Source organism: Cibotium barometz, chromosome 12 (genome assembly GCF_041138505.1).
Source record: "Cibotium barometz isolate CiBa-2024 chromosome 12, ASM4113850v1, whole genome shotgun sequence".
NCBI classification, from domain to species: domain Eukaryota; kingdom Viridiplantae; phylum Streptophyta; class Polypodiopsida; order Cyatheales; family Cibotiaceae; genus Cibotium; species Cibotium barometz.
Window position 1 is genome coordinate 312,665 of NC_141057.1, and position 72,089 is coordinate 384,753.

Here is a 72,089-nt window from a genome sequence, read left to right on the forward strand (position 1 = left end):
CTAGCAGTTTCCAATAATCTGTAGGGTGCTAACTACCATGAATAAGTGATTTGCATGTGTGCCAACATGAAAATAGTTGTGTCTTGTAGGTGCTTACTAGAAATTACCAATAATTTGAAGGTGCTATAACTAGCATGACTAAGTGATTTGCAGATGTGCTAACCTGCAAATAGCAATGCAAATAGATGCTAACCACTACAACTAGAAGATGCTGTCTAGCATATGTTAATAACTAACAAGTGCTAACTAGTCCTTGGCAATGTATCTGCTACCAATTAGCAATGCCTTATAGGTGCTAGCACGCATATATTAGTGGCATGCATATGCTAACTAGAAGCTAGTAGTAGTAGATGCTACCTAGCAATTAGTAACTGTGAGTCACAAGTGCCTGTGCTATTTCGCACAGTATAAGTAGTACAAAGTCCTATCTTACGTATGATGGATGATGAAGGTTGTAGTTAGAAGCATTATGATTCTCCTTCAATGCTACTTACATTTCTCTAAAAAAATAGGGTTTAGCCATCAATGTTCTGTAAGTGCTAACCAGCATGTACTTGTAGCTTGAAGATGCTTAACTAGTAGAGTTTTGTAGGTGCTACTTAGCATATAGTTGTAGTTTAAAGATGCTATCTAGCATATGTTAGCAATTCTCATGTGTTGATTAGTGATTGGAAATGTCTTTGCTAGTAATAAGATGTGGTTTGCAGGTAGCAAGCATATATTAGAGGTATGCATGTGCTAATCAGCAATTACCAGTAGATGCTAACTAGCAGTTAGCAGTGAGTAGAAGTGCTTGCTAGCATGCTATGATAGGCACTACTTAGCACAAAATTAGTAATGCAAAACACTATCTCACATATGCTAGACGTTGCAGCTTGTAGTAAGCAACATTATGATGCACCATACGATTGCACCTAGCCCATTGCAGTCTCAATACCTAAGACTCGTCAAGTATATACACTAGGTGCTTAATGTAACTTTTTATTCCTAATCCCTTTCTTCAAACATCCCTTTTGTTGAGGGAAACACATGACTCAGTTTCCCAAAATGAGTATAAGATCTTTCATTTCATCCGATTTTGCTTATACGGTTTTGCTTCCAACATGATGCCAATGAGAACAATTCATTTCCTTGATCAAGTTGAGCATGAACACATGATCTTGTAGTGTACAAGCTACACCAAGACACCTAAAGGACTCGTGAGACCTCCGAAAGCGGCATGTGTTGAGTTGAGTTCATCACCATAGTCAATATGGCCTTCTTTGAAAACAATTCATGTTTGTTTGTTGGCTGTTTGATAGTAGCCAATGTCCTACAAACATTGGCTAATATGGCTCCTCACACTTGATCCTCCACTCTAGAGAGTTGATCTTATAATCCTTGCACCATAGGATGTTGTGCGAATCGATCTAACATTTCACACCTGAGTTGTGTCCCATGCCTACTGTCTAGTCATTAAAAAACTTCACCATATCAATGATGATTCTTTGCTTTATATCTTCATCAATCTCATGCATATCAGCCTCCCTCTTACACTTGTTTTGTTCCCACTATTGTTTTTTTTTGCAGCCTCATATTGTCTGATGATGGCACATGATTAGGTCCTTCATCCTTGCACAACCAGGACTTTCTTGTTGCACTTACAATCCTATAATGGTAATAACACTATATTATAAACAGTACTTCAATCAAATGACCCACTTATAAACAAAGATTCTACCCAAACACATATACCTGTACCAAGAGAAACTAGTTAAGGCCATTGACTTTGGTTCAATGTCTCCCAATGGAACTATGTACTCCACCAACATTTCCAAAAAAGCAAGCGGGTTCTCTACAGTCATGCGTCTTGTAGTGCCTCCTTATTATGGCTCACCCAAACCCCTGTCTCGAAACACATCCAACAAGAAGATTACACGGTGAATTGCAACTGTTGTAAGGATCTTTCCAATGGCCGAGCTCATAACCCTTGAGGTCTCCAAGCTCCACAACTCCTTAAGAAAAAATTCCACCACACCTCCCATCCCGGGGGATTCACTCTTCATTAAAGGGGGACGTCACCTGCGTGCATGAACTTCAAGAAAACCCCCTATTTAAGATCCATGTAGGATTATAAAACACCCCTATTTAAGCTTATAAGGTACAAGAAAAAGTCTAGTGTCCCCCCCCTTTCCTTAAACCTACGTCAAGATGGCTATCCTATTTTGTCAAACAACAAGACTATAAGACGGCTATCGTATTTTGTCAAACATCCATCTGTCATCCGCACACCCTCCGCACACCCTCCGCACACTTGTTACCATACATGGTTAGCATGGTGGTTCTTGATTCAAGCCTAATAATGATGATAACATCATTTGTTAAAGTTACATCTATCAAAATAGATGTTCTTGATTCATGCCTAATAGTGATGATAAGAGCACTCATTTGTTGGCACTACATCCATTACATGCTAATCACCTACATCGACATGCTAACCAAGGCAACATTATACCATTTTGCATACGTATTGGCTGTACATCTACAAAGAGTATACATATCCACCAATGTATTTCCATACGTAAAGCTCTTGAAATACTATCAAGATGTCTTTTCAAGTAAGCCTAGCCTCCTTCCTTGCCCAATACATATTCTCCAAGTATGTTGGAGGAACAGATACGAGGTATGATGATCCTTTTAATGGACAAGGCTATAAGTGGCATAGCTTGGGCATCCCTTAATCCCATCTCCTCTAATCCTCAATGGGAGCAATAGGTGTAGCTGGCCTTATCGAAGCTAGCTACATATCATATGCATTACCTCCTTACAAGGCTATAAGTGGCATAGCTTGGGCATCCCTTAATCCCATCTCCTCTAATCCTCAATGGGAGCAATAGGTGTAGCTGGCCTTATCGAAGCTAGCTACATATCATATGCATTACCTCCTTACAAAGGTGTAGCAGAAGCAATAACTAGATCTACAAGACAAGCCTCATCACCTCTAACATAGCCCCATATACTCTTACCAACTAACGCATTATTCACCATAAAACTCCACATGGAATACTTGGTTCCATTCAATTTATCCTCCCAGGCCAAAACTTCAAACACGTCTCCCGAATTTAGATTCGGATTTTGATTCTGAACCATCTTAGATGTATGCATAAACTCCACTGATTCACATGCTGTGAATGGTATTGCACCAACAAAATCACATTAACCCACTAGCCAATGCTTGGTTAAACAATGCACAAACCTCACTGAACTTCCAATGCAGACCTGTACTTGCAAAACATGAACTAATTTGAATGTTGTATTGCCAAATATAGAGGTAAACAGCTCCAAATCCTTTCCCATAATTGGCAACAGTCTCTAAACCTGCTCAGAATAGTGTAGATAGCAACTACATTCACTGTTATTGGGGCGGACAAGCTAGAAAGCTGTAGTATAAGAATGATTACACACTAACATAAACAAGTGTCTTCTCCCTTAAAAAACAAACACTAGAATGAAAAAGCTGAAAAGCATCTTGGATGTTTAATAGCAGCAAATATGAAGTTACACAAGAGTAACACCTGAACAATCCATGAATCTAAACCAAAATTTGATAGAGTAGAAAACATAAAATGCATCTTGAATGTTTACTAGAAAAACTAAAAATTAAACAAGAGTAACACCCGAACAATCCATGTCTATAATCCATAAGTTTAGCATTGACACATCTATGGGCATCTTCTCATAAATGCTGCATCATGCCACATAGCTTGCCAACAAATTTATCCTACAAAACAAACATAAGCTCCCTGTCAAGTTACATGCTGCAAACCTAGGATCCCTATGTGATAAGAAGGATTGAAAGCACATTAACAAAAACATATGTTCCCTTCATCTACATCAGAGATTGGAGCAGTAGGGCTGCAAATGGACTAGGAAGGAGGGAAGGGAAGGGAAGGGACAACTTCAAAATGGATAAACTTTACAAAAATTTAAAAAATAGAAAATGTACCTTTTCTGCCCTGCACATATTCATTGAAAAGTTTGTAGTCATTCTCATCAAGATGGTATTTCTTTGTTTGTCGATCATAGTTGAGATTGGCCAAGGCTATTATAGATTCCAAATCCACACATTGGTTGTCAACAAGGTCATATGTGTAGGTCCTAGTTCCCTTTGCTTGTTGATACCATGACAAATGAATTTGAACATTCAAAGGCCTATCCAATAGATCAAAGGGGCCTCTTGTCTCTTTTAGACAATTTCCAACCTTTCTCCTCATGCTTGCCACCCTTCCAAGGTACCACATGCCGTTTACAGCACCCTTACTAGTATTCCCAGCTTTTCCTTTTCCTCTTGTCTTTTTGTTTGCATTTATTGATGTGCTTTCAAACAATACTGCACAATCAGATCCTATACCAAGACATGTTCCTGTATGAATCATTGCCTTCTTCTCCAAAGAAAAATACACTCCACTTTTCACCCTTGTTAATCTATCTTTAGATAGTGTGGGATTTCCATTCAATTGGCTGACAAGTGTGCTTTTAGAAATGGCTTTCCCATCCACTTCAACAAATGGCGATATTTCACTAACCACCTTCTCCTCCTCATCAATTAGACAATCAATCACATGACGAAGCTCACTTTCACTAGTAATTTCCTCATCCACCAGATCACCTCGAACACCACTATCAAAGTGATTATCTTCATCTAAAAGTAGAACATCATCCAATGATTCATCTTCATCCACATATTCAAGATTAGGGTTGAAGAGTTCTAAGAGATCTCCCTCCTCCCATGAGTCATTCCAAGAAGTTTCATCGTGCATACCAAGTGTCTCACTTATGGCCTTTGCTTCTAATAATCCCTCTTTCAATGCAGATACCATATGGTTGTCACTACTCACACAAGCATAGTCTCCCAGGTTGGCCAAAGGAGTGCCATTCTCCTTTTCCAAAGTAGCCCATATATTTTCTTGTTTAGAATGAGCTGCTGGAAATTTAAGAATTGAACCTGCTTGAAACTCTGCTATTCTATTAAGTGCTCCGGTACTACTCAGCAAATCAAAGCCATCATAGCATCTTTCATTCCGAACCATTCCACCCACCTTGCTGAAAAAATTCTCACATGCATCCGATCCCGTGCAAGAAAGGGGTACGTGCAAGTGAGGATGCTTTTCCCTAAAGGTCTTTATCAAGAGAACCACAAAGTGACATGACAATTGAATGTCAATGAATGTTTCTCTACTGATAAAGTTTTGCTTTAGGGAGTATGCATCATGCTTAGTGATCCACATGCGCCAAATCCTACATATAGAAAGAACCATGAGTATTAGCCACATCAACCTTGGAAATACGTTCAAAATCCTTTATTCATATATCACTAATAGCAATGGTAGCAACTTCTGCATACCTGAAAAAGAAAGACACCTTTCCTGCAGCTTTCACACGACCATACAAGTCTAAGGTAGGTGATAAGAAAATATCAATGTAAGATGCTACTATTGATAAGTACATACGTGTGCCCAATGTCCGCTCTTTGTGAGCACCATAGCCTTCTTGTAATAACTTCAAACACTTTTGTACTTTCTTTGTAGCAATCCTTTGTGCAGCTCTCCAATTTTGTCTATCCTTCCTCTCAATATCCCCTTCTTGCAAGCCATGTTCATCAACCTTGAATAATTGATATACAATTGCTACATGATTCAAAGTCACAAGCTCTCTACCAAGTACCAACCTTCTAGATGCACTATCCAAAGGATTGATAAGTTTCTTTCCATTATGGATATAGTCTTGATCATGCAAACCACTGATACTCCCATCAAATGTGATGTGTGCTGTAAAGGGCCAACCCTTCCAAGGAATGCACAACCTGGGACCTTGACAAGAAGAGTAATCTTGCAACATCAACTTTCTGCGCCTACTATCCCCATCTGAAGCATGTCCTATCAATGGACCTACCACATCCCTTAGAAAAATGTTCCAAGAAAGCTGAATGCTCTCCCACTGTTCTCTGACAAACATGGAATCAAACCTATTACATGTCAATTGCACCAATATAACTAGCTTTGGCAAGAATTCAAGAAGAGGATTCACTATCAATACCCTTGCATAATGAGCAATCACATTATGTTGAAAAGCGTCCACAACTCTAAGATATCCATCTTGACCATCACCAACTTGCACGACAAAGTCTGGAATGCAAGTGTGTTCTAGATTTTTACCACAAAAGCCAACCAAATTATCATCACGTGCCACCCATCTCACCATTCTTTTCACAACTGTTTCATCCTCAGCTAGAAGAACTGGCACACTACCCAAGGGTATACCTTTCTTCATCATGTGACAAGTGTAAACTTCTCTTGCATGTTGAAATATATCCTCTTGTAAACCAGTTCGAAAGAAAAGTGCTTTTCTTGTGGACCTCATTGTGGTGGACATGTGTGGACCTCCAAGGTTAAGTGATAAGAAATTATGCAACCTTGTCCCTCCCCATATCTTGACAGTCTCAAATAATTCCTTTGTTGTATTGGAATATCTCTTCCCTTGACCTACTCTTGAAATGTTTTGTGAAATGTCAACAAAGAAGTTCCACAATGCCTTCTTTCCCTCAAATAGACCTAGCTCATGAGCATTGATTATATCTTGACAAAATTTTCTAACATCTTTCCTCACCATGGCTTCCATAGTGCTCTCCCGAAGACTTCTAACCTTCACGCTCAATGCAACAACTTCAGTTCTTGTGAATGCTATCTCCTTCTTCAATACCCGAACCATTGTGGACTTTGTTTTTGCTACTCTCAATAACTCTAAATGAGTCAAATAATCTAACCGTCTACCACCTCCTGTGTCTCTTGATCCACGAGTGTCTGAAGATCGAATTTGTCGATACACTCGCATGCGAAAGTCTCGTTCTTTAGGAATAGTAGCACATGCACCACATTGCAAATTATCAAAGTATGTTCCCTCCAAACATATCCGCTTGCAATCCTTATGACGGAAAGTGCCATTAATTTCAATGAACTCTGTTGTCCCCATCATAATTGTTGCCTTAGTTGCTGGCTCATTGTGCCATTTGCCACCTCCCTTACTATCATCCAAAAAGGGCTTCAAGTCAACCACATTCCCATCATAGTTATATGACCCTTGCCAAAAACCCCAACACAAGGTTGCAAGCAAGCTACTCCCTATGAGCAAAGGAGGAATCTGTTAAGTTCCCAATAGACTTGATGGAGAGAGAGCCAAAAGCCATATGACTAGCTACACCTAACATCTCTATAAAAAAACAGAAATAGTGATTGAAAATAGAAGCTTGAAAATTTGCCTAATGGAGAGAGAGCCAAAAGCCATATGACTAGCTACACCTAACATCTCTATAAAAAATCAAAAATAATGATTGAAAATAGAAGCATATGAGAAATACCTGATGGCTTTCGTGATGCATTGGCAGTTTGCAAGGTGTCATTGTCTATAAGAAAACATTACAATAGAGCATAAGAAAAAATGTTCACTTGGAAAATACAAAACTGATGGAAAACACAGCTAGAACATGTGAGTTTTACCTTTAGCGGAACATTTCTTGAAAAAACCACTTAGATCTCTTTGCTTCTTATCTATAATTGTCACCTTGGATGGGCGACCACCAGCCCTCTTCACTTGATTACTAGAATCAATGCCACTAGCCTTTGTGATATGTAGCTTGGATTTCATATGCTCAATCATGCATTGTCGTAGAGATCCTGTCTTTGGAAATAGTGGTATCCACTTGTTATCTAGCATGCAGCTTATATAGACTTTTGATAGAGTGCTATAATCTCCAATAGTCTCTGTTACTAGTTGAAACACCACATTACTCTCACTTGCAAAGGTTGAAACCTCCAACATTGCTTCATTTACTTTTTCTTTTCCTGATTCCATAATGTCATCCAATGAACCAAGGCTGTCTTTTCTATGGCTCTCTTGCTCACATAACCCAATAATCCTCATATGGGATGCTGAGTTGATGTGTGAGTGTGTGTAATTATACAAAGTGTCAGGACCCCCTTGACCATAAGAGCAATCACACTCCTCACACCAAATCTGAAACAATGCTTTACCATCCTTGTCCTTTGACATGAGCTCAAATCTATCATGTCTGCCTTTTGCTCTTAACTTTTCTTTGGCTATCTTAATCTCCCTCTGCCATTTTTTGACCTCAGATGGTGTTTCAAGGTGACTCTTCAATCGATTCTTAGAAACACTACCACACGTAGTCGAATCATCCACCATATTGTAGCTTTCACACCCTTGAGCAAGATCATGCATACATAAATCTGGAGACACTGTACACTTTGGCTGCATTTTATTGCTATCTCCAACTGAGTCCACTTTTTGGCGTTTGCCTTGTGTATCATATTCCATTTTCAATTGGATGGTTACTTCTGCAGCATCAACTATCCATCTCTCCTCTTGCTTGGCCCCTATTGGAATTTTCCTAGATCCTCCCAAAAATATAAACTCATCTATGATGAGATTATCAAGGATGATCTCTTCTCTCAAGTCCTTGTAGGTACCACCGGTTTTAAGATGAACATATCCCAACACATGATTTTCAGCCATACCCTCATCTAACACAATCACAATATCATGCCTCTCCATACTCCTATAAAAGGGCTAGATAACAAAAAGGTGCCCAACAAGATAATCTCAAATGGACAGCAAAACCTGTTGTAAAGTAAAGAAAATGAGGAAAAAATTACAGCAAAACCATCATTAACATGTTTAAAATGAAGGATGAAATGGACATAAAACCTGGAGCAAAGTATGGAAGAATTAGAGCTGCTTCAAGCCAACAATCTCCTTTCGAAGCTTACAGCTACTCTAGCAACTAGTAACAAATTACAGCACCTGTAAACAAATTCCAACCAAAAACATGTGAGTTGAAGTAGAAACATAGGCCTTCTCAATGCATTATTTGCAGTAGCAGCAAAACCTGTTGTAAAGTAAAGGAAATGAGGAACAAATTACAGCAAAATCATCATTAACTTCCAGGCCCAAATAGTAGAGTAATCTGCAAACTCCAACGCTGAAATACCAGTAGGGATATTCGAGGTAACGGGAGGTGGGAGATAGTCAAACTGGAAGGTACGATGTACTACCTGCCAGGGCAATGGAGGTTGAAGAGGCAAAAGTACAGGGCATAAGATAGGGCAAAAGTCATGTGCAGGATAGGAAACCCATTTTCCCGCTCTTCCCCATTTCCCCCCTCCATTTTTGGGGATAAAATTGGCTCCATTTCACCATGGTTAAGAAAACATATGGTTAAAGTTACATTCGTGGGTGAGTATGGTCAACCGTGTGAAAAGCCCTCACTCATGGGATAGGCCACATGTGTACACATACTTGGGAGGGCAAGTAATTTCTACTTTTGTCGGCAAGCCAACTAGCCTAATTACTTTATAACATCTTTTCCAAGCCCAAATCTATCATGGTTTCCTTAGTTATTAGGTTCACCACCGCTGATCCATAGTGTATTAAGGCATTTGTAATGGTGTCCTTCAATGCACATCTTTGCTTTGATAGTTCTAGGGTCATCGTCTCTCATAGATTGTCCCAAGACTTACACATAGCGGTCACATGACTTCCTTCCTATCACAAATTCTGAATGAAGGGTTCTATTAAGAAATTCACTATTCAAATAGCGGTCACACAGTCGCAATATTGAAAAGACACATGTATATTACACTACTATAGACACTAGAATAAAATAGTAAACCTATATTAAAGAGAGAATAATTTAATGATATATTTGTTTTATATTATGAAAGACTATTTATATCATGACTTACAAGGTTGGATCTCAAGTTCCTTGATTTGAACCACCCTTAAAACCCATATTCTTGGATCTACAACATTGGGACTCCATGTAGCCTTCCATTACTCCATTTTTTATTTAATCCTCTGATAGATAGTCTCTTTGTCTTTGGGTGATTGGGCAATTTTGCAAAGTGTGCAAAGCAAAGTGTACTAGAAAGATAGAGTAAATATTTACAAATGCCAAAAGAGAATAAGGACAACTTAGGAGAACCAGCTTGTGGTCAAAATCAAAGAGTGAAAGAGTGAGAGGGTATAGGTGTGGGTGTGGTGGTGTTCATGTGGCCATGTTATGCTTAATTTGCTTGTAGGAATGCATTACTATGGAACATTTCTTACACCTTTTTCCATAGCCTTTTCTCTTATTTTCTCTAAACATTAGCCCCTTTAATTAGCCACGATTAGTTCTTTGATTACCATAATTAACAATAAGAATCACCATCAATGAAGGAGACCTAGTGTTAGTTTTGGGCTTAGTTCATGAACACCCAGTGAGACTGACTTATCAAATGAGTATTTGTGTGTCATTTCTACATCTACATCTAGGGTAAAGATTAGTACCCCCCCTCTCCCCCCCCCCCTTAACTTAAATTTAAGATTAGCCAAAACATAAAAGGGCCCCCACCCCTAATGTATAAGCTTATGCATCATCTGCAAAAAACCCCCCTAGTGTACACTCACGTGATATCGTAAGGTTCCCCTTCTGAATCCCCCGGGCCTCCCATGAGCGTTGTCACACCGTCGCGTTGCACTACGTGTACTCATCCCTCCTCTCACTTCACTTCACTCACACACACACACTCACTAGCATGGATTAGAGAGTGATTATCAAGAGGATTAGCAAGAGCAAGACTCTATTGCATGATGGGATAGTTCTTTGTATTATGAGAGATATTCACTTAGATACATGGCCATAAGTGTTCACACTCAAACTATGGGCCAACCAGGAACTTTAGGCTCATAAGAGGCATAATGCTATTACAATAACTACTTTCATAATATATCCATGAAGTACATCACTTGTTGGGACTTCATCCTAACTTACTACCACACGCTCTTGAAGCGGAAATCGCCATAAGTATTCCATCGGACCATTACAGGCACCCATCCAAGTTGTAGATTTGGAAACCATAGCTTCGTTTCTTGAGTGTATGACCTTTTGATGTATCTGCCTTGACTCCTTGATGTAAGATAATGGAAGTAGCTCTTGTTAACCTTAAGAATGGGTTAACAATCCCTCCTTCCTGATATGTTGATCACATCCTCGTGAGATCACATTAAAGACCTTTGTGTGGGGAGAATTGACAAGCTGTGTTGATGGCTTTTAATGTTGAGTGATGTTCAATGGTTCTTGTTCCTTCGGAAGGAATGAGAAAGGTTAGTTAGTAAATGAAAAGGTTAGTGATTTAGTGGGAATTCCTAACAGGGTGGTGGTGGTGGGGGTTTTGCGAGTGATTGCATTTTTATATTTTTGTGATGAGCATTTTTTTAAGCGTATATTTTTTACTCTGATTTTGGCAATCATAAGCAGAGTTACATGTTATTTGTGTTTTTGGCAACAATCTAAGAGATGTTAATAATGGGGGAGAAGAGAAGGAAGGATCCGGGAGAACGTAGATCAAATCATCAAAACGAGATTATGATGCTCAGTTCCTCATTTGATTCATTGAAACAACATTCATTACTTGAAGAATTTGACCTTTGATGATGTCCCTTTTTGTGGCAGGATTCTTGCCAAATGTTGTTGAGTAGGACCTGTTCTTCCTGCATGCTTCTTTCTTTGTGTTTTTTATGCTTTTATGTATATTTAAGTGCTCTATGAAGCAAATATACATGAAGTACATAGACTCTTATTGAGCTGCTTATTGAAGTAGCCACTTGTTGGCGAGGCATGAAAGAATTATGTCGACTTGCAAGGCGAATATAGACATCTTCTCTAAGGATTAGAGATTAATGTGTTGTGAATACTTAAGATTTTGTTTGGAGAAGTTTGCAATTTGAAGGAAAATTCCAGGCGATGGGTTGTACCATTGACCAGGATTTTGCCCACCATGGCCCCCCCATCCAGAGAGATGGAAGGTTGTCAATGGTGAGGCTCTGGTGAAACTGTTCTCCAATGCATGAGTATGGATATGTACTGATGGAGAAATGCTACATTAACTTACCCAAAAGAATAGTAAGCTATAAGCTTAACAAAAATGTATTGGCTATTGAAGATCATTGGGAGTTTCTTGTGATATTCTACCATTTTTAGGTAGGCCATTTGTGTGACTCCCTTGTGTTTTTGTTTGTTCTTTTTCTTTTTTTTTTTTCCTTATTTTTTTTGTTACCACCTTACGAGTAAGAGGTTCTTGTGGCTACTCTCCTTTTTTTAGAGAATAGGTTCTTATGTCTGCCGTGTAGCTTCTGCACTCATGCTTCTCATCCAAAGGGGTAAAAAGAGCCTTGTGAGTTTGTCCTTGATGCGCTCATAAGTCTATGTTGCAGACGTGGGAATTGATTCTTGAATTTGTGGCTCGAGTATTGTTGAGGCAGTAGGTATAGCTTCTGGTTGGTTGCCATTGGTGGTGACCCAACATGCAAGCTCTTGTGTATGTGTTTTCTGCACGAGAGGGATAGAGTAGCTTGCCTTATGTTGTTTAGGTCTCCATTCTTGTCGAACTTTAAGTGAAGTCCAAGGAATTGAAGTCGATGGTGGTGAGGCTTTCTTTACTTTGTTTGATCTTAGCAACCATATGATGGGATTTCCATCATAAATCCTTGTTCTTGAAGAAGCACGTGCACAAGCACCCATCTTTGATGAACATTATGAATTGGTGGGGCTGATGCTTTTGGTGCTGAGCTCGTGCTGAGGTTTCTTTCTTTATGCATACTTAGGTGACTTCTTGATATGCTTGGGAATAAAAGCTTTGGTATTACCTTGGTAGTATCCTTGAGCTTTGAGTAATCTTTTTGGTACCCACACTTGTTGAGTGGTTGGAGTTCTTTGAGGAACTCGAATATAGGCTTTTGTGGACGACATTGTGGAGTACTTTTAGTCTTCCTTGGCCTTTGAGTTTTGCATTGAGAAAGAGGATTTGATGATCAAGGCACCCAAATTAGATTTGCACCTTTGTAGTAGCCTTGAGTTAGGTGACTTCTTGATATGCTTGGGAATAAAAGCTTTGGTATTACCTTGGTAGTATCCTTGAGTTTTGAGTAATCTTTTTGGTACCCACACTTGTTGAGTGGTTGGAGTTCTTTGAGGAACTCGAATATAGGCTTTTGTGGACGACATTGTGGAGTACTTTTAGTCTTCCTTGGCCTTTGAGTTTTGCATTGAGAAAGAGGATTTGATGATCAAGGCACCCAAATTAGATTTGCACCTTTGTAGTAGCCTTGAGTTACAAGTAGCTACTTTTTCACTCACATTTTGATACCATTAAGATACCTTGATTTTGGCTGTCATGGTGGAGTTTTCTTTTTGGATGAAGTGGAAGGTTTGGGGTCCTCCTTCACATTGGTTGGCACTGAGGTTGCGGTTTTGATACTCATGGGCATTGTTGACGATGAGGCCTGAGTCTCTTGTGGAGTGGTGACTACTGATGTTGAGGCTTTTGAGCATGCAGCCTTCTCCTTTGGTGAGGTTGGTCGATGAGGAGTTGTCGAGGTCAAGGCATTTCCTTTGAGTTCCTTTTTAGAGATATATGGTTGCACTTGGGGGACTTCTTTAAGAATAGTTGTTGATTGCGAGGTTTTAGCATTGGACTTTGTTGGTGAGGATGGAGTTGAAGGGTTAGATACTTTGTTGGAGTTGGTCATTGACGCAAATGGCAGGTCTTTGTGTAGAGGGGCTTCCGAGGAAGAGGCTTGTAGCTTTTTACGCTTAGCATCATAGAAATCCATTAGGGTTGGATTCTCTTCCTTACAGTATTGTATCGTCAACTTTGTGTTGTTGACCATTATCATGACCCTATCGCTAGCAAAGCACAGTGGTGCGTGGGCAGCAATAGTCCAATTATGCCCCAAGATCAAATATACTTCCAACACATACTCAACCACCACACAAAACTTACACATAAGGGGGTTAGATTCTATATACATTGTATGTTCAAAGTACCCCAAACATGGCATGTTTATATTCTCTATGAATGGAATTTTCTCTAGATGAGCTTTTATTATTGGTTGACCTAACAAATCCCATAACTCGAGGGTCATGAAATTGTGTTCTTGTTGTGGATAAAGTTGTGCTTGGAGTATGGTGATTTTATTATAAAATTCAAATCCAACCATAACTCTTGCGATATTCTGAGTAAGATATGTTGGAATTTCCAGCTCCTCCAAGGTCCCTTTCTCTTGTAGGAGCAATTTCACAATGCTTGCAGGAGTGTTCAAGGAAACTATTTGCATGCATTTGTCAATTGAGGGGATTTGGCCGATAGCTAACTCATGCAAAAGACATGCATGTATGATATGACATTTGTTATCATACCAATAATTCTGAGGCATGGTACCTGTGTGTGGTGTTAAACCCCATTTTAGAGTTAACAAGGTTTTCCACACCTAATTATATGCCAAACCATGAGTAATTTACATCAAATTTCAAGGATGGACATGCCAAACGTATGTTAAAGCAATGGTGTCCAAATCTCAAACTTGGACGGACGCCCAATAAAGATCCAATGAATAATTAATGGTATTTCCCACTCTAAGAGCATGTGGTAGTGAGCTAGGATGTGCTCCTTAGTATTGTAATGCATCAATGTATTATGAGATGAAGCAATGTATAAGTAATAGGACAAATAGAAGCTTTGGGCGCTTGCCCAGCCATAGTTTAAGTGTGTGTAAACACTTATGGCCAGGTCATAATGCAAGGACACTCTCCCATCATGCAATTCAGCATTCCCTCTTACTAAGCCTGTCTCTAATGCATGCCAATGAGTGAGTGTGAGTGATTTGATGTGAGAGAAGGGAGTAGTGCCCGTAGGGTGTGACAACGTTTGGATTAGTGGACAATATTACTCATAGCTTTAGGATATAACTTTGCGAGCAAACATTAATAAGTGTGCATTTAATAGGGTATTTGGAAGGGTGGCAACCCATACCCCTTCACATCTCAATCACCTTACACCTTTTCATATGGTAACCTTCTCCTTCATGTTTGACACAACAAGAAGATGTAAGAGAATTCAAGAAATAAATGAATGCATGTTGCAATGTCAATCAATCTTTCAAGAAATAAATGAATGCATGTTGCAATGGCAATCAATCTTTTATCGTTTTGCTCATTAATGCTATAAACACTTGGTGATCTTGCTTTTCACGAAATCCCCACAATTTCTTGTGTGCAAAGAGATCGATTGGCTAAAAAGGGGGACAATTGGCTGGACGTTTGATGTGGTGCAGAGGGTGGTGGCTTTTGGTGTTGAACACGATCTTCGTGATGCTGCGTGAGGCTCCTCCTTACAATCGATGCTATCGTCAACCAATATAGTGTTGATGTTAATGTTCACTTCGGCTAGGGGCGGCCTAGGTAGAAAAGGCTGGATGATGTCGAGTGGTGGCAAAGGTGTTGCCGTTATTTTGGTAATGTTGACCATACAATGTGTAGATTGATACATGATACTGAGTGTTGTTTCTGATCTCCACACCCGTAAAGTGGTTCTGGCCAAGAAGAGACGGAAGTCCACGTGATCGGAGTGTGAGCCAATTGGTCAACAAGCCACTGTCTGTTAGAGTAGCTGGATCTGCCATCCGCCAGTCAGAGTCGCACCATCCGACTTGCTGTCCCAAATCCAACCCGGATTTCTTATGCATTCTAAGCAAAGGATCTCTACGCCTAGTCTAGATGGGAACCAACACCAGCAGGGCTGGATCAGCTTCTTGTCTGCATGTTGCTACCATCGCCGTGTGCAATGATCTATGGCGTGTTGCCTGCGTAAACAGCATTGCTAGTTGGAAGTGCCATGCAAGATCAGGCTCAATTTTTTTGAGGCTCATGATGAAAACAAGCAACTACATCAAGTAACCAAAGTGACGTTGCATTTGCTAGATGAATTCCAAGATGTTGATGATCATGACTGGAGCCACATTGATCCGGACGACTGATCCGAATGGCAGAAGTCAAAGACCAGTTCCGAAGCAAGCGGATCAGTCCAACACACGTGATCCGATAAGTCGAATCCAAAGTCGGATGTTGCTAAGTTGGTGAAATCATCCGGAGTCTGGCAAAAATATCACTACTTAATCGTGAAGCTACAACCAGAGGAAAGGAGAAAGCTGGTAAACAGGAGGTTTCATCCAAAGGTTTTTCGCCTTGCCTTTTTGCCACCTCCGTCTCCAGCTCAACTTTCCTAGCTCCTACTGCCTGCCCCTTGTTCAATGCAACATTCCCTTGTCTTTATGATATGTCTTTGATCACTTCTGCTACAAGGTCCTTGTCTAGCTCACCTCTTTTTGCTACTTCTTTCATACTTGTTTGCACTTCACATACAATAGTTGTCCCACAGACTCATCAGCATCGTCTTCCTTTGCATTACCCTGTGGTTTGGTTGCATCCTGCAAATTCCCCTTCTCTACACCATGGCCTCTGCTCCCAGCGCTCTCACTACATGTACTCTGACCAGCCTCCTCCGCCCTCTCGTCTACGCATGTGCGCTTCTCCAGTTCCTTTCCTGCCATTTGTTATCATCATTATTGTCAGAGCTATCATCTTTGCTGTCGGTATTCTCTCGACTATCATGGCCATCATTTCTCTATCAGCTTTAATGTTGATGTTGGTGATGGAATAGGAAGGTCTTTAGTCTCGATAGTGGTCCCCTTAGTCGAATGCCCATTGAATAAGTGAATCCCCACATTATCCTTGATCATTCCCCACTCACATCATCCTTGTTGGATCAGCTTTGAGGTTGCCTTGTCTTGCCTGTCTACAGGTATAGTCTCTTGATGCTGTGTTCTTTGAGCAATTTTCTCTGTTGTTGTATGTTTTGTAGATGAGCTAGGATGATGATCTACACAGTCACACATGTCAACATAAAACACATTAGAGAATTGCTTCTTGGAAACACAAGGGGACCTTATTAAGTAGCATATATATAGCAAGAAGATGCTAATTATCACCAGAAGAGGAATAGTGCTAATTAGTATATACTACAACTTACTATTGAGAGAGATAGAATCATATACTTCTACTAGGCATACATAGAGGTATGTTGGCAGCTAGCTCATAAAGCAAGGTGGGTGCTACTAAGTAGCACATAATAATTTATCTTAACCATACTGCTAGATAGCATAGCTACTTTAAGCAAAGTGCTAAGTAGCACTTGCTAACATTAGGTAATGTGGTCCTTAGCACTTGCTACATGAGCCAAAATGCCAAAATATTTGAGCTGGTGATCTTAGACAATGTTATTAAGTAGTTATTGACTTGAACTAAGGCACAGAACTACTAATTAATAGTGCCAAACATGCTAAGTAGGACTTGCTGACATCTGGCACAGTGCTAATTAGCACTAGCCGACATCCTGCATAATTCTTAATAGCACTTCCTTCTCGTAGAGATGGTGTTAATTAGCACTCTATGGTATGTGAACACAGGAGCTAATTATCACTCTATAGTATATCTATAGATGCACAACTATAGACATACTACATAGTGCTAATTAGCAACTGTTGATATACTATAAGGTGTGCTAATTAGCACCTGGTAGTAGACATCCTACAAAGTGCTAATTAGCACCTGTAGATATATTGTAGGGTGCTAGTTAGCACATGTAGACATACTACAAAGTGCTATAGACATTCTGCAAAGGCTTATTTAGCACCTATTGACATGAAAACTAGCTTAACCACACATCTAAAATGAACTTACCTCTATCAAACTCCTGGAAGCCCACACAGGACATGGCACTTGATGGTATCTGCATATTATAATTTGTAGCTCTACATTTGTTGCCAAATTGGCATGTAGTTACAAAACAGAGGGAGTGGTAGGAATGTTTGCAAGGTAGAACCATAAGCATATGTACCTCCCGGGGGATTCACTCTTCATTAAAGGGGGACGTCACCTGCGTGCATGAACTTCAAGAAAACCCCCTATTTAAGATCCATGTAGGATTATAAAACACCCCTATTTAAGCTTATAAGGTACAAGAAAAAGTCTAGTGTCCCCCCCCTTTCCTTAAACCTACGTCAAGATGGCTATCCTATTTTGTCAAACAACAAGACTATAAGACGGCTATCGTATTTTGTCAAACATCCATCTGTCATCCGCACACCCTCCGCACACCCTCCGCACACTTGTTACCATACATGGTTAGCATGGTGGTTCTTGATTCAAGCCTAATAATGATGATAACATCATTTGTTAAAGTTACATCTATCAAAATAGATGTTCTTGATTCATGCCTAATAGTGATGATAAGAGCACTCATTTGTTGGCACTACATCCATTACATGCTAATCACCTACATCGACATGCTAACCAAGGCAACATTATACCATTTTGCATACGTATTGGCTGTACATCTACAAAGAGTATACATATCCACCAATGTATTTCCATACGTAAAGCTCTTGAAATACTATCAAGATGTCTTTTCAAGTAAGCCTAGCCTCCTTCCTTGCCCAATACATATTCTCCAAGTATGTTGGAGGAACAGATACGAGGTATGATGATCCTTTTAATGGACAAGGCTATAAGTGGCATAGCTTGGGCATCCCTTAATCCCATCTCCTCTAATCCTCAATGGGAGCAATAGGTGTAGCTGGCCTTATCGAAGCTAGCTACATATCATATGCATTACCTCCTTACAAGGCTATAAGTGGCATAGCTTGGGCATCCCTTAATCCCATCTCCTCTAATCCTCAATGGGAGCAATAGGTGTAGCTGGCCTTATCGAAGCTAGCTACATATCATATGCATTACCTCCTTACAAAGGTGTAGCAGAAGCAATAACTAGATCTACAAGACAAGCCTCATCACCTCTAACATAGCCCCATATACTCTTACCAACTAACGCATTATTCACCATAAAACTCCACATGGAATACTTGGTTCCATTCAATTTATCCTCCCAGGCCAAAACTTCAAACACGTCTCCCGAATTTAGATTCGGATTTTGATTCTGAACCATCTTAGATGTATGCATAAACTCCACTGATTCACATGCTGTGAATGGTATTGCACCAACAAAATCACATTAACCCACTAGCCAATGCTTGGTTAAACAATGCACAAACCTCACTGAACTTCCAATGCAGACCTGTACTTGCAAAACATGAACTAATTTGAATGTTGTATTGCCAAATACAGAGGTAAACAGCTCCAAATCCTTTCCCATAATTGGCAACAGTCTCTAAACCTGCTCAGAATAGTGTAGATAGCAACTACATTCACTGTTATTGGGGCGGACAAGCTAGAAAGCTGTAGTATAAGAATGATTACACACTAACATAAACAAGTGTCTTCTCCCTTAAAAAACAAACACTAGAATGAAAAAGCTGAAAAGCATCTTGGATGTTTAATAGCAGCAAATATGAAGTTACACAAGAGTAACACCTGAACAATCCATGAATCTAAACCAAAATTTGATAGAGTAGAAAACATAAAATGCATCTTGAATGTTTACTAGAAAAACTAAAAATTAAACAAGAGTAACACCCGAACAATCCATGTCTATAATCCATAAGTTTAGCATTGACACATCTATGGGCATCTTCTCATAAATGCTGCATCATGCCACATAGCTTGCCAACAAATTTATCCTACAAAACAAACATAAGCTCCCTGTCAAGTTACATGCTGCAAACCTAGGATCCCTATGTGATAAGAAGGATTGAAAGCACATTAACAAAAACATATGTTCCCTTCATCTACATCAGAGATTGGAGCAGTAGGGCTGCAAATGGACTAGGAAGGAGGGAAGGGAAGGGAAGGGACAACTTCAAAATGGATAAACTTTACAAAAATTTAAAAAATAGAAAATGTACCTTTTCTGCCCTGCACATATTCATTGAAAAGTTTGTAGTCATTCTCATCAAGATGGTATTTCTTTGTTTGTCGATCATAGTTGAGATTGGCCAAGGCTATTATAGATTCCAAATCCACACATTGGTTGTCAACAAGGTCATATGTGTAGGTCCTAGTTCCCTTTGCTTGTTGATACCATGACAAATGAATTTGAACATTCAAAGGCCTATCCAATAGATCAAAGGGGCCTCTTGTCTCTTTTAGACAATTTCCAACCTTTCTCCTCATGCTTGCCACCCTTCCAAGGTACCACATGCCGTTTACAGCACCCTTACTAGTATTCCCAGCTTTTCCTTTTCCTCTTGTCTTTTTGTTTGCATTTATTGATGTGCTTTCAAACAATACTGCACAATCAGATCCTATACCAAGACATGTTCCTGTATGAATCATTGCCTTCTTCTCCAAAGAAAAATACACTCCACTTTTCACCCTTGTTAATCTATCTTTAGATAGTGTGGGATTTCCATTCAATTGGCTGACAAGTGTGCTTTTAGAAATGGCTTTCCCATCCACTTCAACAAATGGCGATATTTCACTAACCACCTTCTCCTCCTCATCAATTAGACAATCAATCACATGACGAAGCTCACTTTCACTAGTAATTTCCTCATCCACCAGATCACCTCGAACACCACTATCAAAGTGATTATCTTCATCTAAAAGTAGAACATCATCCAATGATTCATCTTCATCCACATATTCAAGATTAGGGTTGAAGAGTTCTAAGAGATCTCCCTCCTCCCATGAGTCATTCCAAGAAGTTTCATCGTGCATACCAAGTGTCTCACTTATGGCCTTTGCTTCTAATAATCCCTCTTTCAATGCAGATACCATATGGTTGTCACTACTCACACAAGCATAGTCTCCCAGGTTGGCCAAAGGAGTGCCATTCTCCTTTTCCAAAGTAGCCCATATATTTTCTTGTTTAGAATGAGCTGCTGGAAATTTAAGAATTGAACCTGCTTGAAACTCTGCTATTCTATTAAGTGCTCCGGTACTACTCAGCAAATCAAAGCCATCATAGCATCTTTCATTCCGAACCATTCCACCCACCTTGCTGAAAAAATTCTCACATGCATCCGATCCCGTGCAAGAAAGGGGTACGTGCAAGTGAGGATGCTTTTCCCTAAAGGTCTTTATCAAGAGAACCACAAAGTGACATGACAATTGAATGTCAATGAATGTTTCTCTACTGATAAAGTTTTGCTTTAGGGAGTATGCATCATGCTTAGTGATCCACATGCGCCAAATCCTACATATAGAAAGAACCATGAGTATTAGCCACATCAACCTTGGAAATACGTTCAAAATCCTTTATTCATATATCACTAATAGCAATGGTAGCAACTTCTGCATACCTGAAAAAGAAAGACACCTTTCCTGCAGCTTTCACACGACCATACAAGTCTAAGGTAGGTGATAAGAAAATATCAATGTAAGATGCTACTATTGATAAGTACATACGTGTGCCCAATGTCCGCTCTTTGTGAGCACCATAGCCTTCTTGTAATAACTTCAAACACTTTTGTACTTTCTTTGCAGCAATCCTTTGTGCAGCTCTCCAATTTTGTCTATCCTTCCTCTCAATATCCCCTTCTTGCAAGCCATGTTCATCAACCTTGAATAATTGATATACAATTGCTACATGATTCAAAGTCACAAGCTCTCTACCAAGTACCAACCTTCTAGATGCACTATCCAAAGGATTGATAAGTTTCTTTCCATTATGGATATAGTCTTGATCATGCAAACCACTGATACTCCCATCAAATGTGATGTGTGCTGTAAAGGGCCAACCCTTCCAAGGAATGCACAACCTGGGACCTTGACAAGAAGAGTAATCTTGCAACATCAACTTTCTGCGCCTACTATCCCCATCTGAAGCATGTCCTATCAATGGACCTACCACATCCCTTAGAAAAATGTTCCAAGAAAGCTGAATGCTCTCCCACTGTTCTCTGACAAACATGGAATCAAACCTATTACATGTCAATTGCACCAATATAACTAGCTTTGGCAAGAATTCAAGAAGAGGATTCACTATCAATACCCTTGCATAATGAGCAATCACATTATGTTGAAAAGCGTCCACAACTCTAAGATATCCATCTTGACCATCACCAACTTGCACGACAAAGTCTGGAATGCAAGTGTGTTCTAGCTTTTTACCACAAAAGCCAACCAAATTATCATCACGTGCCACCCATCTCACCATTCTTTTCACAACTGTTTCATCCTCAGCTAGAAGAACTGGCACACTACCCAAGGGTATACCTTTCTTCATCATGTGACAAGTGTAAACTTCTCTTGCATGTTGAAATATATCCTCTTGTAAACCAGTTCGAAAGAAAAGTGCTTTTCTTGTGGACCTCATTGTGGTGGACATGTGTGGACCTCCAAGGTTAAGTGATAAGAAATTATGCAACCTTGTCCCTCCCCATATCTTGACAGTCTCAAATAATTCCTTTGTTGTATTGGAATATCTCTTCCCTTGACCTACTCTTGAAATGTTTTGTGAAATGTCAACAAAGAAGTTCCACAATGCCTTCTTTCCCTCAAATAGACCTAGCTCATGAGCATTGATTATATCTTGACAAAATTTTCTAACATCTTTCCTCACCATGGCTTCCATAGTGCTCTCCCGAAGACTTCTAACCTTCACGCTCAATGCAACAACTTCAGTTCTTGTGAATGCTATCTCCTTCTTCAATACCCGAACCATTGTGGACTTTGTTTTTGCTACTCTCAATAACTCTAAATGAGTCAAATAATCTAACCGTCTACCACCTCCTGTGTCTCTTGATCCACGAGTGTCTGAAGATCGAATTTGTCGATACACTCGCATGCGAAAGTCTCGTTCTTTAGGAATAGTAGCACATGCACCACATTGCAAATTATCAAAGTATGTTCCCTCCAAACATATCCGCTTGCAATCCTTATGACGGAAAGTGCCATTAATTTCAATGAACTCTGTTGTCCCCATCATAATTGTTGCCTTAGTTGCTGGCTCATTGTGCCATTTGCCACCTCCCTTACTATCATCCAAAAAGGGCTTCAAGTCAACCACATTCCCATCATAGTTATATGACCCTTGCCAAAAACCCCAACACAAGGTTGCAAGCAAGCTACTCCCTATGAGCAAAGGAGGAATCTGTTAAGTTCCCAATAGACTTGATGGAGAGAGAGCCAAAAGCCATATGACTAGCTACACCTAACATCTCTATAAAAAAACAGAAATAGTGATTGAAAATAGAAGCTTGAAAATTTGCCTAATGGAGAGAGAGCCAAAAGCCATATGACTAGCTACACCTAACATCTCTATAAAAAATCAAAAATAATGATTGAAAATAGAAGCATATGAGAAATACCTGATGGCTTTCGTGATGCATTGGCAGTTTGCAAGGTGTCATTGTCTATAAGAAAACATTACAATAGAGCATAAGAAAAAATGTTCACTTGGAAAATACAAAACTGATGGAAAACACAGCTAGAACATGTGAGTTTTACCTTTAGCGGAACATTTCTTGAAAAAACCACTTAGATCTCTTTGCTTCTTATCTATAATTGTCACCTTGGATGGGCGACCACCAGCCCTCTTCACTTGATTACTAGAATCAATGCCACTAGCCTTTGTGATATGTAGCTTGGATTTCATATGCTCAATCATGCATTGTCGTAGAGATCCTGTCTTTGGAAATAGTGGTATCCACTTGTTATCTAGCATGCAGCTTATATAGACTTTTGATAGAGTGCTATAATCTCCAATAGTCTCTGTTACTAGTTGAAACACCACATTACTCTCACTTGCAAAGGTTGAAACCTCCAACATTGCTTCATTTACTTTTTCTTTTCCTAATTCCATAATGTCATCCAATGAACCAAGGCTGTCTTTTCTATGGCTCTCTTGCTCACATAACCCAATAATCCTCATATGGGATGCTGAGTTGATGTGTGAGTGTGTGTAATTATACAAAGTGTCAGGACCCCCTTGACCATAAGAGCAATCACACTCCTCACACCAAATCTGAAACAATGCTTTACCATCCTTGTCCTTTGACATGAGCTCAAATCTATCATGTCTGCCTTTTGCTCTTAACTTTTCTTTGGCTATCTTAATCTCCCTCTGCCATTTTTTGACCTCAGATGGTGTTTCAAGGTGACTCTTCAATCGATTCTTAGAAACACTACCACACGTAGTCGAATCATCCACCATATTGTAGCTTTCACACCCTTGAGCAAGATCATGCATACATAAATCTGGAGACACTGTACACTTTGGCTGCATTTTATTGCTATCTCCAACTGAGTCCACTTTTTGGCGTTTGCCTTGTGTATCATATTCCATTTTCAATTGGATGGTTACTTCTGCAGCATCAACTATCCATCTCTCCTCTTGCTTGGCCCCTATTGGAATTTTCCTAGATCCTCCCAAAAATATAAACTCATCTATGATGAGATTATCAAGGATGATCTCTTCTCTCAAGTCCTTGTAGGTACCACCGGTTTTAAGATGAACATATCCCAACACATGATTTTCAGCCATACCCTCATCTAACACAATCACAATATCATGCCTCTCCATACTCCTATAAAAGGGCTAGATAACAAAAAGGTGCCCAACAAGATAATCTCAAATGGACAGCAAAACCTGTTGTAAAGTAAAGAAAATGAGGAAAAAATTACAGCAAAACCATCATTAACATGTTTAAAATGAAGGATGAAATGGACATAAAACCTGGAGCAAAGTATGGAAGAATTAGAGCTGCTTCAAGCCAACAATCTCCTTTCGAAGCTTACAGCTACTCTAGCAACTAGTAACAAATTACAGCACCTGTAAACAAATTCCAACCAAAAACATGTGAGTTGAAGTAGAAACATAGGCCTTCTCAATGCATTATTTGCAGTAGCAGCAAAACCTGTTGTAAAGTAAAGGAAATGAGGAACAAATTACAGCAAAATCATCATTAACTTCCAGGCCCAAATAGTAGAGTAATCTGCAAACTCCAACGCTGAAATACCAGTAGGGATATTCGAGGTAACGGGAGGTGGGAGATAGTCAAACTGGAAGGTACGATGTACTACCTGCCAGGGCAATGGAGGTTGAAGAGGCAAAAGTACAGGGCATAAGATAGGGCAAAAGTCATGTGCAGGATAGGAAACCCATTTTCCCGCTCTTCCCCATTTCCCCCCTCCATTTTTGGGGATAAAATTGGCTCCATTTCACCATGGTTAAGAAAACATATGGTTAAAGTTACATTCGTGGGTGAGTATGGTCAACCGTGTGAAAAGCCCTCACTCATGGGATAGGCCACATGTGTACACATACTTGGGAGGGCAAGTAATTTCTACTTTTGTCGGCAAGCCAACTAACCTAATTACTTTATAACATCTTTTCCAAGCCCAAATCTATCATGGTTTCCTTAGTTATTAGGTTCACCACCGCTGATCCATAGTGTATTAAGGCATTTGTAATGGTGTCCTTCAATGCACATCTTTGCTTTGATAGTTCTAGGGTCATCGTCTCTCATAGATTGTCCCAAGACTTACACATAGCGGTCACATGACTTCCTTCCTATCACAAATTCTGAATGAAGGGTTCTATTAAGAAATTCACTATTCAAATAGCGGTCACACAGTCGCAATATTGAAAAGACACATGTATATTACACTACTATAGACACTAGAATAAAATAGTAAACCTATATTAAAGAGAGAATGATTTAATGATATATTTGTTTTATATTATGAAAGACTATTTATATCATGACTTACAAGGTTGGATCTCAAGTTCCTTGATTTGAACCACCCTTAAAACCCATATTCTTGGATCTACAACATTGGGACTCCATGTAGCCTTCCATTACTCCATTTTTTATTTAATCCTCTGATAGATAGTCTCTTTGTCTTTGGGTGATTGGGCAATTTTGCAAAGTGTGCAAAGCAAAGTGTACTAGAAAGATAGAGTAAATATTTACAAATGCCAAAAGAGAATAAGGACAACTTAGGAGAACCAGCTTGTGGTCAAAATCAAAGAGTGAAAGAGTGAGAGGGTATAGGTGTGGGTGTGGTGGTGTTCATGTGGCCATGTTATGCTTAATTTGCTTGTAGGAATGCATTACTATGGAACATTTCTTACACCTTTTTCCATAGCCTTTTCTCTTATTTTCTCTAAACATTAGCCCCTTTAATTAGCCACGATTAGTTCTTTGATTACCATAATTAACAATAAGAATCACCATCAATGAAGGAGACCTAGTGTTAGTTTTGGGCTTAGTTCATGAACACCCAGTGAGACTGACTTATCAAATGAGTATTTGTGTGTCATTTCTACATCTACATCTAGGGTAAAGATTAGTACCCCCCCTCTCCCCCCCCCCCCCCTTAACTTAAATTTAAGATTAGCCAAAACATAAAAGGGCCCCCACCCCTAATGTATAAGCTTATGCATCATCTGCAAAAAACCCCCCTAGTGTACACTCACGTGATATCGTAAGGTTCCCCTTCTGAATCCCCCGGGATGTACCTCCTAGTTAAGAACAAGTAAACCACATGCAACACATTTTTCCTTCACTTCCACCTTCTCGATAACAGGGAGAGGTGTAGATGATGGGTGAGGGGAGATGAAACCATTTTACCTACATGTGCTTGCCGACGCATCTCTGACACCAGTCATATTCATCTTCCAACTCCTTAACAAACTTACCTTGGATTTTCATGTTAACCTACAAAGTGTAAACAAATGCACATAAGCCACTTATGGAAACAACAGATTATAGCATGTGGCCACATCACAATAGAAAGGCAAAAGAGTTAAACCCATCACCTCCAAGAGATTTGTAGGCTCGTTTTGCTGATTGATCCCCATAGTGAGCAACTTTATGGTTGACTTATGGTTGGCTATTTGCACACACAAAGAAAGTCTGGTTGGCGAGTCGCGGGTTGTGTTAGGAGGCAAAGCATCCAATGCATCTTCCGTAATGCGTATCATCTCTTTCAGTGCCTTAAACGGTTGAGTTGTTGCTCTTCTATGCAACCCTTGTCTCTTTAAACTTTTGTTTCAGTGAATTCAAACTGTTCTCTACCAACTCCAGGGTCTTCTCTGCATCAACAACCAATTTGTTTACCTTTTTCATATAGCCTAATGATCTGAAGGAGGGATTACCAAACAAGTAGAGACTGTGAACCCAGCCTAGATGCATCTTTGATCGACAGAGATTCTGAGTGGGAGGCCTCTTTGTGCACCACCTTCTTTTCCTCCTTTTTCAAGGACTCACTAGGGCAATACGGCTAATTCAAAAGCTGCCATCTTGTGCAATGGCTATTAAAATAGCCCCCGTTTTGCATTTCGTAATATACTCTTTTGCAAAATTAGACCATGCAAAATTCAATGATTTTCCCTTCCTAACGACCTTCGGATTAAACTCAAGCACGTATCCCCTGGTGAATGTGACACTAACCTCTTGGTCTTTTGGCTTCTTTTGGTATACCTTTCATTGGAAGAGTGCAAGATCTGAATACATCTTTGGGCGGATACCACTGCACTTAATATGGTACTCCAAGGGATCCCTGGGATAGTTGAACAAAGATAGCCACTCCACAGGAGAGTCCTTAAGCATCTTTGGGTATATGCCTTCAATAGCAAGCCCCCTTTAAGCATTGAATTGCTTGGATGCCTTGCAAAACACTTCTTGCTATGATAATTCACCTTAGGGGCCCTCCACCATGCTGCACATGAAGACAAAGCAAGGCTTATCATTTTCATGTTGACTATACATTGCAAAAGCTAATCTCTACATTGCAGATTACGTTGTCTATCAACAAAAATACACACGAGAGAGAGAGAGAGAGAGAGAGAGAGAGAGAGAGAGAGAGAGAGAGAGATACATGTTGAAGTAACAGATGCCCTTTTTGAGTTTCTAGAAGACCTTGTAAGGCAGTGGGCTATTCAAAGTTATTACTTTCTGTTTATGAGTTGGGGATTTGCACTTGTTGCTGTTAGTAGTTCCCAGTTGCGATGCAGCTTCTGAGGAGGTCGCGATGGTGGTGACGACAAGCTCTTACGTGAGGGAGAGGAAGAATTAGACTACACTCTCTTGCATCGAGTCCACTATGTGTAAGATTTCTCCCTCCAACTTTTGAGGTGTAAAGATGTAAGAAACTCCCCTTCTATTCTTGTAATTATTTCCCTCTCTGAAATAAAAGAAAGATCTTGTTTTACTCTGTTTTGGCCTAGAGAGAGAAAATGTCTAGAGAGAGATAATCCAAAATTGAGATATCTTTGGATATAAAAATCCTCCTAGTGTCTAAAATGGTTTCCCCTGAAACATAAGTTCAAAATGAACTTTCTAATGTGCATTAGGAATTAATTGAAAATAGTATAAGGGACCTTGCCTAAGGGTCTACATTTTCAGAAATTTTTGGATTATGGTCCAATCAAGGTTCCAATGGGCCAATTTGATTAATCCAAGTGTTGGGATGAGATAAATTCAAAGAATAAAAGAAAATACCCAAAAATGAGTAAGTGCTCACATAAGATGAAGAGTTGACTGAGTACAAGGTTTATTAGTTAAAAATTATGAGATACTACTAAAAAATGAGATATTTTAGAATAATGATGCATTTTTGAGTAAGGAAAGGGAGACTCTTGAGGTAGGCGCCTCTTTCACATGTGTGGAAGGGCTTTTAATTCAAAAAACCTGTGATATTTTTATCTCTCCTCTCTCTTGGATCAAACCAAATAAAAAAGAGAGCCAAACTAGTCCAAATCTTGTCCAAATTAAGTCAAACTAAACTTGGAAAATTCTAGAACCCAGTTGGACTTGGTTAGTGGCCTCCCTCACCTATAAATAGACCCTCAGTCATTTGTAATAAAATATTGGAGCTATACTATGCCAATATTATATTAAAATAATCATATTTTCTATTATTCTTTAAATTTTTCTCTCTCTTGGGAGCTTGGAGTTCTCTCTCTCTACAACAACTCTTGGAGTTGCTCTTCTCCTCTTGGTGGACCAATTCATTGGTCAGGGGCTTCACTCTGCTAATAGAGAATCAAGCCAAACTTAGAGGTAAAATCAAATTTTATGGTTTTTTTTCAATTTATCTCAATGACTTTCTTCTTCTCAACCCCTCTCAAGCTTGAGAAGCTTTCTAAATAATTGTTTTAATTCAAATCAAGCTTTTTCTTAAAGTCTTAATGCTTAATTAAGAGAAAGTTAATCTTTATGCTTATTTGTAATGCTTTCTTTAAGTAAATCTCTCTCTAAAAGAATAGCCATCTTTATGGCTAAATCCCTTGAAAAAGGATGCTTCTCAATGATAGTCTCTTAATTCAAAGCTAAAATCTAGGCTTGTTATGCTAGTGATTAAGAAAATGGTATTTTTATGATTTTGTGTTAACAAAATAATGGTTATTTCTTTTAGATTATTTGTAAGTAGTTAAAAACTACTTTGATTGATTCTAAATGAGAAATAGATTATCTTATCAATTTGGGAAAAGAGAAATAATGGAATGAGCTTAATCTAGTAATCATAATTAAGTTTATGATTATGGTTAAAATTATGATTTAAATTCATAATTTGATTTTAAGCATAAAAGAGGAACTACTATCATATTTTTATTACAAGCTTTTATTCTTTAGAAAAAAATTGAGAATTATCAGTAATAGCACATCGAAGCTATGGCAAAATTTTTAGAAAATAATACATATCTTATTTTTATGCATAATGCTAAAAGAGGACTTCCTACCATATTCTAGGATTGGACATCCTATGCAAAAAGAATGATTTTCATCATATTCACGAGAATTTTTTTTTGTAATTATGCATAATTAATTGATTATGAGAAAAGAGTAAATTTTGGTAAATTTATTTTTATACAAAAAGAGAAATTTCCATGATATTTGAGATCCAAGTAATTAAATGGTAAACGAGAAATTTTTGCTAAATTTATTTTTATGCAAAAAGAGAAAAGAGAAATAATGGAATGAGCTTAATCTAGTAATCATAATTAAGTTTATGATTATGATTAAAATTATGATTTAAATTCATAATTTGATTTTAAGCATAAAAGAGGAACTACTATCATATTTTTATTACAAGCTTTTATTCTTTAGAAAAAAATTGAGAATTATCAGTAATAGCACAGCGAAGCTATGGCAAAATTTTTAGAAAATAATACATATCTTATTTTTATGCATAATGCTAAAAGAGGACTTCCTACCATATTCTAGGATTGGACATCCTATGCAAAAAGAATGATTTTCATCATATTCACGAGAATTTTTTTTTGTAATTATGCATAATTAATTGATTATGAGAAAAGAGTAAATTTTGGTAAATTTATTTTTATACAAAAAGAGAAATTTCCATGATATTTGAGATCCAAGTAATTAAATGGTAAACGAGAAATTTTTTCTAAATTTATTTTTATGCAAAAAGAGAAATTTCCATGATATTTGAGATCCAAGTAATTAAATGGTAAGAGAGGAATTTTTGGTAAATTTATTTTTATGCAAAAAGAGAAATTCCCATGATATTTGAGATCCAAGTAATTAAATGGTAAAAGAGAAATTTTTGGTAAATTTATTTTCATGCAAAAAGAAGAATTTCCATGATATTTGAGATCCAAGGAATTAAATGGTAAGAGAGGGATTTTTGGCATAATTCAAATTATGAGTATTTATCAAAAGTAAAATTTTGTGCATTATTAATTTTATTGGGAAATATGGGTAGAATTGATTTTTGTAAATCCCATGAATCTTTTACTCAAAAGAAGAATATTGAATATATTTCACTTGAGAAATTTGAGAAAGATATATGAAAATATCCATCAAGAAAAAGTACCTTTAACTAGGCCAAGCAATTGGCAGAAACTTAGAAAAGTCCTATCGGTATCGAAAGTAAAAAACGGTACTAAATGTGAATGCGATGTGAGTGGATGTGATGAGATATGATGTGATGTGATGTGATGTAAATGGATGTGGATGTGGATGTGGATGTGATGTGATGTAAATGAATGTGGATGTGGATGTGATGAGATGTGATGTGATGTAAATGAATGTGGATGTGGATGTAATGAGATGTGGATGAGATGTGATGTGATGTAAATGGATGTGGATGTGGATGTGATGAGATGTGGATGAGATGTGATGTGATGTAAATGGATGTGGATGTGGATGTGATGAGATATGGATAAGATGTAACGATATGTGAAAGAATGTGATGTGATGTAAATGGATGAGAATGAGATGTGATGATATGTGAAAGGATGTGAAGTGATGTAAATGGATGTGAATGAGATGTGATGTGATAGATATGTATGTGAATGAATGTGGGATGTGAATGGATGTGATGGATGTGAATGGATGTGATTAGATATGAATGGATGAGATATGATGTGGATAGATGAGATGTGATGTGATGTAAATAGATGTGAACGTGATGTGAAGGGGTAGATGTGAATGGATGTGAAGTAATGTAAATAGATGTGAACGTGATATGATGATATGTGGATGTGATGTGGATTTGAATGAATGTAGATGGGTGTGATGTGATATGAATGGATGAGATGCAATGTGGATATGTTGTGATGTGATGTGATGAAGGATAGATGTGATGAGATGATGTGAATGGATGTGAAGTAATGTAAATAGATGTGAACGTGATGTGATGATATGTGGATGTGATGTGGATTTGAATGAATGTAGATGGGTGTGATGTGATATGAATAGATGAGATGCAATGTGGATATGTTGTGATGTGATGTGATGAAGGATAGATGTGATGATATGTGGATGTGATGTGGATTTGAATGAATGTAGATGGGTGTGATGTGATATGAATAGATGAGATGCAATGTGGATATGTTGTGATGTGATGTGATCAAGGATAGATGTGATGAGATGTAATATGATGTGATGAGATGTAATATGATGTGATTGGATGAGATGTGGATAGATGTGATATGATGTGATTGGATGAGATGTGGATAGATATGAGATGTAATATGATGTGGTTGGATGAGAATGGATAAAGGACGATGGGAATACACATGATTGGATGTGGAATAAGCAATGTAAATTGATGTAGAAGAATGTGGAATAATGAGAAATGATGGGGAACAATGTGGAAAGATAAGAGTTTGTTAGAAACTGTATTTATGAAACCTATTTTTAAATGACTGTTTTATGTCAAGAATGCTAGGGAAGCATTTTGACCATCTTGTGAATGAGGTCGTGGAGACCTAAGTGATAAAGTTGCAAACACCTGACGGAGAGTCAATGGAGGACGTCTTGCGTAGCAAGGTCAGTCGAGGTCTTGACCAGCCTCGGTTCGATTTAAATGGTGAGCTTCCGGTACAATGGATGAGGGACCAAGGAGGCGGCCTATGAGTGAAGCTTTAGGTGACCTGCGAAGGAGCCTAGAGGGTGCTGACCATACGGTGCTCGGGCTTTGGGTCATCGAAGATACCCATGCGTGTGTCAGGGAAGAAAAATGGAACAAGGTGTTAGAGTTGTTTTCTAAACTCAGGCATGGATCTGGTTGATTGTCCTTGTTGGATGCTGGTCCTCAACGGATGAGTCCATGGCTCTTTTATATGGATCTGTTGGTTGATCTTGCTGATCTTTAATGGAGAGTCCATCTGGATTTTCTTATGTGATCATATTGCCGGGTACTATGAGCTAAGAACTATTGAAAAGGCCCCTGAGTGAACAGGTGGTGAGCGTTCTGGTTGCCAATGATGCCATAAGTACACCGATGAAGGAATGATTAAAAATAAGAATTCAAGCTAGATATTTTAGAGGATTATGATAAGTGATACTATGGTTTCATTAAAAGACTATTTTAAAGACAGTTGAATCTGTGAAACATGCAATTTCACAGCTGAATTTGTGAAACATGCAATTTCGTATTGGGTGTGTAAGTGGTGTGACTATCTTGAAGTTTGCTTGAAGCGCTGGCTAGGGGACCTGGCAACTCTTTTCCCTGGTACCCGGGGTAAATTATAACCAAATTTCTAAATGGATCCTATCGCTACAGTGGTTGGGAGGTTGGCTAACCCATGGGATTGTAGGCTGGACTGATGGATCCCTAAAATGAGACTCAATTCTGTTAAGTTATGATAGTTGAAGTAAATCCCGGATAACCCTTGTTCTATGGAAAAGAATCAACGGCTGTGCCTCTTGATGAGGAAAAAAGCATTGGACTCTATGATCCAAGTGCAAGACTCTTCCTGACCATGAGACTTAAACATGCAATTTCATATTGGGTGTGTAAGTGGTGTGACTATCTTGAAGTTTGCTTGAAGCGTTGGCTAGGGGCCCTAGCAACTCTTTTCCCTGGTACCCAGGGTAAATTATAACCAAATTTCTAAATGGATCCTATCGCTACAGTGGTTAGGAGGTTGGCTAACCCATGGGATTGTAGGCTGGACTAATGGATCCCTAAAATGAGACTCAATTCTGTTAAGTTACGATAGTTGAAGTAAATCCCGGATAACCCTTGTTCTATGGAAAAGAATCAACGGTTGTGCCTCTTGATGAGGAAAAAAGCGTTGGACTCTATGATCCAAGTGCAAGACTCTTCCTGACCATGAGACTTACGGGTTCGGTCAGATTAATTTGGTTAGTGATGACCTTGACTACGTTAGAATAAAATATCATGGAGGAATCGCCTATGTCTCTGCTGGGCGAGGGAAGTTTTTCCGGGTTCTAGAATCGAGGGATTAGTCTCTTGTCCGGATATCCGTGGTGGGCGAGGCCCTGAGTGAGAGGTTCTACCTTGTGCAAGAAGTGCTACTTCCGCTGCTAGCACTCTGGAATTTGTTGCGCGGAAGGGGCAGGGATCTTTCACTATGTGACACCTCACCTCCCCCATGCATGATAGCCCCACCGGCATGCCTCACCTTCTTCATCATGACCTCGCGTATGTTTTGTTTGCCAATGGCCCATTGCAGGCTTCAATTTTGATCTTCACTCTGCATGTAACCACCACACTCGAGGAAGGATAATCTTTTACCACTTGGCCTTGTTACTCATTACTAAGACACTAGAGGAATCTTCACGCATGCATGAAGTATTTTCAATCATACATATGTGAAAATAAGGAGAATAAAATCATTTGGAAAAACTTTCATTTTTGAAATACATATGTAATTCTTTCATATGGAATGCTATAAAAACACTATTCTTGCATATGCTTACAAGCACAAAAAGCGTAGCACGTTAACATGCTTTCACCCCTAGGTAAATAGAAAAAAAACACACTAATGTCTTAGTTAAGCTAAGACTAAAGCTCATAGTTATGCTGACATCTACCAAGTGGAGAGAGAGCCTATCTTAATCACACCCAAGAGAGCTTGCTCTTCATTCCACCACTCCTAAAGAGGTTAAGGTTAGAAGTAAAAACCTATTCTAATCACATAAATCTACTCCCAATCACTCAATGCAACTCCACTCATATATACTAGAACACATTTTCTCAGCAATTAACTAAGGATTTACATCCAAGTGCAAGATAGAGTGAGGAAAATTGGAAGATTATTGAATACCTCATCCAAGACTAGCTCGATCCCTAGCAGTGATGCCATTTGTTCAAGTCAAGAACCTTCTTACTCTCTAGTACTAGTGGTTAGACCACTTGTCTTGGGGATCATAAAAGTCCCTTTGGAGAGGATAAAGAAGCCTAGAGGTGTGTCAATACCTCTTGTTTAAGCCCTTCCTCTACTCTCTATTCAACTAACAATCCTTGCTAAAGGTAACGGTTTAAGCTAGCAAGCTTGACCCACTCTCTTCTACAATCATGCTTAATCACTCTCTCACTCTAGCAAGTAAGCATGCACACTTCATACACACCTTTAACACACACAAACATGCAACCTTATATATATAGGTAGAGATAGGAATTGGCACCCACTTAAGTTTAGTGGCTAGGCAAAGCCCTCTTGTACATATACAACTTTTGATAATGTGAATGGGGAAATTCTATCATTTCTCAAATGCAAAGCTTTCTTCTTCTTCTTTTGAGCTCTTGCCTTCTTTCTTATTACTTGTAGGTTTGTGGCTATGGCATGCTTTAATACAATAGTGGCCCATGTTCTAAGCATAATATGTGAATACAACTGAGGCTAAAGGTAGGGATTTTAGGTGTACAAAAAAGAGTTAATAGAGAAACTCTAAGATAATCATGTTGTGCATTTCTTAAATAATTCATGCCAAAATAATTTCATCTCACTGAGGAGGTTGAGTTGTCCACATGAACTAAATTGATCATCCAAACCTGCCACAAATAACTTAGATTAAAAAACATTTTTGGCAGGAAAAACCAAAGTTTTTCACAATTGTGAAATTCTTGAGCCTAATTCATGCCAAAAATATTTCATATATTTGGATATCTAATGTAATGAACAATTGTAAATAGACTCTAAGACTTAAGTGGTAATGAATTGGTATTCAAAATTTGAAAAAAGTACCAGAGTTTTTCAAGACCATGATTATCTTTGATTTTTCACGTGTGACTATCTTTGGGTTCTCATCCTCTGAGATAAATTATTTCTAGATGATGCCTAGTCTAGCCAACTAAGGAAATAATATTGATCAGAAGGGTAATTAAGTAAAAAAGTTGGGCATTAAAAGCTAGAGTTATTCACATCATGAATAACTCAACCTTTGGGTAACCAAAGGCTCTTAAACAAAAATTTGGGTCCTTTGACTAATATTTGGCCCACTAAAAACCCCTTTCATGCACTTGAGATCAGGAAACATTTTGGGAGATGAAGTCACTCTAGATGATAGCGCATCAAATTTCCAAGGATCTTCCTACTAGAAGGGTGTTGGATCTGGCCTTTCGACAACCACACATCAAAGTGTGTTTGTTTGGAGAGGTTTGTGAGACCCCTGCCCCCTCCGCAGTGCCCCCTCTGAGGGCACTAGCAGCGGAAGCAGTGTCAGTCTCTCGCACGGGGTGGGAATCCACACTCGAGGCCTCGCTCGCTGCGGATGTCTGGACGAGAGACTAGCCCGACGGCTCCTCCGAAACCAAGCCCGGGAAAAACTTACCTCGCTTGGAAGGCACGAGCGATTCCACCATTGGAAAATCTTCTAACGGGGAAATTAATCTAATGAGTCAAAGTCTTAACTAGTTAAACTGATTCGACCGAACCTGAAGTCACATTGTCAGATCAAAGAAGAGACTTGCACTTGGTCCATAGAATCACTGCTTTTTTCCTCCTTTAACGAGGGACAGCCGCCGTTGATCCCCTCCCATAGAACAAGGGTCTTCTCAGGACTTAATCTAACTAACGTAACTAATCGTATCTTAATTGTTTCACAGGAATCCTCCGATCCAGCCTATGGCCCATGGGTTAGCCAACCACCCGACCATTGTATTGGTGGGATTCTTTTATAAAAATTTGGTTGCGTTTTGTACCAAGGAAAAGAGTTCCCAGGCCCCCTAGCCGGTATTTCATGCAAAAATTAAGGTAGGAATTCCACATACACACCCAATATGAAATTGTCATTTATAACAGATTCAGTTGTCTTTAAAACAATCCTTCAATAGAAATCATAATATTACTGATCATCATCCTCCAAAATTCTGAGTCCATTGTGTTACAAAATATGTCATCTGGACTCTCCGTTGAAGACCAGCTGGCCAACCAATGAGATCCAATATCAAAATTTGATTCACAAAAATCTTTCTTTTTAGTCTATCCGAATCTTCCTCGATACACACATGGGTGTCCTAGCAACCACGAGCCTGTGCATCACTTGGTCAAAACTCTCTAGGATCCTCCTTAGGTGTCCTAGCACTTCAGTCAGGGACTGCTTCATCGGTCCTCGCCCATCGTACCAGAAGCGCACCATTTTAACCGTACCGAGGCTGGTCAAAACCTTGGTAGGCTTTGTCGACGAGCGACGTCCCTCGACGACTCCCTGCCAGGTTGTTGCAACAAACCTCCTCTTAGTAAAACACATGCCAAATGCTTCCTCTAGCATTCTGGCGTAAAACAGTCCTTTAAATGAAAAATAGAGGTTTCAATGCAAGTAAAATTCCCAGTTTGAGATTGGTTCCACAAAACCCCTTTTTCCCTAATTCCCAATTTCATAATGAGAATCCTTGATCTCTCATCAGGGTAATCTGCCCATCATTTGATTGATTATCCAACTATATTCTTAGCGATTTTGGTCAAAGAAAAACTAGTTTAATTCAACGGTAGTCTATTCTTTGTATTTAGTAACTGGAATTGGTCACAAAGTTTTTGCTTGATTCAGATCGAGAGATGGACAAGTAGATAGGTTTACTGTCCGTCCCTCTCATAGTCTAACCAAAATCATTTGGTTTAGTTCTAACAAGGTTTTTCTTCAGATAAACATCTATTTTTGGGTAAATACCAATTTAGTGATTTATCCACATAAAATATCTAAAGATATTCTTTCTACCATTTAATTTCTCAACCTTAATTCCCTAGGTGGAATTGTACGATTCCTCCCCAGCCTGTCAAGATGTCAAGTTTCTTCCCCTATAATCAATCCCCTTTTTAGAATAATAAAAGATCTTATTTCTACCTGTTTTGGCTTAGAGAGAGAAAATAATCTAGAGAGAGATAACTGAATTTTTAGATATCTTTGGATGGAAAAATATCCTTTCTTATTAAACTAAATTCCCCTGAAACATAAGTTTAAAAAGAATTTCCTAAGGTGCATTAGAAATAAATTATAATCTGCTCAAAAGGCCTTAGCCTAAGGATCGAGATTTTTTGAAAATTTTGGATTAAGGTTATGAGGGACCAATTAGATTAATCCAAATGTAGGGAGGAGATAAATTGAAGAAATAAAGAAAAACCCTCCCAAAAATGAGTAAATACTCAGATAAGATGAAGAGTGGACTAAGGACCAAGAAAAATAGTTAAAAAACTGATTTTTGACACCTTAAAAATGGGGATCCCCCCTCATGAAGGAGGCACCTTTTTCTCATCATTTCTTTTCATTTTAAATCAATAAAATGAGATATTTCATATCTCCTCTCTCCTAATTCAAGTCTTGTAAGGTCCCTCCCAAGCCATATATATATGTGTCTCTTTTAATATAGATTTCAATAAGGAAAGAGAGTGTACTTAGAGAAGAGTGAGACAATAAGTCTAGAAACATTAGGAAAGTGTTAGAATAAAAATATTAGCTCTAAAAATCCTAAAAGAAATAAGAACATAAGAATAGTTCTATTAAGAGATAAGTATTCCCAAAAATAGAATTTCGAGTTTAGGTGATAAGAGGTCATATTTAGAGTACTTTTACACATTTAGAGTCCATGCATACTAAAAATGTGGAAAAATAACGTGTTTCTAAAGATGGTGCGTTTGTGGCTATATACAGACGTTTTTTGCCTATTCTGCTCACGAGGCCTTGTAGACCAGATGCCTTCCCGTTCTTTTGACTGGTTATACGGCTATATTCTGAGTTTTTATCAGAGAGTTATGGTCGAAACAGTTTGCTGTTTCTGTAAGGGTCTCTACATAGAGAAAAATGTGAGAAGGCAGCAATAGCCTCAAGGTAATCCTAGAGTTTGAGATGTATATGTCCCTTCATTCTTATCTAATATCTTAGAAAAGAAGCTTAGATTGCTATGATCTTTCGAAGGAAGAGACCAAAACTCCATAGCTTTTCTTGTAGAGAAAGAATAGTAGACCGTAGTCCTGTAAGAGAAGGCTATTTTGCCATAAATCTTAGAAAGAGAGAAGAGTCACAGTATGAGTAAGAGAAGATAAAGCTTGAAGATTATTGGATGATTTCAATCAAAAGACAAGGTATTAGAAGACTCTATTCTTATATGTCAAGTTCTAAAGCTCTTGTTAACGAGCAAAGGCAACGATAAACGACAAATTTCTAAGGTATATACATATTTTGTTTTTCATTTACATATCATTCTTAGGGGTTGAGGTATGGCCTCGGCTTCTTTATTAATTATTAATAGTGATTTATTTGATTGATTTATTATTTATAGTTTGTATTCTTTTAAACAACAGCATATGCCTTAATAAAGAATGTCTTATCGCGCAATCTCAAGTTGAAATGCTAAAATCTTTGTGAAAAAGATTGTTTTCTTAAAGAAGGTGACATGAATCCTAGTCATATGGTTTAGTGAGTAAATGGATTGTTATCTTGGTTAAATTAAGGTACAGGTACAACTTCTCCCTGCCTTGACGCTGCCCCGTTCTTGTGCTTGTGTAGCCAGACGGCGGAGACGTTAGTAAGGCCCAGAGTTGGCCCATGGTATCCCTCATACCATCGGGAGAATGAGGTTTACCGATTGAGGCAAGTGATTGTGATGATGCTGCCTAGTTCTGAGGGCCCAGGCTAGTGCGGTAAATTAGCCCACCCTAGTGCGCAGACATCCCTCTGAGGGGCGGGAGGATCGAGCGATGGAGCCTGAGAGGGCAACAGGCCGGCTTGAGTCCTCGCCAGCGGCCGACGATGAGGTGTATGGTCCCGTAGGGTTTTGCCCAGCATGTGGAGGCTGGAAGGCCGAATTCTAGATCATCGGCGGTATAAAGGAAAAGAATAAGAGAGCCAGTTTGGCTTTTATAAAATTGATTCATGTTTAAACTTTGTTTTTATAAATCTTATCTTTGGCATTATTGTATTGTGGAAAAAGGCTGTTTTAATAAACCTTGTGAAAAGGGCCTTAATTAAGGAACATGTTTATTTATGTCAAACAGTGTGGTAGGATTAATTAGAAAACAAATTGACGCGTGAGTAGGGTGGAAAGTGGGAGGATGGAATGCTCCGACGGCACCATCCTATAGACGGGTGGACCCGATTGGTCGGGTCCAACATATTAAGTGAAAGCCCTACGTTAGATAAATAGGTTCTCGAGCAATTCTATTCTAGAAGACTAGGCCAACGGCTGTGCCTTGCATGGATGAGGACAAAAGCGTTGTCTCTAGGGATCAAGACTAGTAGTTGCCCAAATTATGATCAATTACCCTATGGGTGATTTGATTTTTAGAAGACCGCGCTCCCCTGCGGGATAGAACTACGTCTTACCTATGAATCGTATCTTTGAATCTCTATATGGTCAAGTTGTCGATGAGTAGGAAATTTTCTCTAAGATAAGACTTAGTGGACTATCTTAAGTGTTTCCCCTATTTTGTGGAAGGGGGGAACCTTACAAGTCTAGTTTCATAAAGTAAGCTAAACTGACCCAAAATAGTCAAAAATTGACCAAACTGATCTGGAAAATTCTAGAATTAGTTTGCTTGGTTTGAGGCTCACTTTTTCCTATAAATAGAAGCCTCCCCCTTTGTAAAAGCTTAATAGTGTTTATGCACTATTACTCTACCCCTCCCCAGAGCCAAAAACATTGAATTCACTTGTTTTTTACTAATTCCTCTACAAAGAATTGGTGGCCACTCTTGATCCAAACAAGAGTAGAACCCTCAAGCCAAAGGAAAGCTCATAAAACTCCTTGTAAGTTATTAATTCTACTTTTTTATAAATCTAATCTATGGTTTTGTGAATTCTTTGCTTTTTAATGTGATTATGGATTATAAGCCTTGATGAAAAGGCTTCCCCCTTCTCTTCATTAAGAATTTCAGCCTTTCTTTATCCTAAAATGAGTAACAAATAAATTGAGTTAAACTTTTCCTATTGATTACTCTTTAGAAGTGAAAAATTGATTAGATTAGAGTGCTTTATTTCATCTTGGGATAAATTTTAAAGTAAATTTAGAATTAAAAATTGAGAAATGGTCAGCCATACAAAGGAGGTTATGGCAAAATTTTCTTAAATTTTGTGGAAATAAGTTTTATCTTTATGTTATTCAAAAAGAATAATCTCCACCGTTTGTGCATTCTAAAAAAAATTCTTTTTATTTTAAAAGTGTTATTTCTATTTTATACATAAATAGATGTATAAAAGGATTTTCTTTTATTATAAAAGTGCATAGAAAGATGCATATTGGAAATTTTTTATTATAAAAGTGTTATTTTCATTAGATTCAATTTCTATGCATAAGATGCATATTGAAAATTTTTTTAATTATAAAAGTGTTATTTTCATTAGATTCAGTTTCTATGCATAGAAAGATGCATATTGGATATTTTTTTATTATAAAAGTGTTATTTTCATTAGATTCAATTTCTATGCATAGAAAGATGCATATTGGAAATTTTTTATTATAAAAGTGTTATTTTCATTAGATTCAATTTCTATGCATAGAAAGATGCATATTGGATATTTTTTATTATAAAAGTGTTAGTTTCATTAGATTCAATTTCTATGCATAGAAAGATGCATATTGAAAATTTTTTATTATAAAAGTGTTATTTTCATTAGATTCAATTTCTATGCATAGAAAGATGCATATTGGATATTTTTATTATTATAAAAGTGTTATTTTCATTAGATTCAATTTCTATGTATAGAAAGATGCATATTGGATATTTTTTTATTATAAAAGTGTTATTTTCATTAGATTCAATTTCTATGCATAGAAAGATGCATTTTGAAATTTTTTTTATTATAAAAGTGTTATTTTCATTAGATTTAAATTCTATGCATAGAAAGATGCATATTGGAAATCTTTTTATTTTAAAAGTGTTATTCCTTTTAAATTGATTTTATGCATAAATAGATGCATAAGAATTTTTATATCAAAATTAGATTCTCTTTAATTCTATGTTTAATTTCCATGAATATTTGATAAATGAATAAGTAAATACTCTGAGAGGGAAAATTCTATCGTTTCATATTCACTCGGTTTGTAAAGAGAAAATTCAGGAAATCTAGCGAAGTCGAAATATTCAGATAAATGATTAATTTATTTCTCATTGAAATTCGTGATTATTTTAAAAATCAGTTAAGTAAATATTCAATGAATGAAATTCAGTAAATTAGTAATTGAAATATCACCCTCTTTTTGAGAAAGATAATTCAAGAAGAAAAAGAGATGTGATGTGAGGTAAATAGAAGTGATGAGATATGTGATGTGACACACATAGATGTGAATGAAGGGATGAATAGATGTGATGTGAATAGAGGTGATGAGATGTGATGTGAATAGAGGTGATGAGATGTGAGGTAAATAGATGTGATGAGATGTGTGATGTGAATCAGATAGATGTGAATGAAGGGATGGATAGATGTGATGAGAATAGAGGTGATGAGATGTGAGGTGAATAGATGTGATGAGATGTGTGATGTGAATCAGATAGATGTGCTGAGAATAGAGGTGATGAGATGTGAGGAGAATAGAGGTGATGAGATGTGCTGTGAATAGGAGAATAGAGGTGATGAGATGTGCTGTGAATAGATGTGATGAGAATAGAGGTGATGAGATGTGCTGTGAATAGATGTGATGAGATGTGTGATGTGAATCAGATAGATGTGCATGAATGGATGGATGGATGTGATGTGAATAGGGGTGAAGAGATGTGAGGTGAATAGATGTGATAAGATGTGATGTCATGTGAATCAGGATGTAAATGAATGATATGGGATGTGAGCGGATGTATGTGAAAGAATGGATGTGAATGTATGTAAAAGAATGTGATGTGGATGTGTATGCGAAGGAATGTGATGTGATGAAAAATGATGTGATGTGACATGAATATATGTGGATGTGAAGTGATAGATAGGAATGTATGAATAGATGTGAGTAGTCCTACAGGTGAACGATGGATGGATGTGTATGAATGATATGGTGTGGACAGAAGTGATGTGATATAATGTGGATAGAATGTATGTGATGGGATGGTTATGAAAATGTATGTGGTGGTATGAATGAATGAATGTGATGGATATGAATGAATGAGATGTGATGGGTGTAAATGGATGTGATGTAATTGAATGTGATAGACGAGAATCGATGTGGTGTCATGTGAATTGTGATGTGAATGATTATGATTGGATGGGAATAGGAATACTTATGAAATGGTTATGGAATTAAATAATGTGGATTGATAATGGAACAATGTGGAAAGACGAGAGTTTGTTATAGAAACTGTATTTATGACATGTTTTTAAATGACTGTTTTATGTCAAGAATACTGGGGAAGTATATTGACCGTCTTGTGATTGAGGTCGTGGAGACCTAATACAATAAAGTTGCAACAGCTGACAGAGAGTCAATGGAGGACATCTCGCATAGCAAGGTCGCCGAGGTCTTGACCAGCCTCGGTTCGATTAAAATGGTGAGCTTCTGGTACGGTGGATGAGGGACCAAGGAAGCAACCTATGAGTGAAGCGCTAGGTCACCTGCAAAGGATCCTAGAGGGTGCTGAGAGACCATACGGTGCTTGGGGTCGCCGAAGATACCCACATGTGCGTCGTGGAAGATATTGGAACAAGGAGTAAGAGTTGTTTTCTGAATTCGGGCATGGATCTGGTTGATTGACCTTGCTGGTCCTCAACGAATGAGTCCATGGCTCTTTTATATGGATCCGTTGGTTGATCTTGTTGATCTTCAACGGAGATTCCATTTTGATATGTGAATATATTGTCGAGTACTATGAGCTAGGAACCATCGAAAAGACCCATGAGGTGGTGAGCGTTCTGGTTGCCAATGATGTCATAGGTACACCGATGAAAGAATGTTTGGAAATAAGGATTCAACTAGAGATTTTGAGGATTATGATCAGTGACACTATGATTTCATTAAATGATTATTTTAAAGACAGATGAATCTGTGAAAAAGGCAATTTCATATTGGGTATGTAAGTGGTGTGACTAGTTTTAAGTTTTAAGGATTATGATCAGTGACACTATGATTTCATTAAATGATTATTTTAAAGACAGATGAATCTGTGAAAAAGGCAATTTCATATTGGGTATGTAAGTGGTGTGACTAGTTTTAAGTTTGCACGAATATCTGGCTAGGGGGCCTGGGAACTCTTTTCCTTAGTACCCGGGACAAAACCTAACCAAATTCCTAATTGGATCCCATCACTACAGTGGTTGGGGGGCGGTTGGCTAACCCATGGGACTGGATGGGGTTAGGCTAGACTGATGGATCCCTAAATTGAGACTCAATTCTGTTATGGTACGATAGATGAAGTAAATCCTGGACAAAAATTGTTCTATGGAAAAGAATCAACGGCTGTGTCTCTCAATGAGAAAAAAAGCATTGGTCTCTATGATCCAAGTGCAATCTTTTCCCTGATCTGACTATAGGACTTACAAGTTTAGTTAGATCAGTTCAGTGAGTTAAGACTTTTGACTACGTTAGAGAAAAATTATCTTGGAGGAATCGCCCGTGCTTTTCGGGCAAGGGAAGTTTTTTCGGGTTCGGTTTTGGAAGAACCGATGGATTAGTCTCTTGTCTGGATATCCGTTGGGCGAGGCCCCAAGTGTGGGACCCTGCCTTACGCAAGAAGTGCTACTTCCGCTGCTAGCACCCTGAATTCGTTGCGCGGTGGGGACAGGAATCTTACAGGAATTATGGTGAAAACTCCTCTTTTGTCATTAAAAATTAATTCAAGTTTTTCTCTACTTAAATATCATAAAAATTCTTCTTTAATTAAATACAAATATCCATTTTTTAAATAAGCTTAAAATTCCTCTTTTTTCTCATTTAATGAGTGCAATCCAAATGTCATGGGAATTCCTCTTTTATCATAAAATAAATCTATCTAAATTTTCTCTTTAAATTAAATCAAAATATTCAATATTCCAAATATACCAAGAATTTCTCTTTTTCCATTTAAATGATTGAATTCCAAATATGATAGGAATTCCTCTTTCATCATTTAAATTTATTTATGCATAAAATAATTTTAAATAAAATTTCTCTTTGAAATTAAATAAAAATATCCATTATTCCTAATATGACAAGAATTCCACTTTTTCCATTTAAATGATTTAATTCCAAAATAGAATGAAAATTTCTCTTTTATCATTTAAATTTTTCTTATGCATAAAAATAAATTTAACTAAAATTTCTCTTAAAATTAAATAAAAATATCCATTAATTCCATTATACTAAGAATTTCACTTTTTTCATTTAAATGATTGAATTCCAAATATGATAGGAATTCTTCTTTCATCATTTAAATTTATTCACGCATAAAATAATTTATCTAAAATTCTTCTTTGATTTTAAATAAAATATCCATTATTTTAATATTCCAAATTTTCTCTTTCTCCATTGGAATACATGGATCTCCATAATAATGGGAATTTCTCTTTTATCATAAAAATGAAATCACTAAAAATTATTCTTTTTCTCTAATTAACTATTTATGCATAAACATTAAAAAATTATTTTCCATGGATATGATGAGAATTATTCATTTAACATAGGATGACTAATTCTAGAATATGGTAGAAAGTTCTCTTTCCACATTATGCATAAAAATGATTTATGTGTTAATTTTTAAAAATTTTGCCATAGCTCCGCTGCTATTACTGATAATTTTCAATAATTTTGAAAAGCATAAGACTTAGTAATACACTTATGATAGATTAACTATCAATAGATCTAAATCTAATTTATAGATCTAAATCGTAATTTTATCATAATTTATGTAACATAAAAGCATTAAAAAGCCATTTCTTTGGCCTCTAGCTTGACTAGCATAGAGTTTGATTTTAGAATTAAGAATTACTCCATGAGAAGCATCATTTGAATAGAGAATTGGTCATAGGAAAGACCATTCTTGGGGGCGAGAGAGATATACTTAAAAAACATCCTAAATTAAGCATAAAGATAATCTTTCTATGATTACTCATTAGAATTTATTAGAGAGCTTCATTAAAAAACCATTCATTTGAATACTTCTCAAGCTTGAGAGGGGTTGAGAAGTAAAAACATTTAGAATATGAGAGAAAAAACCATAAAATCACATCTTACCTCTTGTTTTTCTTGCTTCTCTATCCTTAGAAGAGGCCCCCAACCAATAAATTGGTTAGTATGTTGAGAGGAAAGCTCCAAGGAAGGTTGAAGAGAGAGAGAAACTCCAATCTCTCCAAATTGTAGAGGATTTTTAGAGGATAATAGAAAATATGCTTATTCTGATGTAATACTGGCATGGTCTAGTTCACAGATGAGAATGCAAAATAATGAGGGTCTATTTATAGGTGAGGGAGGCCACTAACTGAGTCCAACTAAGTTCTAAAATTTTCCAGCTTCAGTTTGGCTGAATTTGGACAAGATTTGGACTAGTTTAGCTCCCTTTTTGATCCAGTTTGGACAAGATTTGGACTAGTTTAGCTCCCAGTTTGATCCAGGAGAGAGGAGAGATAAAAATATCTTAATATTTTTGAATTTAAAACTCATTCACATGTGTGAAATAGAAGCCTCCTTGAAGTCTCCCCCTTTCCTTACCAAGGTGTCAAAATTGTATGATTACTCCAAAATATCTCATTTTTTTAGTAATATCTCATAGTTTTTAACTAATAAATCTTGTACTCAGTCAACTCTTCATCTTACGTGGACATTTACTCATTTTGGGTATTTTCTTTTATTCATTGGATTTATCTCATCCAAACACTTGGATTAATCTTATTGGCCCATAGGAACCTTAATTGGACCATAATCCAAAAATTTCAGAAAATCTTAACTCTTAGGCTAAGGTCTTTTAAATCATTTTAATTGATTCCTAATGCACCTTGGAAAATTTATTTGATTCTTTGTTTCAGGGAAACATATTTTTGATATTAAGAGAATTTGTTTATCCAAAAATATCTCAATATTGAATTAGCACTCTCTAGAATTTTTTATCTCACTAGGCAAAAACAAGGAAAAATAATATTTTCTTGTATTCAAAAATAGGGAATGATTACAGGGGATTGAAGTAAAGCTTATTCATTATTCAGGCTGGGGAGGAATCTTACAAGGTTTATATCCAAGCAAGAATATTAGCAAAGAGAGTTTTTATCTCATATGGTGGAGGAGAGAGTTTCTATTTCCCTACACTATTCGATGTCTTGTTAAATATTTTGAAGGGTTATTTGGGATGTAGCTAGATGCAGATCAAGAGGCTCACGAGCGTGAGTCAATGAGGGATTATGTCTCTCGTCTCTTAAGCACTTGAACCCTCAGGGAAAGCTTTGGGAGAGGTTCACCGATGAAAAGTTATAAAAGACAATTAAACAGTCTTAGTTGTGGGATTAGATTATAAGATTTAGGGCTAATTTATCTAGAGGGTTGTGCTAGAGACCTAGCTCATAACCATAGACACTCGCTAGAGTAGTGCTAGTCTCTATTTAGGTGAGATTTATTGTTCATCTTTGTAGCATTTTTGTGTGAAATGTGATTAGTTAATGACTATTTAGTGAGTGTTAATGAGTGAATGAATGATATAGTATTTTGTGATATTTGTTAGCTTTCCTCTAGGATGGATTACTGGTGGAAGTTATGTTTAGCAGGTCTTAAGATGATGAAGAGATGATACAGAGTAGATGGTTTGAGATGTAGTGTTCACGAGGATGCTTTGCAATTAAGTGAGAGAATGACAACCTTTATTTTTGGGGCATAAAATGGTTATCTTTTAGCCTAGTTTTGGCATTTAAAACCATTTTTTGTAGTTTTTAGCAATTGATTAGGTTATCTTTAGTATTTCAATATAATTATGCTAGGGTTTATTTTTCATTAACCAAATGTCAATTTAATTAGATTTTCATACCTTTTTTTTAGGTATGCCAATTGAGCCATTAATCATGTCTTCTATCCATTGTTTATTGTGGTCCTACCTAATTTTTGCATTTGCTATGAGTTTTCATCATCATGTAAGGGGCTAGATTAGTCCAGTGATTAGGGGCTATCATTAGTGTAGTGATTAGGGACTATTATTAGTGATTAGTGCAATGATTAGGGTACATTAGTGAACCTTGGGAGCAATTAGTGGCTTATTTGGGGTAATTGGCTGAAGTTTGAAGACAAGGAGTGCTCTCTGTGGAGTCCCAAGTGTTGTGTAAGTTTCATATTTTATTCTTAAATAAATACATAATTAGAGAATATTAAAAAAATAATGAGTGAAACCCTTAATATGAGAGGTGTAATAGAGTATAATAAACATAATTGATGCATTCCATCTTGATTATAATGAGTTTAATGACTAATTTAATCATTTTTATTAATTCTAGCTTCTTCCTAGTTAACAACAAAGTATAATTTTTATTAATGATAACTAAGAACTGATTTAACAAAGAAACAAAGTGTTTAGAAAAGCTTAACCCTATTTTTTGATAATTTTTGAAGCATGTTTATTATTTAAAGATGAATTTTTTAAAATGTATATTATTTTAAAAATAATTAAAGAAAGTGGGTTGATGATAGAATTTTATATAATTTTAAGTAATGTGGTTTATAAGTCATGAACCTAATGTGGTTTTAGCTATGAAAATAAACAGAGAAATTTTTAATGAGTTTTACTAATTATAATTAGTAATTTGTGTGGTTTTAATGGATTATAATTTCTTTATATAATAGGAGATTTGTGAAATGCTACATCATGATGATTATTTTTATTAATAATTAATAATGTTTTTTAATTTTAGAGCTAAAATTAAAAAAATTACTATATGAGAATAGTTGATGAATTAGGGGATGAGTTGAACTAAGGTTCATGTTTATTTCTGATGAACTTTGTCTATGAAAAAGGAATTTTACAAAAACTAATCCTACTTTATACTTGCTTTGTTAAATGGAGCTAATTAATAATTTATTAGAGGATCAATACATAGAGTTGGGGAAAGATTTTAAGGGCACTTTTTGAAGGTTGAATACTCATTTTTGTGAGTTCTTTGAGTCTGCAAAGACTGAGTGTAAGTAGGCTTGATTAGTAGTTACTTGCTTTGTAAAATAGCTTAAGTGATTATATGTTAGTGTGTTAATAAAGAGAGTTTATGAGGGAACAAAGTGTTAATCAAAGAAGGAAATTTCTTATGCTGATATATAGAAGGTGTGTATGAAATATAAGTGTTACATGAATTTAATTTCATATACGTAGAGTTGGGGAAAGATTTTAAGGGTACTTTTTGAAGGTTGAATACTCATTTTTGTGAGTTCTTTGAGTCTGCAAAGATTGAGTGTAAATGGATTTGATTAGTAGTTACGACTAGTTTAGCAACCTTAGTTGATCATCAAGTTCATTCTGTTTAAGTATAGACTCTATCTAGATCACCATCAAAGCTCCTTATCTAAAGCACAGAGGTGGGCACACCATCAGTTTGTAATCAAGTCTGCAAGGAGTAATATTATTTACTCTCTACTTATTTCTATAATTCACTAATTTATATTGTGTTGATTTTTTAACCAAATCAACATGCTACCTTGCACAAGAGAGGGAGAGAAGGAGAGAAGGACGACCATGCAAGGGTTGGTTTGGGAACTAGGAAACAGCCAACCCTAATGAGGGTTAACTCCTCTATGTGAGGCCACTAGGGGCTCACTCCACCTCCACTTGTGTCACTCAAATGGAGCTTCCACAAGCTAGGTAGAGAGCAAAGAGAAAGGGAGCTATGGAGAGCTCAACCTCTACTCCATGCCTTTTTGTGTGTAAGAGTGATTTCAAGAAGAAGAAAAGAAGAGAGAGAAGAGGAAGCAAGACAAGAACCATCACCTATATGCACACAACAACACAAGCCTACCACCATAGCCACAAAGAATAATCCCCACCGTTTGTGCATTCTAAAAGAAATTCTTTTTATTATAAAAGTGTTATTTTCATTAGATTCAATTTCTATGCATAGAAAGATGCATATTGAAAATTTTTTATTATAAAAGTGTTATTTTCATTAGATTCAATTTCTATGCATAGAAAGATGCATATTGAAAATTTTTTTATTATAAAAGTGTCATTTTCATTAGATTCAATCTCTATGCATAGAAAGATGCATATTGAAATATTTTTTATTATAAAAGTGTTATTTTCATTAGATTCGATTTCTATGCATAGAAAGATGCATATTGGAAGTTTTTTAATTATGAAAGTGTTATTTTCATTAGATTCAATTTCTATGCATAGAAAGATGCATATTGAAATTTTTTTTATTATAAAAGTGTTATTTTCATTAGATTCAATTTCTATGCATCGAAAGATGCATATTGGAAATCTTTTTATTTTAAAAGTGTTATTTTCATTAGATTCAATTTCTATGCATAGAAAGATGCATATTGGATATTTTTTATTATAAAAGTGTTATTTTCATTAGATTCAATTTCTATGTATATAGAAAGATGCATATTGGTTATTTTCATTAGATTCAATTTCTATGCATATAGAAAGATGCATAGGCTAGACTGATGGATCCCTAAATTGAGACTCAATTCTGTTATGGTACGATAGATGAAGTAAATCCTGGACAAAAATTGTTCTATGGAAAAGAATCAACGGCTGTGTCTCTCAATGAGAAAAAAAGCATTGGTCTCTATGATCCAAGTGCAATCTTTTCCCTGATCTGACTATAGGACTTACAAGTTTAGTTAGATCAGTTCAGTGAGTTAAGACTTTTGACTACGTTAGAGAAAAATTATCTTGGAGGAATCGCCCGTGCTTTTCGGGCAAGGGAAGTTTTTTCGGGTTCGGTTTTGGAAGAACCGATGGATTAGTCTCTTGTCTGGATATCCGTTGGGCGAGGCCCCAAGTGTGGGACCCTGCCTTACGCAAGAAGTGCTACTTCCGCTGCTAGCACCCTGAATTCGTTGCGCGGTGGGGACAGGAATCTTACAGGAATTATGGTGAAAACTCCTCTTTTGTCATTAAAAATTAATTCAAGTTTTTCTCTACTTAAATATCATAAAAATTCTTCTTTAATTAAATACAAATATCCATTTTTTAAATAAGCTTAAAATTCCTCTTTTTTCTCATTTAATGAGTGCAATCCAAATGTCATGGGAATTCCTCTTTTATCATAAAATAAATCTATCTAAATTTTCTCTTTAAATTAAATCAAAATATTCAATATTCCAAATATACCAAGAATTTCTCTTTTTCCATTTAAATGATTGAATTCCAAATATGATAGGAATTCCTCTTTCATCATTTAAATTTATTTATGCATAAAATAATTTTAAATAAAATTTCTCTTTGAAATTAAATAAAAATATCCATTATTCCTAATATGACAAGAATTCCACTTTTTCCATTTAAATGATTTAATTCCAAAATAGAATGAAAATTTCTCTTTTATCATTTAAATTTTTCTTATGCATAAAAATAAATTTAACTAAAATTTCTCTTAAAATTAAATAAAAATATCCATTAATTCCATTATACTAAGAATTTCACTTTTTTCATTTAAATGATTGAATTCCAAATATGATAGGAATTCTTCTTTCATCATTTAAATTTATTCACGCATAAAATAAGTTATCTAAAATTCTTCTTTGATTTTAAATAAAATATCCATTATTTTAATATTCCAAATTTTCTCTTTCTCCATTGGAATACATGGATCTCCATAATAATGGGAATTTCTCTTTTATCATAAAAATGAAATCACTAAAAATTATTCTTTTTCTCTAATTAACTATTTATGCATAAACATTAAAAAATTATTTTCCATGGATATGATGAGAATTATTCATTTAACATAGGATGACTAATTCTAGAATATGGTAGAAAGTTCTCTTTCCACATTATGCATAAAAATAATTTATGTGTTAATTTTTAAAAATTTTGCCATAGCTCCGCTGCTATTACTGATAATTTTCAATAATTTTGAAAAGCATAAGACTTAGTAATACACTTATGATAGATTAACTATCAATAGATCTAAATCTAATTTATAGATCTAAATCGTAATTTTATCATAATTTATGTAACATAAAAGCATTAAAAAGCCATTTCTTTGGCCTCTAGCTTGACTAGCATAGAGTTTGATTTTAGAATTAAGAATTACTCCATGAGAAGCATCATTTGAATAGAGAATTGGTCATAGGAAAGACCATTCTTGGGGGCGAGAGAGATATACTTAAAAAACATCCTAAATTAAGCATAAAGATAATCTTTCTATGATTACTCATTAGAATTTATTAGAGAGCTTCATTAAAAAACCATTCATTTGAATACTTCTCAAGCTTGAGAGGGGTTGAGAAGTAAAAACATTTAGAATATGAGAGAAAAAACCATAAAATCACATCTTACCTCTTGTTTTTCTTGCTTCTCTATCCTTAGAAGAGGCCCCCAACCAATAAATTGGTTAGTATGTTGAGAGGAAAGCTCCAAGGAAGGTTGAAGAGAGAGAGAGAGAAACTCCAATCTCTCCAAATTGTAGAGGATTTTTAGAGGATAATAGAAAATATGCTTATTCTGATGTAATACTGGCATGGTCTAGTTCACAGATGAGAATGCAAAATAATGAGGGTCTATTTATAGGTGAGGGAGGCCACTAACTGAGTCCAACTAAGTTCTAAAATTTTCCAGCTTCAGTTTGGCTGAATTTGGACAAGATTTGGACTAGTTTAGCTCCCTTTTTGATCCAGTTTGGACAAGATTTGGACTAGTTTAGCTCCCAGTTTGATCCAGGAGAGAGGAGAGATAAAAATATCTTAATATTTTTGAATTTAAAACTCATTCACATGTGTGAAATAGAAGCCTCCTTGAAGTCTCCCCCTTTCCTTACCAAGGTGTCAAAATTGTATGATTACTCCAAAATATCTCATTTTTTTAGTAATATCTCATAGTTTTTAACTAATAAATCTTGTACTTAGTCAACTCTTCATCTTACGTGGACATTTACTCATTTTGGGTATTTTCTTTTATTCATTGGATTTATCTCATCCAAACACTTGGATTAGTCTTATTGGCCCATAGGAACCTTAATTGGACCATAATCCAAAAATTTCAGAAAATCTTAACTCTTAGGCTAAGGTCTTTTAAATCATTTTAATTGATTCCTAATGCACCTTGGAAAATTTATTTGATTCTTTGTTTCAGGGAAACATATTTTTGATATTAAGAGAATTTGTTTATCCAAAAATATCTCAATATTGAATTAGCACTCTCTAGAATTTTTTATCTCACTAGGCAAAAACAAGGAAAAATAATATTTTCTTGTATTCAAAAATAGGGAATGATTACAGGGGATTGAAGTAAAGCTTATTCATTATTCAGGCTGGGGAGGAATCTTACAAGGTTTATATCCAAGCAAGAATATTAGCAAAGAGAGTTTTTATCTCATATGGTGGAGGAGAGAGTTTCTATTTCCCTACACTATTCGATGTCTTGTTAAATATTTTGAAGGGTTATTTGGGATGTAGCTAGATGCAGATCAAGAGGCTCACGAGCGTGAGTCAATGAGGGATTATGTCTCTCGTCTCTTAAGCACTTGAACCCTCAGGGAAAGCTTTGGGAGAGGTTCACCGATGAAAAGTTATAAAAGACAATTAAACAGTCTTAGTTGTGGGATTAGATTATAAGATTTAGGGCTAATTTATCTAGAGGGTTGTGCTAGAGACCTAGCTCATAACCATAGACACTCGCTAGAGTAGTGCTAGTCTCTATTTAGGTGAGATTTATTGTTCATCTTTGTAGCATTTTTGTGTGAAATGTGATTAGTTAATGACTATTTAGTGAGTGTTAATGAGTGAATGAATGATATAGTATTTTGTGATATTTGTTAGCTTTCCTCTAGGATGGATTACTGGTGGAAGTTATGTTTAGCAGGTCTTAAGATGATGAAGAGATGATACAGAGTAGATGGTTTGAGATGTAGTGTTCACGAGGATGCTTTGCAATTAAGTGAGAGAATGACAACCTTTATTTTTGGGGCATAAAATGGTTATCTTTTAGCCTAGTTTTGGCATTTAAAACCATTTTTTGTAGTTTTTAGCAATTGATTAGGTTATCTTTAGTATTTCAATATAATTATGCTAGGGTTTATTTTTCATTAACCAAATGTCAATTTAATTAGATTTTCATACCTTTTTTTTAGGTATGCCAATTGAGCCATTAATCATGTCTTCTATCCATTGTTTATTGTGGTCCTACCTAATTTTTGCATTTGCTATGAGTTTTCATCATCATGTAAGGGGCTAGATTAGTCCAGTGATTAGGGGCTATCATTAGTGTAGTGATTAGGGACTATTATTAGTGATTAGTGCAATGATTAGGGTACATTAGTGAACCTTGGGAGCAATTAGTGGCTTATTTGGGGTAATTGGCTGAAGTTTGAAGACAAGGAGTGCTCTCTGTGGAGTCCCAAGTGTTGTGTAAGTTTCATATTTTATTCTTAAATAAATACATAATTAGAGAATATTAAAAAAATAATGAGTGAAACCCTTAATATGAGAGGTGTAATAGAGTATAATAAACATAATTGATGCATTCCATCTTGATTATAATGAGTTTAATGACTAATTTAATCATTTTTATTAATTCTAGCTTCTTCCTAGTTAACAACAAAGTATAATTTTTATTAATGATAACTAAGAACTGATTTAACAAAGAAACAAAGTGTTTAGAAAAGCTTAACCCTATTTTTTGATAATTTTTGAAGCATGTTTATTATTTAAAGATGAATTTTTTAAAATGTATATTATTTTAAAAATAATTAAAGAAAGTGGGTTGATGATAGAATTTTATATAATTTTAAGTAATGTGGTTTATAAGTCATGAACCTAATGTGGTTTTAGCTATGAAAATAAACAGAGAAATTTTTAATGAGTTTTACTAATTATAATTAGTAATTTGTGTGGTTTTAATGGATTATAATTTCTTTATATAATAGGAGATTTGTGAAATGCTACATCATGATGATTATTTTTATTAATAATTAATAATGTTTTTTAATTTTAGAGCTAAAATTAAAAAAAATTACTATATGAGAATAGTTGATGAATTAGGGGATGAGTTGAACTAAGGTTCATGTTTATTTCTGATGAACTTTGTCTATGAAAAAGGAATTTTACAAAAACTAATCCTACTTTATACTTGCTTTGTTAAATGGAGCTAATTAATAATTTATTAGAGGATCAATACATAGAGTTGGGGAAAGATTTTAAGGGCACTTTTTGAAGGTTGAATACTCATTTTTGTGAGTTCTTTGAGTCTGCAAAGACTGAGTGTAAGTAGGCTTGATTAGTAGTTACTTGCTTTGTAAAATAGCTTAAGTGATTATATGTTAGTGTGTTAATAAAGAGAGTTTATGAGGGAACAAAGTGTTAATCAAAGAAGGAAATTTCTTATGCTGATATATAGAAGGTGTGTATGAAATATAAGTGTTACATGAATTTAATTTCATATACGTAGAGTTGGGGAAAGATTTTAAGGGTACTTTTTGAAGGTTGAATACTCATTTTTGTGAGTTCTTTGAGTCTGCAAAGATTGAGTGTAAATGGATTTGATTAGTAGTTACGACTAGTTTAGCAACCTTAGTTGATCATCAAGTTCATTCTGTTTAAGTATAGACTCTATCTAGATCACCATCAAAGCTCCTTATCTAAAGCACAGAGGTGGGCACACCATCAGTTTGTAATCAAGTCTGCAAGGAGTAATATTATTTACTCTCTACTTATTTCTATAATTCACTAATTTATATTGTGTTGATTTTTTAACCAAATCAACATGCTACCTTGCACAAGAGAGGGAGAGAAGGAGAGAAGGACGACCATGCAAGGGTTGGTTTGGGAACTAGGAAATAGCCAACCCTAATGAGGGTTAACTCCTCTATGTGAGGCCACTAGGGGCTCACTCCACCTCCACTTGTGTCACTCAAATGGAGCTTCCACAAGCTAGGTAGAGAGCAAAGAGAAAGGGAGCTATGGAGAGCTCAACCTCTACTCCATGCCTTTTTGTGTGTAAGAGTGATTTCAAGAAGAAGAAAAGAAGAGAGAGAAGAGGAAGCAAGACAAGAACCATCACCTATATGCACACAACAACACAAGCCTACCACCATAGCCACAAAGAATAATCCCCACCGTTTGTGCATTCTAAAAGAAATTCTTTTTATTATAAAAGTGTTATTTTCATTAGATTCAATTTCTATGCATAGAAAGATGCATATTGAAAATTTTTTATTATAAAAGTGTTATTTTCATTAGATTCAATTTCTATGCATAGAAAGATGCATATTGAAAATTTTTTTATTATAAAAGTGTCATTTTCATTAGATTCAATCTCTATGCATAGAAAGATGCATATTGAAATATTTTTTATTATAAAAGTGTTATTTTCATTAGATTCGATTTCTATGCATAGAAAGATGCATATTGGAAGTTTTTTAATTATGAAAGTGTTATTTTCATTAGATTCAATTTCTATGCATAGAAAGATGCATATTGAAATTTTTTTTATTATAAAAGTGTTATTTTCATTAGATTCAATTTCTATGCATCGAAAGATGCATATTGGAAATCTTTTTATTTTAAAAGTGTTATTTTCATTAGATTCAATTTCTATGCATAGAAAGATGCATATTGGATATTTTTTATTATAAAAGTGTTATTTTCATTAGATTCAATTTCTATGTATATAGAAAGATGCATATTGGTTATTTTCATTAGATTCAATTTCTATGCATATAGAAAGATGCATAGGCTAGACTGATGGATCCCTAAATTGAGACTCAATTCTGTTATGGTACGATAGATGAAGTAAATCCTGGACAAAAATTGTTCTATGGAAAAGAATCAACGGCTGTGTCTCTCAATGAGAAAAAAAGCATTGGTCTCTATGATCCAAGTGCAATCTTTTCCCTGATCTGACTATAGGACTTACAAGTTTAGTTAGATCAGTTCAGTGAGTTAAGACTTTTGACTACGTTAGAGAAAAATTATCTTGGAGGAATCGCCCGTGCTTTTCGGGCAAGGGAAGTTTTTTCGGGTTCGGTTTTGGAAGAACCGATGGATTAGTATCTTGTCTGGATATCCGTTGGGCGAGGCCCCAAGTGTGGGACCCTGCCTTACGCAAGAAGTGCTACTTCCGCTGCTAGCACCCTGAATTCGTTGCGCGGTGGGGACAGGAATCTTACAGGAATTATGGTGAAAACTCCTCTTTTGTCATTAAAAATTAATTCAAGTTTTTCTCTACTTAAATATCATAAAAATTCTTCTTTAATTAAATACAAATATCCATTTTTTAAATAAGCTTAAAATTCCTCTTTTTTCTCATTTAATGAGTGCAATCCAAATGTCATGGGAATTCCTCTTTTATCATAAAATAAATCTATCTAAATTTTCTCTTTAAATTAAATCAAAATATTCAATATTCCAAATATACCAAGAATTTCTCTTTTTCCATTTAAATGATTGAATTCCAAATATGATAGGAATTCCTCTTTCATCATTTAAATTTATTTATGCATAAAATAATTTTAAATAAAATTTCTTTTTGAAATTAAATAAAAATATCCATTATTCCTAATATGACAAGAATTCCACTTTTTCCATTTAAATGATTTAATTCCAAAATAGAATGAAAATTTCTCTTTTATCATTTAAATTTTTCTTATGCATAAAAATAAATTTAACTAAAATTTCTCTTAAAATTAAATAAAAATATCCATTAATTCCATTATACTAAGAATTTCACTTTTTTCATTTAAATGATTGAATTCCAAATATGATAGGAATTCTTCTTTCATCATTTAAATTTATTCACGCATAAAATAATTTATCTAAAATTCTTCTTTGATTTTAAATAAAATATCCATTATTTTAATATTCCAAATTTTCTCTTTCTCCATTGGAATACATGGATCTCCATAATAATGGGAATTTCTCTTTTATCATAAAAATGAAATCACTAAAAATTATTCTTTTTCTCTAATTAACTATTTATGCATAAATATTAAAAAATTATTTTCCATGGATATGATGAGAATTATTCATTTAACATAGGATGACTAATTCTAGAATATGGTAGAAAGTTCTCTTTCCACATTATGCATAAAAATGATTTATGTGTTAATTTTTAAAAATTTTGCCATAGCTCCGCTGCTATTACTGATAATTTTCAATAATTTTGAAAAGCATAAGACTTAGTAATACACTTATGATAGATTAACTATCAATAGATCTAAATCTAATTTATAGATCTAAATCGTAATTTTATCATAATTTATGTAACATAAAAGCATTAAAAAGCCATTTCTTTGGCCTCTAGCTTGACTAGCATAGAGTTTGATTTTAGAATTAAGAATTACTCCATGAGAAGCATCATTTGAATAGAGAATTGGTCATAGGAAAGACCATTCTTGGGGGCGAGAGAGATATACTTAAAAAATATCCTAAATTAAGCATAAAGATAATCTTTCTATGATTACTCATTAGAATTTATTAGAGAGCTTCATTAAAAAACCATTCATTTGAATACTTCTCAAGCTTGAGAGGGGTTGAGAAGTAAAAACATTTAGAATATGAGAGAAAAAACCATAAAATCACATCTTACCTCTTGTTTTTCTTGCTTCTCTATCCTTAGAAGAGGCCCCCAACCAATAAATTGGTTAGTATGTTGAGAGGAAAGCTCCAAGGAAGGTTGAAGAGAGAGAGAAACTCCAATCTCTCCAAATTGTAGAGGATTTTTAGAGGATAATAGAAAATATGCTTATTCTGATGTAATACTGGCATGGTCTAGTTCACAGATGAGAATGCAAAATAATGAGGGTCTATTTATAGGTGAGGGAGGCCACTAACTGAGTCCAACTAAGTTCTAAAATTTTCTAGCTTCAGTTTGGCTGAATTTGGACAAGATTTGGACTAGTTTAGCTCCCTTTTTGATCCAGTTTGGACAAGATTTGGACTAGTTTAGCTCCCAGTTTGATCCAGGAGAGAGGAGAGATAAAAATATCTTAATATTTTTGAATTTAAAACTCATTCACATGTGTGAAATAGAAGCCTCCTTGAAGTCTCCCCCTTTCCTTACCAAGGTGTCAAAATTGTATGATTACTCCAAAATATCTCATTTTTTTAGTAATATCTCATAGTTTTTAACTAATAAATCTTGTACTCAGTCAACTCTTCATCTTACGTGGACATTTACTCATTTTGGGTATTTTCTTTTATTCATTGGATTTATCTCATCCAAACACTTGGATTAATCTTATTGGCCCATAGGAACCTTAATTGGACCATAATCCAAAAATTTCAGAAAATCTTAACTCTTAGGCTAAGGTCTTTTAAATCATTTTAATTGATTCCTAATGCACCTTGGAAAATTTATTTGATTCTTTGTTTCAGGGAAACATATTTTTGATATTAAGAGAATTTGTTTATCCAAAAATATCTCAATATTGAATTAGCACTCTCTAGAATTTTTTATCTCACTAGGCAAAAACAAGGAAAAATAATATTTTCTTGTATTCAAAAATAGGGAATGATTACAGGGGATTGAAGTAAAGCTTATTCATTATTCAGGCTGGGGAGGAATCTTACAAGGTTTATATCCAAGCAAGAATATTAGCAAAGAGAGTTTTTATCTCATATGGTGGAGGAGAGAGTTTCTATTTCCCTACACTATTCGATGTCTTGTTAAATATTTTGAAGGGTTATTTGGGATGTAGCTAGATGCAGATCAAGAGGCTCACGAGCGTGAGTCAATGAGGGATTATGTCTCTCGTCTCTTAAGCACTTGAACCCTCAGGGAAAGCTTTGGGAGAGGTTCACCGATGAAAAGTTATAAAAGACAATTAAACAGTCTTAGTTGTGGGATTAGATTATAAGATTTAGGGCTAATTTATCTAGAGGGTTGTGCTAGAGACCTAGCTCATAACCATAGACACTCGCTAGAGTAGTGCTAGTCTCTATTTAGGTGAGATTTATTGTTCATCTTTGTAGCATTTTTGTGTGAAATGTGATTAGTTAATGACTATTTAGTGAGTGTTAATGAGTGAATGAATGATATAGTATTTTGTGATATTTGTTAGCTTTCCTCTAGGATGGATTACTGGTGGAAGTTATGTTTAGCAGGTCTTAAGATGATGAAGAGATGATACAGAGTAGATGGTTTGAGATGTAGTGTTCACGAGGATGCTTTGCAATTAAGTGAGAGAATGACAACCTTTATTTTTGGGGCATAAAATGGTTATCTTTTAGCCTAGTTTTGGCATTTAAAACCATTTTTTGTAGTTTTTAGCAATTGATTAGGTTATCTTTAGTATTTCAATATAATTATGCTAGGGTTTATTTTTCATTAACCAAATGTCAATTTAATTAGATTTTCATACCTTTTTTTTAGGTATGCCAATTGAGCCATTAATCATGTCTTCTATCCATTGTTTATTGTGGTCCTACCTAATTTTTGCATTTGCTATGAGTTTTCATCATCATGTAAGGGGCTAGATTAGTCCAGTGATTAGGGGCTATCATTAGTGTAGTGATTAGGGACTATTATTAGTGATTAGTGCAATGATTAGGGTACATTAGTGAACCTTGGGAGCAATTAGTGGCTTATTTGGGGTAATTGGCTGAAGTTTGAAGACAAGGAGTGCTCTCTGTGGAGTCCCAAGTGTTGTGTAAGTTTCATATTTTATTCTTAAATAAATACATAATTAGAGAATATTAAAAAAATAATGAGTGAAACCCTTAATATGAGAGGTGTAATAGAGTATAATAAACATAATTGATGCATTCCATCTTGATTATAATGAGTTTAATGACTAATTTAATCATTTTTATTAATTCTAGCTTCTTCCTAGTTAACAACAAAGTATAATTTTTATTAATGATAACTAAGAACTGATTTAACAAAGAAACAAAGTGTTTAGAAAAGCTTAACCCTATTTTTTGATAATTTTTGAAGCATGTTTATTATTTAAAGATGAATTTTTTAAAATGTATATTATTTTAAAAATAATTAAAGAAAGTGGGTTGATGATAGAATTTTATATAATTTTAAGTAATGTGGTTTATAAGTCATGAACCTAATGTGGTTTTAGCTATGAAAATAAACAGAGAAATTTTTAATGAGTTTTACTAATTATAATTAGTAATTTGTGTGGTTTTAATGGATTATAATTTCTTTATATAATAGGAGATTTGTGAAATGCTACATCATGATGATTATTTTTATTAATAATTAATAATGTTTTTTAATTTTAGAGCTAAAATTAAAAAATTACTATATGAGAATAGTTGATGAATTAGGGGATGAGTTGAACTAAGGTTCATGTTTATTTCTGATGAACTTTGTCTATGAAAAAGGAATTTTACAAAAACTAATCCTACTTTATACTTGCTTTGTTAAATGGAGCTAATTAATAATTTATTAGAGGATCAATACATAGAGTTGGGGAAAGATTTTAAGGGCACTTTTTGAAGGTTGAATACTCATTTTTGTGAGTTCTTTGAGTCTGCAAAGACTGAGTGTAAGTAGGCTTGATTAGTAGTTACTTGCTTTGTAAAATAGCTTAAGTGATTATATGTTAGTGTGTTAATAAAGAGAGTTTATGAGGGAACAAAGTGTTAATCAAAGAAGGAAATTTCTTATGCTGATATATAGAAGGTGTGTATGAAATATAAGTGTTACATGAATTTAATTTCATATACGTAGAGTTGGGGAAAGATTTTAAGGGTACTTTTTGAAGGTTGAATACTCATTTTTGTGAGTTCTTTGAGTCTGCAAAGATTGAGTGTAAATGGATTTGATTAGTAGTTACGACTAGTTTAGCAACCTTAGTTGATCATCAAGTTCATTCTGTTTAAGTATAGACTCTATCTAGATCACCATCAAAGCTCCTTATCTAAAGCACAGAGGTGGGCACACCATCAGTTTGTAATCAAGTCTGCAAGGAGTAATATTATTTACTCTCTACTTATTTCTATAATTCACTAATTTATATTGTGTTGATTTTTTAACCATTAGATTCAATTTCAATGCATAGAAAGATGCATATTGGAAATCTTTTTATTTTAAAAGTGTTATTCCTTTTAAATTGATTTTATGCATAAATAGATGCATATAGAATTTTATATCAAAATTAGATTCTCTTTAATTCTATGTTTAATTTTCATGAATATTTGATAAATGAATAAGTAAATACTCTGAGAGGAAAAATTCTATCGTTTCATATTCACTCGGTTTGTAAAGAGAAAATTCAGGAAATCTATCGAAGTTGAAATATTCAGATAAATGATTAATTTATTCCTCATCGAAATTCGTGATTAATTTAGAAATCAATTAAGTGAATATTCAATGAACGAAATTTAGTAAATTAGTAATTGAAATATCACCCCCTTTTCGAGAAAGATAATTCAAGAAGAAAAAGAGATGTGAGGTAAATAGATGTGTGATGTGAATCAGATAGATGTGAATGAAGGGATGAATAGATGTGATGTGAATAGAGGTGATGAGATGTGAGGTAAATAGATGTGATGAGATGTGTGATGTGAATCAGATAGATGTGAATGAAGGGATGGATAGATGTGATGTGAATAGAGGTGATGAGATGTGAGGTAAATAGATGTGATGTGATGTGAATGAAGATAGATGTGATGTGAATAGAGGTGATGAGATGTGAGGTAAATAGATGTGATGTGAATCAGATAGATGTGAATGAAGGGATGGATAGATGTGATGTGAATAGAGGTGATGAGATGTGAGGCAAATAGATGTGATGAGATGTGTGATGTGAATCAGATAGATGTGAATGAAGGGATGGATAGATATGAATGAAGGGATGGATAGATGTGATGTGAATAGAGGTGATGAGATGTGAGGTAAATAGATGTGATGAGATGTGTGATGTGAATCAGATAGATGTGAATGAATGGATGGATGGATGTGATGTGAATAGGGGTGAAGAGATGTGAGGTGAATAGATGTGATGAGATGTGATGTCATGTGAATCAGGATGTAAATGAATGATATGGGATGTGAGTGGATGTATGTGAAAGAATCGATGTGAATGTATGTAAAAGAATGTGATGTGGATGTGTATGCAAAGGAATGTGATGTGATGAAAAATGATGTGATGTGACATGAATATATGTAGATGTGAAGTGATAGATATGAATGTATGAATAGATGTAGGTAGTCGTACAGGTGAACGATTGGATGGATGTATATGAATGAGATATGGTGTGGACAGAAGTGATGTAATATAATGTGGATAGAATGTACATGATGGGATGGTTATGTGAATGTATGTGGTGGAATGAATGAACAAATGTGATGGATATGAAAGAATGAGATGTGATGGTTGTAAATGGATGTGATGTAATTGAATGTGACTGATGCCACGAGAATTAATATGATGTCATGTGAATTGTGATGTGAATGATTATGATGTGATGAGTAAGGGAATACAGATGAAATAAATGAGGAATGATGTGGAACAATGTGGAAAGACAAGAGTTCGCTATAGAAATTGTATTTATGACATGTTTTTAAATGACTACTTTAGGTCAAGAATGCTGGAGAAGCATATTGACTGTCTTGTGAGATTGAGGTCGTGGAGACCTAATCTGATAAAGTTGCAACAGCTGACGGAGAGTCAATGGAGGAGAACGTCTCGTGTAGCAAGGTTGGCCGAGATCTTGACCAGTCTCGGTTCGATTAAAATGGTGAGCTTCCGGTATACGGTGGATGAGGGGCCAAGGAAGCGGCCTATGAGTGAAGCGCTAGGTCACTTGCGAAGGATCCTAGAGGGTGCTGACCATACGGTGCTCTGGGTCGTCGAAGATACCCACACGTGTGTCGTGGAAGATATTGGAACAAGGAATAAGAGTTGTTTTCTAAATTTGGGCATGGATCTGGTTGATTGACCTTGCTGGTCCTAACGGATGAGTCCATGGTTCTTTTATATGGATCTGTTAGTTGATCTTGCTAGTCTTCAATGAAGATTCCATTTTGATATGTGAATATTGCCGAGTACTATGAGCTAAGAACCATCGAAAAGACCCCTGAGTGGACAGGTGGTGAGCGTTCTGGTTGCTAATGATGCCATAGGTACACTGAGGAAGGAATGATTAGAAATTAGAATTCAACCGAAAATTTTTTGGAGGATTATAATCAGTGACTATGATTTCATTAAATGATTGTTTTAAAGACAGCTGAATCTGTGAAAAAGGCAATTTCATATTAGGTGTGTAAGTGGTGTGACTAGTTTTAAGTTTGCATGAATATTCAGCTAGGGGGCCTGGGAACTCTTTTCCTTGGTACCCGAGACAAAACCTAACCAAATTCCTAATTGGATCCTATCACTACAGTGGTTGGGTGGTTGGCTAACCCATGGGACTGGATGGGGTTAGGCTGGACTGATAGATCCCTAACTTGAGACTCAATTCTGTTATGGTATGATAGATGAAGTAAATCCCGGACAAAAATTGTTCTATGGAAAAGAATCAACGGCTGTGTCTCTCAATGAGAAAAAAAGCATTGGTCTCTATGATCCAAGTGCAATCTTTTCCCTGATCTGACTATGGGACTTACGGGTTTGGTTAGATCAGTTCAGTGAGTAAAGGCTTTTGACTACGTTATAGAAAAATTATCCTGGAGGAATCGCCCGTGCTTTCTGGGCAAGGGAAGTTTTTTCGGGTTCGGTTTTGGAAGAACCGATGGATTAGTCTCTTGTTCGGATATCCGTGGGTGAGGCCCCGAGAGTAGTGTGGGACCATGCCCGCATACGAAGTGCTACTTCCACTGCTAGCACCCCTGAATTTGTTGCGCGGTGGGGACAGGGATCTTATAGCTGGTATCAAAGCAAATTGGCTAAAGTGGATTAACTGAGAAGCCAAAAATGTCAAATTGATGAAGTAGTAGTAGTAAAAGGTTGAAATTGTGTGATAAAAATTCGTACAAATTGTTATACAGACTGAAATTCATAAATTGATAATTGGGTCTTAAAATAGAAGTACCGCAATTATATGGAATCCCTGACTTGCTTGAGGCCTAGACATGATGGTATTTACCTTATAATTCCTAGGACTGTGACTACCCGTATATACCGAGGGTATAATTGCAGCTCTTTACTGGCAGTATATACGAGTAAATCTAAGATCTTGAAATTATAAGCAAAAATGCTATCTAGATGATGAATTCAAATGTGGTTGATATATGATTTTAGAATTCTAGTTGAGAACTGATGAGTTGATTTGGATTCTAATGGAAAAATGATGATTCCTGAATTTTGGTTGAAATGTAATAAGCTGAACAAAACCTCAATGAGGATGAATGGGACGAGTCCCTGTGATGATGTTCATAACTGGAATGACGATAATAACTTCAACAAATCACTATGAGATTAGTGGATTGTGCTGACAAATTACTACTATTAACACTTGACCCAGTGGATCAAGTTAAGGGATGACAAATTAAAAATCTGTATAATTGAAATCCCCATGGAGGACTGTTCAGATGGAAATTTAGGTCTAATGGACCATTATTATGTTAAAGATATGAATGAGCTGTTCTGAATGAATTGTTATCTGATAATGAGTTCTATATGAATATCTTTATCCCATGATTCTACGAGGAACTGACCAATCTAAAGAACCCCAAAATCAGTTGAATCTAAAGAACCCCAAAATCAGTTGAATCTAAAATCGGATTTGAATCATAAAATAAAAGGACTTAACAAGAATTTTTGTATTGATAGGAGTATGGATCGAGGTCGACGTGGTAGAAATGATACCCCCCAACTCGATGAGGAAGAGCTCGACTTGGATGTTTGTAAAACTCTTCATAGATCGCAGCCTGGACCTTTCAAGGGTGAAGGGGAAAACTTGGGTGAGGCTGTGGAAAAGTGGATCGAAGCAATGGAAGAGTACTTCAATGTCACTGGGTACAATGAGAAGAGCAAAATGGCTCTTGCAAGACTGAAGATAATAGAAACAACCAGAGTGGCATAGAGAAACCACTGCAAGACAAACATTTTGGATCGGAATACCCAGACATAGAATGATCTCAAAAATTACCTAAGGACGAGGCTCTGTCCTCCTGGATTTTTGGAAACAAAGGTAAACGAATTCTTAGAGTTAACCCAGGGGAGCAGAACTATTGAATTATATCACCAAGCGTTCGCTCTCCTCCTCAAATTCTCGCCACCACTGGATGAAGAACAACTGATGGGTGGCTAGGTTCATTCGGGGACTGAACCGACCTTTGAATATCCTGGTGAAGAATGCTAAGCTAGTTTCCATGGCTAAAGCAGTGCGGATGATGGTGAAGGATTTCACCAAGGCCTTTGATGTGTCAAAGTTACGTCGTGGAAGATATCGGGAACAAGGAGTAAGAGTTGTTTTCTAAATTCGGGCATGGATCTGGTTGATTGACCTTGCTGGTCCTCAACGGATGAGTCCATGGTTCTTTTATATGGATCTGTTGGTTGATCTTGCTAATCTTCAACGAAGATTCCATTTTGATATGTGAATATTGCCGAGTACTATGAGCTAGGAATCATTGAAAAGACCCCTGATGAGTGGACAGGTGGTGAGCGTTCTAGTTGCCAATGATGCCATAGGTACACTGAGGAAGGAATGATTGGAAATTAGAATTCAACCGAAAAAATTTTGGAGGATTATGATCAGTGACTATGATTTCATTAAATGATTGTTTTAAAGACAACTGAATCTGTGAAAAAGGCAATTTCATAATGGTGGGTGTGTAAGTAGTGTGACTAGTTTTAAGTTTGCATGAATATCCGGCTAGGGGGCCTGGGAAATCTTTTCCCTGGTACCCGGGACAAAACCTAATCAAATTCCTAATTTTATCCTATCACTATAGTGGCTGGACGGTTGGCTAACCCATGGGACTGGATGGGGCTAGGCTGGACTGATGGATCCCTAACTTGAGACTCAATTCTGTTATGGTATGATAGATGAAATAAATCCCAGACAAAAATTATTCTATGGAAAAGAATCAACGGGCGGCTGTGCCTCTCAATGAGGAAAAAAGCGTTGGTCTCTATGATCCAAGTGTAATCTTTTCCCTGATCTGACTATGGGACTTATGGGTTCGGTCAGATCAGTTCAGTGAGCTAAGGCTTTTGACTACGTTAGAGAAAAATTATCCTGGAGGAATCGCCCGTGCTTTCCGAGCAAGGGAAGTTTCTCCGGGTTCGATTTTGGAAGAACCGATGGATTAGTCTCTTGTCTGGATATCCGTGGTGGGCGAGGCCTCGAGTGTGGGACCTTGCCCCGCGCAAGAAGTACTACTTCCACTGCTAGCACCCCTGAATTTGTTGCGCGGTGGGGACAGGGATCTTACATGCTCGCTAATGAGTTCAAAGGTTATGGGGCAAGTAGCGGAGGATGGCCCTCCACTGGTAACCCACCATGCAACATTGTTGATGTGGGTGTTGGCGCTTCTAGGCATTGTGTTTGGCATCTAGATAAGGCCGAAGTACATGGATGTCCGGTCAGTCTGTGATCATGTTGATGTGGGTGTGTCGGAGTTGTCGACCGAGAAGTATGCTAATTGCATGCTCAAACTTTGTATGATCCAGGGGGTCATGCTAGTTGAGGGGGTTGAGAGGTGGATTGACATCTTTGTGCTCCTGCAGTGTGGTGGAGGGGGAATCTGTCCTTCCTCTAGAGGTATGGGGGAAGGGAGGTTGAGCAATGAGTGCGAGGGGGCGGGAGGAGTAGTCGATGGAGAGGTTGCAGTGGCGAGGGTGGCATCGAGGAAGGGTGAGGGCTTGTTGATGTTGAGGGTATATCTGTGAGGTTTTTGGGGAGGCCTGGATGAAGATGGTGGGTGGTGAAGGAGGTGTTATTGATGGAGGAGGAGAGGGTATGTGAGGGGGTGTAGAGGATGGTGAGGGAAAGAATTGTGGTGGAGGTGTTGGGGGGTGTTGAGGTACAATGTTGGGTACCTGGTGAGGGTGATGGAGGTTGAGAGATTGGGCCGGGTTGGGATGGATGAGGGGTTGGATGTTGGTGAGGAGGGGATGAGGGTGCAAGTGGAGCGATGGGGGGATGCCTAGGATTAGCTCCTCCATCGCTACCGTCATCATTGTCATCATCGTCTCATCAGAGTTGTTGTCGGGTCACTCTGTGAGTATAAGAAGGTGCATGCATCTTCACTATCTTGGGGGGAGAAATCAAGTGGAAAATCCATGTGGGAATAATCAAATTGCATGATCCTAGTGGTGTGGATGACTTGGAGTTGGAGATAGAGTCTGCACGGTATAGGATGAGGTGGCGGGAGGGAGTGTAGGGTGGGAGCTCATAATGGCATAAACTATAAGCCCAATAAATTGTCTCCTACCCTTAGTGCTGGAGGAAATGGAGGTTTTGGATGGGGGATAAGAGTAGGGGAAGAGACCTTTGGGAACAATGAGGTTGAGGATGTCATCGGTGGTTGGGAAAAATATATTATTTCTCTGAAAATTGTATTCTTTCTTCTGGAATTTTTTTCTCTTCCTTGAACCTTTTGGCTTTCCGCATTCTCAGGAAACCTTTTGGCTTTCCGAATTCCGCAAAAACTTTTGACCTTCCGTATTCCAGAAACGTTTGACCTTTCACATTCCAAATTTTTTTGTCTTTTCATTTTCATAAAATTTTTGGCTTTCCGTATTTCGGGAAAACCATTGGAATTCCAAAATTTTTTGACCGTTCGTATTCTAATGCATTCGGGGTTGATTAAAAATTTAAAAAAATTCTTAAAAATTAGTAAAAAATTAGACAAAGGTTATTTTCAATTAGACAAAGGTTATTTTCAATTATTTTCAATTTCAAGAAAATGTGGGATTGGTGTTTGGCATGTGGTGTGTTCTTTCGGGTGCCTGTGAGACCATTCAAATTCCTTTAAAAATATATTTTTGATCCAAAAAATTAGAAAATCCATTTAAATTATAAATTTTCATTGGATTTGAGAATTCTCGGGTGATATTGAAAATTTCATGAACGATGGGATTCTCAGGAAAAATTAGGAAATTTCTAAAAATTATTTTTAGAAATCCTAGAAATTGGTATTAAAAAAAATATCAATGGTATTTTGGTAAATTTACTTGCTAATTTTTTTTTGGAAAATTATAGGTTTGGAATGCCATAAGATGGGTTTTGGTGGTTTTCAAAATTAACATATTTTGAGGCTCTATAAAATTAGAAAAAATTAGAAAAAAATCATGGTAATTCTTTTTCTCCAGATTTTTTATTTTCGAGGGATATTTGGTGTTATAGTACGTTTTTTATGTACTCACACTAAACAAAAGCGGGTTATTTGTGCATATTATTAATACGAGCATGCCTTATATTAATATTTTATTCGTTTGGATTGATTCTAGACGATGTTTTCATGATTTTTTAGCCAATGTCTAGCCACCAAATGCTAATTAAAGCATTTTTCTTATGTGCAGTTATTTCTAGTGAATTAATTTGCTAGAACTTTTGGTTAAGTGGGGTTAAGAAAAAGGTGAAGAAAATTTTAACCGAGATTCAAAGAGAACTCATTTACCATGGCTCATATTGACTTCTCAGTCAATGATAATGTCGATGACATGAGTGATTATCCCAACCTTAGAAGGGAAGATCATAAGTTCCATGAAGAAGAAGAGGAGGCGGTAGCAAAGAGCAAATTTTTAGAGGTGACACAACGTCTCGAGGCTACTATAACGAAGTGCCATGATGAGATGGAATCACTTAAGGTGCAGATTTTAACTCTGCAGAAAGCTCTTCTGGCCACCTCATCTATAACTACCAAAGCAGTTGCTCCGTCTTTTGCACCAAAGGTGTATGGCGGAGAGAAGAAAGAGAAGACACAAGAATGTGTGGATGCCTGGCTTAACAGGTGGAATACACACTTTGCTTTTCACCCTTTCACTGATGTGCAAAAATTGCAAACGGCACAGGGTTTCTTAAAGAGGAAAGCTTTGACTTGGTGGAAGGATCTAAAAGAAGATTCTATTCCCACTACTTGGCTAGATTTTCAAGTTGCATTCAAGAAAGAATTTGTCCAAACTGAGGATGAATTCGAAGTTATTGCCAAGTTGGTTAAAAATAGCACGGCTAAATAGTCTTGTGATAACTATGTGCAAAAGTTTAGACAGTTGGCTGCTAAAGCCAAGTCTGATGATCATACTTTGTGTGGTATTTTCATCAATGGATTATCTCGTGATTATCAATACGAGGTAAAGAAGTGCAAAGTTAAAACGGCTGAAGATGCTATTCAGGCTGCTCAGGTTTTTCATAAGACAATGGTTGGCGCCAATTCATCAAAACCAGCGTCAAATGAAAAGAAAACTAGGTTCACTTATTCAAACAGTGGACAAAAAAGGAAATTGGTTTTCACACCAAAACCAAAAAATGGTGACAATGCCAGCAAAAAACCAAAGTTTGTGAGTAGGGAAAAACTCACATGATTTAAATGCAAAGAGAAAGGGCATACAAAGAAATTTTGTCCTTTAAATGAAGCTACAATGACTTCAGCACCTGTTCAAAAGGTAGCACGGAAAAAGTTTATTCCAAGGAAATCTGTTCACATTACAGAACTTCAAGGTAAATTCTCCGAAGTTAATGTTTCGCATCTTGAAGGAACCCAATGTTTAGATTATACTTTCAATAAAGATGTTTTTGGTCCAAACGAATTATTTCGTGTTTATGGATCAGTAAAAGGACATCAGGTTCATATCTTGTTTGATCCTGGAAGTACTCACAATTTTATTGACAATATTATGGTAAAGAAGATGAAGCTGGAAACCATGCAAAATGATCACATGTACAAGGTCAGGATGGCTAGAGGACAAGTCCAATTTTGGGACAAGAAGGTGTCAAATTTACCATTAGACATCCAATTGTACTCAGATAGGCTTGATTTCCATGTCATGAGCTTGGGTCATATTGATATAATTTTGGGAATGGAATGGTTTCATAGCAAAAATAACAATTTTTCTATTGATTGGGTCAAACATTTGATGTCTTTTCATCACAATGGAAGCCTTGTAACTCTTAAAGGAAACATTGTTGTACCCAAGGAAACGTTTATCAATGAACTGGAATTAATGGAAGATATTTTTAACTATGAACTTTTCCAGTTGGTTATGGATCCAGTGTCTTTGTATATTCATTTTGATGCAAACACTGTTTCTTTAGATGTTTGGGAAAGTAAAGTGTTAAGTTCCATTAAAAGCGAATTTCAGGATGTATTTCTTGATGAATTGCCTCATGGATTACCTCCTAAACGAGAGGTGGACCATAAAATAGAGCTAATACTAGGGGCAAAACCTGTTATTATTCCTCCATATCGGCTTAGCCAATCTGAGGAGGATGAGGTAGCCAAACAACTAGCTGAATAGACCAAGTAAGTCTCCTTGGGGTGCACCCGTTCTCCTGGTTAAGAAAAAGGATCAAGGTACCTGGAGGATGTGTATTGATTATAAACGTCTTAACAAGGTTACAATTAAAAATAGATACCCATTGCCTAGATCAGATGATCTTATTGATAGGTTGCATGGAGCTAAGTATTTTACAAAGCTTGACTTGCGAGAACAGATTATCATCAGATCTGTATAGCAAAGGAAGATGTTCCTAAAACTGCTTTTAGGACAAGATATGGCCATTATGAATTTTTAGTGTTACCCTTTGGTCTCACTAATGCACCAGCAACTTTCCAACAGATGATGAATGATATATTTCAAGATCTGTTAGGAAAATGTGTGGTGGTTTTCTTAGATGATATTTTGATATACAACAAAACTTTGGATGAGCATGAGAGTCATCTTAGAGGTTCTAGAAAGGCTCAGGAAGGAAAAACTATATTGTAAATTATCTAAGTGTGATTTCTTTAAAAAGAAATTGTTATATTTAGGCCATAAGATCTCTTGGGATGGCTTAAGTATAGATTTGGATTGGATCCAAAAGGTTTTGGAATGGCTAGTTCCGCGTACGGTCAAACAGCTAAGATCTTTCTTAGGTTTTGTGGTATTTCTTCGAAAATCTGTTGAAGATTATTCGAAGTTGACTGTACCTTTTACCAATCTTCTTAAGGGTAAAAATAAAAAGTCCAATTCTCCAATTTGTTGGAATGATAAGCTACAGGAGGCTTTCGAAATTTTGAAAAATAAACTTCGAGATGCTCCTGTGTTAGCTTTGCCAGATCCTAGCAGACCTTACATTGTTGAGACTGATGCTAGTGATTTTGCGGTAGGCACAGCTTTGTTCCAAGATGGGAAGCCTGTGGCCTTCGAGAGTAAGAAACTCAATGATGCACAGACTAGGTACCCAGTTCAGGAGAAAGAGTTGTATGCAATGATTTATGCTTTAAAGGCATGGAGACAGTATCTTTACGGGTCTCAGTTTATGGTCTTGACGGATCATCAATCTTTACAGTATCTTTGTGATCAACCAGTCTTGAAGGGTAGAAAAGCAAGATGGGCTGAGTTGATGCAAGATTTCGATTTTATGATTAAACACAGAAAGGGTAGCTTAAATCGCATTGCTGATGCAT

At 36.3% G+C, this 72,089-nt stretch overlaps 5 protein-coding genes across 6 annotated transcripts; all 5 read right to left on the reverse strand.

Annotated features, from left to right (window-relative positions):
• Positions 1–3,965: 3,965 nt before the first annotated feature.
• On the reverse strand, positions 3,966–5,270 carry LOC147632913 (uncharacterized). The gene has a single exon (XM_086805893.1). The coding sequence runs from the start codon at positions 5,265–5,267 to the stop codon at positions 3,966–3,968; it is 1,302 nt and encodes a 433-aa protein (XP_086662019.1). The 5' UTR covers positions 5,268–5,270.
• A 73-nt stretch (positions 5,271–5,343) lies between these two features.
• Positions 5,344–7,008, reverse strand: LOC147632914 (uncharacterized). Its single transcript, XM_086806803.1, has one exon. It carries the CDS (start codon positions 7,006–7,008, stop codon positions 5,344–5,346), a length of 1,665 nt encoding a protein of 554 aa, XP_086662929.1.
• Positions 7,009–19,337: 12,329 nt separating this feature from the next.
• On the reverse strand, positions 19,338–24,658 carry LOC147632915 (uncharacterized). 2 transcript variants are annotated; one of them, XM_086805754.1, is made up of 3 exons: positions 23,339–23,864; positions 23,200–23,244; positions 19,338–19,566 (listed from the first exon to the last, which is right to left on the reverse strand). In XM_086805754.1, the coding sequence occupies exons 1-3, from the start codon at positions 23,760–23,762 to the stop codon at positions 19,562–19,564; spliced, it is 474 nt and encodes a 157-aa protein (XP_086661880.1). In that variant the 5' UTR covers positions 23,763–23,864; the 3' UTR covers positions 19,338–19,561. The 2 variants fall into 2 exon arrangements, 1 of the variants encoding a protein (XP_086661880.1); XR_015267029.1 differs by lacking the exons at positions 23,200–23,244; positions 23,339–23,864 and adding an exon at positions 24,567–24,658.
• Positions 19,772–21,076, reverse strand: LOC147632916 (uncharacterized). The gene has a single exon (XM_086806804.1). It carries the CDS (start codon positions 21,071–21,073, stop codon positions 19,772–19,774), a length of 1,302 nt encoding a protein of 433 aa, XP_086662930.1. The 5' UTR covers positions 21,074–21,076.
• On the reverse strand, positions 21,150–22,814 carry LOC147632917 (uncharacterized). The gene has a single exon (XM_086806805.1). The coding sequence runs from the start codon at positions 22,812–22,814 to the stop codon at positions 21,150–21,152; it is 1,665 nt and encodes a 554-aa protein (XP_086662931.1).
• Positions 24,659–72,089: the final 47,431 nt, after the last annotated feature.

What these genes read in the sequence shown, in the direction of transcription:
- LOC147632913 (XM_086805893.1), bottom strand. Translation starts at nt 5,267, where the DNA reads ATGTGGATCACTAAGCATGATGCATACTCCCTAAAGCAAAACTTTATC.
- LOC147632916 (XM_086806804.1), bottom strand. Translation starts at nt 21,073, where the DNA reads ATGTGGATCACTAAGCATGATGCATACTCCCTAAAGCAAAACTTTATC.
- LOC147632915 (XM_086805754.1), bottom strand. Translation starts at nt 23,762, where the DNA reads ATGAGGATTATTGGGTTATGTGAGCAAGAGAGCCATAGAAAAGACAGC. An exon ending in CAAGAAATGTTCCGCTAAAG is followed by an intron (nt 23,245 to 23,338) that starts GTAAAACTCACA and finishes GTTTTCTTATAG; the next exon opens with ACAATGACACCTTGCAAACT.
- LOC147632917 (XM_086806805.1), bottom strand. Translation starts at nt 22,814, where the DNA reads ATGGGGACAACAGAGTTCATTGAAATTAATGGCACTTTCCGTCATAAG.
- LOC147632914 (XM_086806803.1), bottom strand. Translation starts at nt 7,008, where the DNA reads ATGGGGACAACAGAGTTCATTGAAATTAATGGCACTTTCCGTCATAAG.